The sequence below is a fragment of the Cyprinodon tularosa genome, unplaced genomic scaffold (genome assembly GCF_016077235.1).
Source record: "Cyprinodon tularosa strain WSP-4 unplaced genomic scaffold, ASM1607723v1 ctg953, whole genome shotgun sequence".
In the NCBI taxonomy this organism is placed as follows: Eukaryota; Metazoa; Chordata; class Actinopteri; order Cyprinodontiformes; family Cyprinodontidae; genus Cyprinodon; species Cyprinodon tularosa.
Window position 1 is genome coordinate 17,179 of NW_024039733.1, and position 69,476 is coordinate 86,654.

The window sequence follows — 69,476 nt, forward strand, 5'->3', positions numbered from 1 at the left end:
GGAACCATGGCCTATTCCTGCTGGTGAAAAGGAATGCACCAAGGAGGTCCTGGTGACCAAAGGAGGACTGAACAGGCTGCACACAGGGGGAGGGGGAGGAGCTTAAAACTCATCCAACCTTCTACTATTCTATTAATACGAGGGTTAGGGTTAACCCTAACCCAGTTTGTTTCCTTTTGGGATTAATAATGTTTTTTTTTTAAATCAAATTACACTCCTGATCAAAATCTTAAGACCAGTCAAAAAATTGCAAGAATTTGCATTTTGCACTATTGGATCTAAAGAAGGTTCTAAGTAGAGCTTCACAATGTTAAAAGAAAAAATCAGCGTAACAGACAAAACTTTTGAGCGGGGAATTAATTAAAAACTACATTTACACTCAAACATGATTTTTTTCAGCTGATCAAAAGCTTAAGACCATAGCTAAAAAAAAAAACCCAAAACAGAAATCAAAGTGTGAAAAAAAGGACTCAGTAATGAGCAGCTCCACCGTTCCTGTTGATGACTTCAAACAATCGTTTAGGCATGCTTGATGCCAGTGTTTCCAGGAGGCTGGTGGGAACGTTGCTCCAAGTGTTGAAGATGGCTTCATGAAGGGCAGCCACTGTCTGGAACTGATGTCCATTTCTGTAACCCTCCCTCGCCATCCATCCCCAAATGTTCTCATTGGGTTTAGATCGAAGGAACATGCAGGATGGTCCTTAAGAGTGATGTTATTCTCTTGGAAGAACTCCTTTGTCAGGCGGGCATTGTGAACTGCAGCATTGTCCTGTTGAAAAACCCAATCATTCCCACACAGACGAGACCCTCAGTCATGAGGGATCCCGCTGCAACATCTCCACATAGCCAGCTGCTGTTTGATGCCCCTGCACCACCTGAAGCTCCATTGTTCCACCACTGTGCCGTGTAGAAAACATCTCAGGTGGGATCTCCTTGTCATGCCAGGAACGTTGGAAGCCATCAGGATCATCAAGGTTACATGTTTTCTCATCAGTGAAGACAACTGTCTTCCACCTTTCAATGTCCCATGTTTGGTGCACCCTGGCACAGTCCAGACGGGCAATTTTGTGGCGTTGAAGAAGACGTGGCCTTTGAAGACAGTTTTTTGTTTCTGAAGCCCTTCTCTGGCAGATGCCGTCTGATAGTTACTGGGCTGCAGTCAGCACCACTAATGGCCTTAATTTGGGTGGAGGATCGTCCTGTGTCTTAACGGACAGCCAATCGGATCCTGTGGCTCAGAGCTGGTGAAATATTTTTGGGTCTACCACTTGACTCTTTAGTTCCATAACCCTTAGGATCATTTAAAAAATGCAAAATGACTGTCTGACTGCGTCCAGCAGCGACCGCGCGTTGTGAGAGGTCTTGCTTCTGCAGCTCAACAATCCTGCCACGTTCAAAGTCAGTCAGCTTTTTGGCTTTTGCCATTAGGAGGTCATCACAGTGTAAAGAAAATGGCATGGAATCCAGATTGTTGCACAGCTTTTGGCTTTTAAAGACTATGGTCTTAAACTTTTGATCAACTGAAAAAATAATGTTTGAGTGTAAATGCAGTTTACCGCTCAAAAGCTCTTGTCTCTTGCACTGATTTTTTCTTTTAACATTGTGAAGCTCTACTTTGAACATTCTTAAGATCCAATAGTGCAAAATGCAAATTCTTGCAATTTTCTGACTGGTCTTAAGATTTTGATCAAGAGTGTATCTCAACACTCTACAGTGTTAGACCCCCAAAATGAGACCTGAATATAAAGCAGTAAATATGAGCAGAAAGGTGCTTAAGTAATCAGTCTGTGCAGATGTTGGTTTGACTTTAACCCTTTCAGCCCTGAGGATCTTAGCAGCAAATTGCGCCTCAAATTACATATATGAATTAAGCAAAGTACAAACTATAAATTTGAATTGTTTGTATTTATATGACATAAATGCATTAAGGAATATTTTTCAGGTGGAAACACTATTTTAAATGTCACCATGTCTGATTTAAAGGTGATTAAATCAGCTTTGAGTCTTTGTGGTTTTCTGTGTTCTATCACACACCAGCCCCTCCCATTTCATCGCACCTGATAAAAAAAAAGATCTACCTATATTTCTGGAAGCAAATAAACAAGCATGCTATTAGCAAAATATTTCTGCTTTAGTTTCCTGCCATCTGCTGCCGTCCTTCTGTTAAAGCGACGTCTGACCAAACCTTTCGCTGAACGCAACCAACAGCAGCAGCATTTCCACAATGAAGCAGACTTCTACTGATTTAGCAGTGTTGGGCAAGTTACTTTGAAAAAGTAATTAGTTATAGTTACTAGTTACTTCTCCCAAAAAGTAACTGAGTTAGTACCTGACAGTGTTGGGGAGTAACAGATTACATGTAACGATGTTACGTAAATTTAATTACAAAAAAAGAGTAACTGTAATGCGTTACATTGAGAAAATATGTAATTCAGTTACAGTTACTTCCGAAAATATTAAGAATTACAAATCTAGTTACATTTTTTAAAAAATATAAAGAAAAACCTTTGCGAAATATGTAAAGATATTTTATTGCTTAGTGCCCTGTATCGCCGTTTCCCGCTACGGGTCCTTGTGTCAGAATCTCTTTATACATCAGCCAATCCCATCCTCCCCTCTCTCATGACAAGGCGTACGAGTCCTAGCATGAAAAAAGGTTCATTGTGCGACCTGAGTAACGCGCAGTAACGGGGTGTCTGCAATGGTAACTGCGTTATAGTTACAGTCAAAGTAATTAGTTAGATTACTAGTTACTATAAAAAGGTAACGGCGTTAGTAACGGTGTTACCTTGAATGCTACCGTTACTTCCATCCCTGTTTAGTAGCTCATTCACCCACTGAGCCTGATAGCAGTGACCTGAAACCACAGAGGTCCTCAGAAAACCCTGGATTCTGCAACAGCAACTGGAAACCATGTAGAGAAACAAGGTAAAACTTCCTGGATGATGGACTGTTGGTCAAACAGCACAGTGAAGCTGAAGCAGTTCAGACATAATGAATGATTCTCGGTCCAAAGAGCGAGAAGAGCAGTCCGCCCCCTGCTGTTCAACGTGTGGAACTGGAGCCCCTTAGACCAAAGTCTCAGTGTCCTCTCTAAGGGAGGATGAAGGTATGAGAGGAGCAAAGAGATGAGAATAGAAGACCATGGAGAAGAAGGGAGGAGTAACTGCATGCCTTCAGGATTATTTAGGAGCTGTTTGTCTGCGAGGAACAGCTGCTCATTCAGGGAATGTCCAGGAATAGGAGGAGGAAGAGGAGGTGAAGGAGAGGAAGATGGAAGGAGGAAGACAAAAGGAGAGCAGAAAATACACCAAGAAGAAAAACTGTTGACTCTCAGTGTTTATTTAACAGAACCTAGTCCTCACCCCTGTCTGTCCCCTCTGCTACAGGCGAGGAGAACTGGTCATGGCCGGCCGCAGTCTCAGCTGGCGCTGTCCGTCAGGAGCCACAGGACTCTGAATGCAGGGACATGAGCTGAGCTGTATGGAAGCTGGAGTCCTCTGGGGTTAGACTGAGAAAGGGGAGAATGGACAGGGATGTGAGAACCAACATGTCCAAAGCTGGACATGGTTGCTATAAAACAGGAGTTGGACAAAGGTTTACAAAAGGATAAATAAAAAGACATCATAAACAAGGAAACAAACATCAGCTGGATTCAAACTAGCAGGACGCCTCATTTGGGCTGAGTTCTGAGCAGGATTCAGGATTCAGAGCCGTTAGCAAGCATGGCTCTATTTCTGGGATGATTAGAGCGCTGATCTTAGAGCACGCATGATAAAGGAGAAGCTCGGTCAGCAACGATTCATCAATGGATCAATATTTATACCTAAAACTGATACGTTTGCTGTGATTTAATGAATAATCAGTAAAAAAAAATAAAAACCCGAGTCTCAATCACTGAGTCTGGGAGCGGCCATTTTTGCCCAGATATAGTAGCCCCTCCCTCCTGCCATCTTCCAGCAGTGACGTCACGGTGCGGTAAGCCTAGCGCCATTCTCCCCGCTTTCCAAGCTAAATCAATGGGAACTACTAGACACATCTGCAATCAACAACAATTATTGAAGATTTCCAGAGGACTTCACCATTGAAATTCACCAGAGCTATAGTGAAACTGACAATGCCCACGTGCATGGCAGCTGGATGCTGGAATACATCGGGTAAAAGTGAAACAAAGAGTTATTCCACCTTTCTGATTCCTGATCCTCCACGGACGGGTTGGTCGTTGGATCGCCAACTTGAAGAGGGAGGATTTGCCATCGAACTTCTGGCCAGAGAAAAAACCCGTAATATGTAGCCGACATTTGGAAGAAGAATGTTTTCAAGATGACTTGGATAATAGCGCGTTGGGACAAACACCAGATACAGCACTGGGACTTGATCAACAGCCGATACCGCACCGTGACAATGTCACTAACCAGTAGGTGGCAGTAGTGTTCTTTGACAAACATGGATGCCTCCAGTAAAGCACATTCACATGAAAATTACTCTGAATTAAAAACACTGATCATTTATTGAACAGGATGGAATCATTTCAGATTTAAAGAACTTTCAGAAGTTTGGATTCTGAATATGAGCGACTTTTCCTTTTATACCAGGTCAGTTCTTCAAACACAGCAGTGAGGTCAGACCAGTGGAACGAGCCCTGAAAGCCTCCATAGTCCTCCATCCCAATCACAGGCTTCTGCTTTCAGCTCAGAGATCCTCTCAGGTGATACAGCTCCTCACATGCTCTCATTCCAGATGTTCATATCCACCATCTCCTCCTGCTGGTTATGATCTATGCCTCACAACCATCTGACTGCAGCAGGGCCCACATTCATCCACGTGAAACTGTCAGTGCATCAGCTGCTCCATCCTACAAACACCCTGAAGAAGACACCGTAGATAAGATGGCAAGTCATCCACCTTAACATCAAGTCTGACCAACCTTCAGCTATTTTACCAAGAGAGGGTCAAAACGTCCGTCTCTGGAAGGTCAAAGCTGCTCAGACTGCAGCAGAGTTCTACTGAGGGTTGACTCCAAACACAGCTCTTTGTAGACAGCACATGAGAAAGTGTCCAATGTTGGTTCCTTTAGTCTCACCCCCTTCCTCTATCAAGGCAGGGCCCTGATAGAGGAAGAATCAAAATCCTGCTGAATCATTCCTTCACACTAGGGGTGCACTGATTTATCAGGGAAGATCGGTGATCAGCCGATACTTAGATGTGAAATTGATCTTTGCAGAATGATGAAAAAGGGGTCCCTATGTCCTCCAGCAGTCTAAGCCTATAGCAGCAGAACTATAGAGATAGAATGAAGCAGAATGATGAAAAAGGGGACCCCTTTTTCATCATTCTGCTTCATTCTATCTCTATTCTCCCACTCTGCAGAGTCTGTTAGTTCAATCTCTAACGTTCTGCTCTCTCTGCTTTTTCTCATAGTAGCTTCATCTGGTCTGTTCCTGTTTGGCTGTGACTCCATCCTGGAGAGAAATATCAGCTGTGCTGCTGCCATCAACACCTTTGTTTCTAGATGTTGGAGCTTGGCCTGTTTTCCAGTGTAGTCCTGTTTCTCTGACTGTGACTAACTGGATGTGCTCTCTTCATCCTCTGACATGGGAGCTGGCTCGGAGCTCGTCTGCCTGGCTGTGTGTTTCCTGGACGGGGCCGCCTGTGGAGCTGGTTGACAGTTGCCTTTTGTATCTATGCTTCTTTTTCTATGTCTGCTTCTGTCTCCTTGAACCCCAGTGGGCCTCAGCAGATGGCCGCTCACACTGAGCCTGGTTCTGCTGGAGGTTTCTTCCTGTTCAAAGGGAGTTTTTCCTCTCCACTGTCGCTACAAGCATGCTTAGTGTGAGGGATTGCTGAAGAGTCAATGAGTCGATGCAATCAGCTGGTTTTCCTTAGATAGAAAACTTTGAATCAATCTGACTGGATGATCTGGTGAACTGGAAAGTGACCTGAGATGACATGTGTTGAGAGGAGGGGTCCACCCTGGACAGAGGGGGGGGTCCACCCTGGACAGAGAGGGGGGGTCCACCCTGGACAGAGGGGGGGGTCCACCCTGGACAGAGGGGGGGGTCCATCCTGGACAGAGGAGGGGGGGTCCACCCTGGACAGAGAGGGGGGGTCCATCCTGGACAGAGAGGGGGGGTCCACCCTGGACAGAGAGGGGGGGGTCCATCCTGGACAGAGGGGGGGTCCACCCTGGACAGAGAGGGGGGGTCCATCCTGGACAGAGAGGGGGGGTCCACCCTGGACAGAGCAGAGAGGGGGGGGTCCATCCTGGACAGAGGGGGGGTCCATCCTGGACAGAGAGGGGGGGTCCATCCTGGACAGAGGGGGGGTCCATCCTGGACAGAGGGGGGGTCCACCCTGGACAGAGAGGCGGGGTCCATCCTGGACAGGTCTCCAGTCCATCCAGGGCAACACAGAGACAAACAACCATTCACACCTAAGGAGAATTTAGAGAAGCCAATTAACCTAACAGTCATGTTTTTGGACTGTGGGAGGAAGCTGGAGTACCTGGAGAGAACCCACGCATGCTCAGGGAACCCAAGCAAACTCCATGCAGAAAGACCCTGGGCCGGGAATCAAACCTGGAACCTTCTTGCTGCAAGGCAGCAGTGCTACCCACTGCACCACTGGGCTGAAACTTTTTAGCTATAAAACATATTAGTTATCTGGTTTGTAACATGGAAAAAAGAATGACAGGATTGGTCAGCTTGGACTTTAGAGCCAATTCTTAATCTCACTTCATCGCATCATTGACTAAATGTTCTTATTAGGTGTTTGGAGATGAACTAGATCTATTTTTTTCTGAGTTTTCCTCCTTGATGTCATAAAATGGCCGGACTCAGTGAGAAGTTGTGGAGAAGCTGCATTAGAGCAGAGCGTCCTCAGGTTACGGCGCGGACGATGGAGCAGGAGGAGGATGTATGAACGGAGCTGGAATGATGCAGTCCGTTAGGAATCTGCCCTAATCCCTGCATGTTTCAATGCATCTATGTGAGCGGGAAAGTTCTGTCCTTCCTGCATGGCTCACCGAGTCAGGACTCCATCTCTAAGGAGAGAAGCTCCAGCTTCCTGAAGCCTCGCCTGGGTTTTCCTTTTCTGACTGAATGTCAGTGAGCTTATCTGTAATCTAAGTATGGGGCAGTGGGGGGCACAGAAGGGGGATGTCCATCAGGAGATTGTAAGGAGGCACAATGCAAAGTGGGCTTTGATTGGTCAGCTCTGATGAGGGGGCCCAATGGCGATCATTTGGAGTGAGATGAGTGATGGAGCAGAGGGTACTTATGGAGAAGAAGAACGCCACGGTGACGCCGACCCGTGTGGAGGAAGACTTTCCGTTCCAGTGTGTGACCTGCAGAACCCAGCGCCATGGTAAGACAGAGAGGAAGATGAGCGAACATGAGAACGTTTTGATCTTTTCCGGATTTCTACAGATGGTTATGGAAAAAGAGGCAATTACCTCAAAGGAAGATGTTTTAGCCCCATTCAGATGACTGTCCTTCTCTGGAAAACCAATGGACCGCCTATCGACTCGGATTTTTCAGCTACTGGCATGTTTTTAGTTAATTTGGGTCTCCTGGTAACATTTCTCTGTTTCTGAAACCTTTTCTTATTACGCAGAGAGCGTTTCTCTGAAGCAGATCTATAAAGGAAGGAGTGATGCAGAAGATAAAGGCGCTCAGCTGTGTGGAGAGCAGGCGTGCCGTCTGTCCTGCCAGCTCTAAAATAGGACGGTCACCTTCAGGAAATCCCTTTCAAATCCTCTACCAGTCTCACCTTAAAAATAGCTCCAAGATGGCAGGACTGGTAGTGTTTTAAAATGCTGTTAGGAAAAAGGTCCAAATAACTGCAGAAGATGGGAGTGTTTAGACTATAGATAATATGGGAAAGTAGTTTTATATTATCTCTATAGTTTAAGGTTTAACTGAAGCACAGAAGCTACCAGGCAGAGTTAACTGGACCAGCAGACTCACATGACCCAGTGGAGTAGAAGAACAGCGTGTCTGAAGTTGCTCAACTTCCACTTTAAGAAGCGTCCTGAACGCGTTGGGCCAACTGCTGCTGGATTAAACCTCACGTCATGCTGATAGGAAGCTATTTCCACCTCCTGGCTAACAGTTGCAGACATGCATCTTCAGATCTTAGCTCCCTGAGGAATCCAGCACCTCCCGACTCTAAGCTCCGCATGGGGAGGACATCAGGAGGTTTGGGGCTCTAAAGGGTTTCTTTGAACCATATTTTATGGGGGTAGAATGATTATGTGCAACATTAATTCATTTATTTATGATATATATGTTTTCTTGGTGATCTGTGAAGAAGCCGCGACCCTTTAGTGGCCAGAAATAATCCTCTAGAAGATTCTTCAGGTCTGAAGCTCTTCGTTTCAGCTTAGCTTAGCATTGGACATTAGCCTGTGTGTGTTTCTAGTTCTTTGGTCTACGATGGACCAGTCCCATAGGCCCTCAGCATCATACTACCTCCCCCTGCTGGACAGTTGGTTTTGGTCTGAAAGCATCACTATGACTCCTCCAAACATTCTCGTTATTATTATTGTGACCAATTAGCCACAACTTCTGTCATGTCTGAGTGACCATTAAGTTTCTCGCCACGATGCATTGGCTTTGTCCATTTAGCTGGAGTTAGATCTGTAAGTCTGAAGGAGTTGCTTTGGTCGGCACCAGTGCATGAGGACATAGACACTGGTTTCCAGTATCTTCTAGTCTGAGATTTGATTGAGCTTTCAGGGCTTTGGTTGTTAATAAACATCTGGACAGAAATGTCATAATGGGCTTTAAAGATCTGACCCCCATGCAGAGAACCAATCAGAGACCAAGGGTAAAAGTTAACTGGTTTATTGAGAGTTAGCAAAAACATAGATGGAGTCCAGGCTTATCCAGTGATACAGGAAGGCTTCCTGCCGAAGAACAAAGACAAAGCAAGTTTAGACTCAGAGAGACATGCTAAGGTTAGACTCTGCTAATCTCAGTTTGGCTAGAGTACCAAATACTGGCAAACACTCTGGTGTCCATGTTGTGACAGCCTGCTGCTCAAATACTCCTCTGGAAAAGACCCAACGAGCCGCAGGTGTGCAAGTAGGCTCAACGAGAACAGGCCCCATCTGGTGGTGGAGAGAAGAAAAACATTTAAAAAAAAAACCCGGAATCCTAACAAGAAATCCATTCAACTGAGGGACAAAATTTGTGTCGGATGGGATTCAATTGGAAAACGATCCCAAAAACTAGTTTTAAAATAGTTGAAGCAAGTCCACAAAAAATCTTAAATTTTAACCCAATTGAAAATGTATGAACAGTTGATTCTTGTATGTAGAACCTCTGCAATCAGTTCTGGGTTTAAATCTGCAGACAGTAAAAAAGCAAAAGCCATTTAGTCCTAATTAAATCCCTCCAGCAATATTAGATTTAGACTCAACGTTATTTATCTTTAAAAAAGAGCAAATAAAGAGTAGAAACTAGAGAACATTACAAACTAACTTCAGTAAAAACGTTCATGCAGAGATGGATGCATGTAAACCTCAGTCAGTATACTCTCTGCAGATTTCCCAAGAAGAAATCATCTATTGTTTAACTCTTTATAGATAAAACAGATAAAATAGGTATAAACATGTGATGCAGAACAGACTATAGGCTGACTGTGACCACAGAGACCCATTTAAAGGAGATCAGAGAACAACAGGAAGTCTCCCCAAATCTGCTTCTGTCAGACACAAGATGTCAAAACAAAGAAAAACTTTCTGTACTAAAACTAGCACTCTCTAGAGAGAGCCAATCAGTGACACCGAGGAGGGGTGTGAATCTATTTAAGAAGAAGAGAGATGTTTCAAGAAGTTTTAGAAATGTAATTATTTAAAAGATAAATAGGTGCAATAAACTTATATCTTTCTTGGGTTTCTGTTTTTTAAAGTATTTATAAATCCGTACACTGACTGAGGAACATAAAATAATTAGCAGCTGACAGCAGATGAACCTGCAGAGGCTCCTTTAGAAAAACCCACTTTGATTGAACATCTGTTTTGTTCTTATATGTTTTAGAGCCGCAAACGTCCAGATTTTGCACGTTTTCTACATTAGCTGTAGTTATATAGTCTGTTCTCTGGTGCTGGATGTAAATGCTTCCCTAGATGCTTTCTTGATCGCCTTCAAGATCATCTGCAAAGATCTTAGGTGTTTCTCTCTCCCTGCAACAAGCCAACATCTCAGGAATGATCTTTTCTGATATCACTCAGCAGACATGATGACCTCTTTTACCATCTTCCATCTTCTTTTCTCCCTTTTTCTTCCACCCTCTAAGCCCACCGACGCCCAAACCGATGCCCGCTCCTTCCTGACTGAGGAAATGATAACAGGTAGTTTACCCTTCACATTTCCTTTAAATGACCTTTGATTCCTTCAGATTTCCTGGACAATCTGCTGGTTTGTGCAAACTGAGGTGAAATGCCAGGAGGAGAAAACATCAAGATCTCATGTGAATTTGACCTGCCTCTTCTCTTGGGACAGAGTTCAAAGCTGCCTTCGACATGTTCGACACAGACGGAGGCGGTGACATCAGCACCAAGGAGCTGGGCACCGTGATGCGGATGCTGGGCCAGAACCCGTCTAGAGAGGAACTGGATGCCATCATTGAGGAGGTTGATGAGGATGGTGAGGATGCAGTGAAACATGAAGGTTGACCTTTTTTGTGCTCTGGTTTCATGTCTGTCGTACCAAAGCACTGGTCCTGAAATGCTTAGGCGGGTCCCTGCATGGTTTAGATGCTTCCCTGCTGCTACTCAGCACATTAGAGAAGCTGAATGAGTTCCTTCATGCATCATCTTCAGGTTAAAGAAGAGATGATCAGGACAAACATCTCTGGACTCGTTTGACCGGAACCCCGGTCCAGTCTCTGTCAGAACCGCTGTTCACGGCTCAAGTCCGAACAGGGTGTTGATGTGAGTCTAAATAAGGAGATACCCAGGGCGGTATTTGATTGCTGTGGGGGGTGTTATTCATCAGCAAGCAATATGTTAGACTTCAGACTAGCTTTCTGAACAACTCAGGCCTGCAGGTTCAACCAGCATCTAAAGGCTGCTGTAGCATAAAAGGAAGAACCTGCAGGAACCCTGTTCCCTGTTCCACACAGAAAGAAACTCCATGTTTTATGGATCCTCCATAACACTGGGCTTACATGGTGCAGTCGCCGCACAGCTGTAGCGTGGATGTGTTCATCACACTGAACGCTGCAACTAGGCTGTACCAGCTACAGGCCCAGTTGTAGAAACAGTGCTGGAGAGAATAAAAAGTTCACGTTCCGCGGTATTATAGTGGAGATTATCCCCGCCTGTCACCTAGGAGACCAGGGTTCCATTCTCTGACGAGGAGCCAACTGGAGTGGCGGCCTAGTGTTTAGGTCTATGGCGCCCGAGGCAGAAAGGTCCATAAAAGTCCACAAAAACGTGTCAATATTCCTCCATACTGCTCGTCCAATGTATTCCACGTGTCCTGAGTGGGTAGCATCCAGAATTTACTCGAAACGAAGTCATTTAGAATGTTTTTAGAGCATAAACAGTAGTGTATAGGATTTCCTGAAAGCGCGCGCCGGCGCGTTCATGATGCTACGGAAGCCGGCAGACCAAACCAGATGAAAGTGCGCATTCAGCGTCTGCTCTGCCGATAATGCAAGCGTAGAAGAAGAAATGTGCTGTTTACCTGTGCAAAGAAAGAAACAACGAAAGAAAAATGTCTGAGGACTTCAGTGTTGAGGAAGAGCATGAGTTCTTTGCCGAGCTGAATGCGCTGGTTTGGTCTGCCGGCTTCTGTAGCATCGGGAGCGCGCATGTGCGCGCTTTCAGGAAATCCTATACACTAATGTTTATGCTCTAAAAACATTCTAAATGACTTCGTTTCGAGTAAATTCTGGATGCTACCCACTCAGGACACTTGGAATACATTGGACGAGCAGTATGGAGGAATATTGACACATTTTTTGTGGACTTTTATGGACCTTTCTGCCTCGGGCGCCATAGACCTCCATTATTTGAATGTCAGCAGACAGCAAGAAGCCTCCCAGATCTCCAGATGCATTTGAGATATCAAAAAAGTACTCCAGAGTGTTGTTCAGCATGGGGGTGAGTAGAAAATGAAGGCTAATCATGTTTTGGGTGTACTATTCCTTTAACCTTCACTGCTCCCTGGGTGCCCCACGATGGCAGACCCCTGCTCCCCAAGGGGACGGGTAAAATGCAGAGGTACATTTTTCCAATGTGAGATCAATAAAGCTCAATTATTATTCTTAGGATGTGTGAACATGTTTTTTCCAGTGGTGATTCTGCTCAGCAGTGTGATGAACCTCAACGTTGGTCGTTGTTTCCTGCGTCTGGAAGCCCTGATTAGACGATCGTTTGTCGTATCCACTTCCCAAAGCCGACTGTCAAGGAAATTCACCAAAGGCTGCCTTCTTCTCCTGACTCTCTGCAAACTTCCTCAATGTTACGGACGCCACCATGTTGGTCTACTTGTTTACCTCTAGAGAGCAGTAGTAGCGTAGATCGCCGCAAGGCGCTGAGGAACCGTGCTAGCGTGGCGTGTAAACGGCCTGAAGGAACAGAGCTTGGCACAGTGAACTGATCCAAGCTCGCTGGGATCGGTTTTCAGAGGGTAGTGGAGATGGGGCTTATGTCTCTGTGTTGGCCTGGAAGCACCTTGCAACCCCCCCCCCCCCCCCCCCCCCCCCCCCAACAGAGCTGGAGGAGGAGTCTGGAGAGAGGGAAGACTGGGAGCCTCTGCTGAGACCCCCTAACTTACCTCTTCTCCCTGGTCGTTCTGCCGATTGTTTTCATTCACCTGATGGACCGAGGCCTTTATCTCAGAGAAACACCCTGCAGTGACAGCAGTTTAAAGCCCAATTTCACATATTTCACAAATCTAACTTGAGAAAACCAAGAAGTTACTGAATGACAGTAAAATGTGTTTGACCCGAATCCATGTGTCCTCAGGCAGCGGTACTATCGACTTTGAAGAGTTCCTGGTCATGATGGTGCAGCAGCTGAAGGAGGACCAGGCCGGCAAGAGCGAAGAGGAACTTTCAGAGTGTTTCCGCATCTTTGACAAGTAGGACCCTCTGTAATAGAATCTCATTAGTTTCACTTAAGAAGCACCAAACTCTGAAAAATCTAATCTGTTAATGAAAACATTTTAGACAGAAGAAACATAAAGCAAAAACTTTTTGGGCAGAAGAAGTAAGAAAACACATAATTTGACCAGAGTGGATCCAAAATGTCATGGTGAGTCTGGAGCAGGATCAAAAAAATCCAGACAAGAACATGATGAGCAGGGGGACAGAAAACTTAACGATGCAATCTCACTGTGAGGAGTATGTTTGGGAGTTGCTGCTGGTCCTGCTGGTCCTGCTGGTCCTGCAACCCGGTCCCCAATGAAGAAAAAGACAAAAAGCTCATTATTTCAGTTATCCTGTCATGATTTGTCTCAGAGCTTAGGCATCTATCCTGCTCATTGGAGGATATTTTCTGTATCCAGGATCACATTCTTTCAGTCATGATTTCTCGACCATAGGTGAGGGTAGGAACGTAGACCAACTGGTCAATCCCGGGCTTTGCCCTTTCGCTCAGCTCACTCTTCACCTCAACAGACAGGTGCATTATCTGCATTACAGCAGCAGCCCAACAAATCATTCTTTGGTTTGGCTGATCCATTCTCCCCTCGTGAACAAGACCACAAGACACTTGAGATCTTCCATTTAAGACATGAACTCTCCTCAAAGCTGAACAGGACAAGTCACCTTTTTTCAAATGAGAACCATGGTGCCAGACTCTCATCCCAGCCGCTTCAAACTCGACTGCGAACTGTCCAAGTGCTTGCTTGATGTTGGCTGGAGGGAGCCAGCAGAACGAGATCTGCTGGGCCCCAGACCAGACGCCCTCTGGCCGTCGGCTGCACCTTGAAATCTTGTCCATAAAGGTGCTGAACAGGACTGGGGACAGAGGTCATCCGTGTCGGAGTCCCACATAGACCCGGAACAGCTGTACCTTAATGCTGCTAATTCAGCACAATCTCCTGATCTGCTTGTACAGAGACCAAATGGCCCCTAGCAAAGGGCCCCTGACTCCGTACTCCTGAAGTGTACCCCCTACAGTGCCCCTGCTTTTCATTCCAGATGTTTGCCAGAGGTGCTTTGAGGCTGGCTTTTCCCAGGGCCTCTCCAAAAACTCAGCCTCTGTGACCACTGGGGCAGTGAGACTGTGTGGGGGGGGGGGGGGGGGGGGGGGCCTCACGATGGTCGATAACGGCGACAATGGATGGTGGAGTTTTCCCTGCAGCTTTAGGGAAGTCAGTTCAAACTCAATGCTCAGGCTAATGATGGTGGTCCAAGGTCCCGGTGCCGCCTGTGTACGGCAGCCTGGGTTCTGTCAGAGGAATGGGGGCCATTTGGTTTCTTTTGTTAGCCTCCAATGCCCCATACCCATGTGAGTGTGTGAAGGGAGGATCGTTAAAGGGAAATGTTGGCCTGGCTGAATAGGCGGATGGCCTCGCCTGTTCAGCCAGTCCAACAATTCCCTGAGACTCTTCACCAGCATTCTTGTGAACTGGATCAGCGCTGGGGCTGAGGCCCCGTCCACACGAAGTCAAAACGAACACGAAACGCTAATATTTTCCAGAACGCTTGTCTTAAAGACGGAGACGTAAAATAAATGTGAGCGTCCACATGAATGCATGAAAACGCTGCAAAATGTATGCCAGGCCTGTAAGTGGCGCTGTGGTGCCAAAGCAATAGTAGGCGACGAAATGTTGGGCATGCGCAGTAATATTTATACATGGTTGCCCTGCGGGTCCATTTTGGTGGTTCAGTCAAATTCAGGTGCTGAACTATGTGGTCGATATTGCTCTGTTCTTCCTGGAGATATTCCAGAAGAAGAAGATTCTGTTGTAAGCCCGACAGCAGGGTGAGTAGCATTAGCAGCAACCATTCAACACAGTACGGCGCCATTGTTGTTGTGATACTGTGTCGTGCATGCGTGTTTAGAGGCGACGCTATGACGCATGCGTGTAAAAAAAAAATGCGGTTAGAGCTTAAAGATGGAAACGCGAAAACGGCGTTTCAAAATCTTCCCACTCTGAAGGCTGAATAAAAAAAAGATCGTTTACAGACCCCCGAAACGCCGGCTTCGTATGGATGAGAGGCTGGTTTGGTGAAAAATTAGTGCGTTTAGGCCAGGGTTTGACTTCGTGTGGACGGGACCTGAGGCTGATGACGTTTCATGATTTCACCACCACATGAGAACGGACAAGTACGCGTATTGAAAAAAGGCCATGAACTCCTGTAAGCCCCTTATGATCTGCTTTCTGGATGAAATAATGAGCTGATGTTTAATAGCTTTGTTGCACAGACCAGCTGTCACTGGGCATACTGGCTGTGGAAAACACTGCAGCAACATGTGCTTCAGCTAAACAAACAAATACACTGAGAATAATGCAATGAATCACTGGGACGCCATTTATGCAGGACACATTTATAAGCTGCACATGCCAGGATTTCTAGAAACACCTGCAGCCATTTGCTGGTCTTTGAGCACCTCTCATTTTCAGCTGTGAGATCTTTAAGAGCAGCATCCCAGAGAGATCAGGGTGTGAGGTTTGGCAACGCCCCGGAAATTCCACTTCCTCTTGAATTCCTGTAAGCTTCTTACCGCCTGATTTCTGCCAACATGACACTGATTGAGCAACCTTGGACGCAGATCTGGACGTGCTGCAGCTTCTCTGAATATCCTCCTGCTGTGGGCCACTGAATGGAAAGACCTGATGTTTTGTTTCTGAAAGCCTCGGGCTGTTTGATCCTGTCACGGTCTTCAATCAGAGGCGCATCTTAGATCCCTAAACCTACATAGATCTGACCAAAACCAAACCTGAGGGTATCTGTTAAACATCACTATAATTCAGAAAGGTTATATTTGCAAGCTGCTTATAATGAGATCAGAGAAATCAAACATCCATGGCTCCTTTAGATGAAAACCAGCTTTAAAGACGAAGCTGATCTTTTCATCATAAACTCTGTTTGTTGGTGTGAAGACGTTAAAGAGAAATGAGATGGGAAGCAGCCGCTCTAAGAGTTTCTCTCTCCCTGCAGGAACGGAGACGGTTTTGTTGACCGGGAAGAATTTGGAGACATCCTTCATATGACTGGAGAACAAGTCACAGAAGAAGATATTGATGAAATGTTTGGTGAATCAGACACAAACAAAGATGGAAAAATAGATTTTGATGGTAAGACTGAGCTTTTTAGCAGCATTTTACAGAAACCACCTTATAATCAAACCCACTACCAAGGAACAGAGTTTTTATTTTCAGTTATACATTTATTATAATTATCAACACACTGATCAGAGTGAAAACAGTCAGTCCACCTGATTCACTGGGAGCACTGGGAACACACCAGAGAGGTTGAAGTGGCGACATCTAGTGACCGCATACGGTACTGCAAGAAGGACACTTTCATTGGCCCTTATTTAGGAAGACAGTTTTATAGCTAATAAACAAACATTCATAACTACTTATGAACACTGACTTTAGGCTATAACAGTAGAAATATGTAGGATAGATGATGGATAAATACTTTAAATGACTGCATCTCCTGAGGGAAGCGAAAGCAGCCATACCTGTTAGTCAGCCTTCCGTAGTTCCCACAAATGTATTTATAGTCATGAAACTTTTCTATTTTAAGTGTCCTCTCAGCAAAGTAGCTCTCTGAATAGCTGCCTGAGCACCAAGAGAGGAAGAACAGAAGACCAGGAGATTTCCTTTCAAAGTGGAGCCGTATGGATAAAAACTGTGGTAGATTCAGGGTGACATCGAATGGCAGGGCTGGAGAGACGGAAAATAAAGGGAAAAGGAAGGGAAGGAATGGAGAGAGGAGGGCTAAAAGGTTAAAAGAGAGGAAAGAACAGAGAAGAAAAAAGATTAAAAACAGAAGTCTGGCTCTACACCTGCAGAAAGAGAAATATTTCATTACAAACACAAACCTCACAGCGTTGATCTGCTTCTCTATCTGAAGGCCAAATTAGTCAAACTAGCAGGAAACAGTTTTCAGAAATTTGCTCAGATCAGAATATTCAAAGCTTGGTCTGCATTGGTTTAAACCCTCTCTACAGATAAACCCCTAAATAAAACCCAGTGCAGCCAATTAAAATTAAAAATTAAAACCCTTTTATACGTTGAGCTGCTCTGTGGAGGCCTCAGCTGTTCTGTTTGAGAACATGAAGACCAAAGAACCCAGCTGGCAGCTCAGAGGTCAACTAATAGGGATGTTTAAAGTTGGGTCGGGTCAAGATACGACATCCCATCTCCTCTCATCTCGTCATTTGAAAATCAAAAGAGAGTAATAGACCTATAAAGCCAAGCCAATATAATGTGGATCACTCCCTTTTAACTTCCTGTTCAAAGGGAGTTTTTCCTCTCCACTGTCGCTACAAGCATGCTTAGTGTGAGGGATTGCTGAAGAGTCAATGAGTCGATGCAATCAGCTGGTTTTCCTTAGATAGAAAACTTTGAATCAATCTGACTGGATGATCTGGTGAACTGGAAAGTGACCTGAGATGACATGATGTGAATTGGAGCTATAGAAATAAACTGAATAGAATTAATCTGGTTGGAAAATCTGTCAGTCTGGTAATTCTGAGCTGATCACCCAGAAAACTGCCTAAACAGACGAGTGGAGCGTAGAAACCACAAGACATGGACAACATGTGGAAAAAGCTCCTCTGCTTGAATAAAACCGACGGACCAACATGCAGAATGTGGCACAGAATGAGGAGACAGACCCAGCAGATGGTGGCGGTGTGATGCTGTGGGGAAGCTTTCCTTCAACACTGAAGCCTGTCAGAGGGGGTGGGAGATTGACAGAACTAGAAAAGGATGGCTGGGATAAATAAAGTGGCCTAGTCAAAGCCTGAAATGTGGTCCGCCTGAAACCTGCAGCTTTTCTGCTCTGCAGCTGGAGGTCAAAGGGGGTTGAATCAGATCCAGACTGTGGATCATTTCTATCTTTATTAGGGGGGGTTATTCAAGGGGGCGTGATTACTTTGCACCACAAGCACTGAAGGTACAGTCAGACCTTTGTGTTGAGAAAGTGAGTGAATCTGTAAAAATAAAAATAAATAAACTGTTCAGGAAGTAAAATGTAAAAAGTATCTTAATGAGGTTCCTAATGAATGATTATTGAGCTGCTCTGGGTTTATTATTCCATCAGTTTGCTTGGTAGCTCCTCACATCATGGGTTATGTCTCTGTGGGGACGGCTGATGGACATTTGCTCCTCAGACCGTTGGATTGTCTCTGTGGGGACGGCTGATGGACATTTGCTCCTCAGACCATTGGATTATGTCTGTGGGGACGGCTGATGGACATTTGCTCCTCAGATCGTTGGGTTGTCTCTGTGTGGACGGCTGATGGACATTTGCTCCTCAGACCATTGGATTGTCTCTGTGGGGACGGCTGATGGACATTTGCTCCTCAGACCATTGGATTATGTCTGTGGGGACGGCTGATGGACATTTGCTCCTCAGATCGTTGGGTTGTCTCTGTGTGGACGGCTGATGGACATTTGCTCCTCAGACCATTGGATTATGTCTGTGGGGACGGCTGATGGACATTTGCTCCTCAGATCGTTGGGTTGTCTCTGTGTGGACGGCTGATGGACATTTGATCTGTGTTTTCTCCTCCAGAGTTTCTGAAGATGATGGAAAATGTCCAGTAACCGGTCCAGTCCTACATTCCTTCACGGCGCCTCCTCCAGAACAAACTGAATCTCCTCAGCAAAGAAACTCCAACTGTATAAAAAGTGTAAAGATAATAAAGGAGTTACCCCCCCAGCGTCTCCTTGTCCTCCTTCTCATGTCAAACCCACATCTCTATAAATATACATTCAGACCATTTAAGACCAAGACGCCTCCTTGTTCCGTCCTCTCAGCTGTCCTGCTGGCAGCTGCCGTGTCACCAGAAATGCAACCCCCCCCACCCCACCCCCCCACCCCCGGTTACCTAGGGCTGAGCTCCATCTGAACCGAACCCCCCCCCACCCCCAGCAGCAAGCCTCTACGGCCTGCTGCCTGTTTTTCTCATTTTCTATAAACATACAGACCTGTTGGTGGCTGTTAGCTTCTCCAGTCAGTTAGTTTCAATCAGACCTGTCTCTCTCCCTGTCTGTCTCTTTGTCTGTCTCTCTGTCTCCCTGCCTGTCTCTCTGTCTCCCTGTCTCTCTGCCTGTCTGTCTCTTTCGCTGTCTGTCTGCCTGTCTCTCTGTCTCCCTGTCTGTCTCCCAGTGTAAAGCAGAGCTGTTCTCCAAAGTTTTTCCTCCTGATTTTCATCATTTAGATCTGAGTAATAAACTCTGATCTAGGCCTAAAGTCTGTGTTTCTCCCAGAGCATCAAGCAGACCGCCTCGCCACCAGAGGCCTGAAGCAGGCGGTCAGGGAGCCTTTTATCGCCCTGCTGCAGCCTGCAGGTTTATAGCCTGCAAGCCCCCCCCATCACCAATGAACACCCCCCCACTGGAAGCATCAGGTTGGGTGTCTCAGCGCCCGGATGTAGGAGGGGCTTGATCTTCTCCCCTGTTCAGCCGGACATGGATCAGCTATTCAGGGCACAGTGAGGGCGGGGTCACAGTGAGGGCGGGGTCACAGTGAGGGCGGGGTCACAGTGAGGGCGGGGTCACAGTGAGGGCGGGGTCAGCCTCAGGGAGGAACAGACGGCCCCCCCACCCCACCTCTCTGACCAGAGGATCTGTATTTTAGTTGTTTTTTGGTCATAGTAACATCCCTTTATGCTGATTTTATAGCAGCAGAACTTCCTGCTTCCTTTGGCTGGAAGTTGATCCAGTTTCTTCATCCTTCCTCTTCTGGATTCTTCCCTCAGTTTTCCTCCATTTAGAAATAAAATCTAAACTAACTAATAAAATAAAATCGAAACTATAATCACCTCCTTTGCTCAGGCTGCTTGGCTTCATGCACTGCAAAAACAATCCAGAAATAAGGAAACATTTCTTAAATCAAGTGTATTAACCTTTAATTTGAGCAGATAAATAATAGAATGACATTTTACTCTTAGAATAAGATAATTAGATAATATTAAGACAAAAACAAATAAGACAATGCAATAGTTTTTTCTTATTTAAAATGTAAGTTGTTTTGTTCTATTGGCAAAGTGTCTCACTTTCCTCCTCAATTCTAGAAAACAATGATTAGATTTTAGATTTCTTTCTCTTTTTTTTTGCAGCGTGCCAGGAGCCTGGGAGCCCTAGGTGTGATTGGCCTGCCCTGGCCCCAGAACCCTAAAAGTTCAGGATACTAAATCTGGAATCCTGTGAGCCGCAGTGGGAGGGGCCTGGATGCCCCGTTTAAAGTGTGTCTGAACCTTGTCTTGATGTCTAGTCTCTCTGTTGGGGTGCACACGGATTGACCACTCCTTTGGGCTTTTCTTTCTGCAGCGGATAATTGGAGGGAAAGCTAATCAAACATGGTAAGATGAATTAACTTTAGCTGATCTGAGGAGTTCATCTGTAATCCAGGCTGTTTGAAACGCAAAGCGAAATGATGAAGAAATGCGAATATGATGGACTAATAATCCTGTGGCTTTTCTTCTGCTGGAGGCAGAAGGATGTTTATCTTTGTATTTAATACACTTTGCTTTCATGATCAAACTGAACCTAAAGCTTCTATTTCTCTGATTTCTGTTCTTTAAACAGAGAAAGTTTCAGTCCGTTATCCTTTATGTCTTAATGCTGAACGCTGATGAGCAGCAGGATGGAGGGTCAGCTGGGAAAGTGCAGATTCTGCTTAGGAATCAGATTCCAGGGGATTGGATGTCTCCAGGCCATATACAGGAGGGGGGGGGGGAGGCCTGAAATAGCTGGACTCATTTTCAACCATAAGTCCTTTTGAGAAGCAACATGTGACCCGCAGCAACATTTCTTTGGGAAATCATTGGGAATGTTGTCGAACAAAACCTGGAAACAATTTCAGTTTATAACCCAAAGGATTCTGATGTTATTTCAATTAAAACACACTTTCAAGTTTCTAGGATTTAGAATTCACTTTGCATTCTAAATCTAAATAGGATTTAGAATGATTTTCTTTATCTGCAGAGATATAATCTGCTGTCCAGTAGTTTGTGATAAAGGAGACGCAGAAAATAAAAGCTGGATGATCTCCACTGCTGTGGGTTAGAGCGATAATGAGGCCTGGAGGGAAATAATGTCTGTTCTTTTACAGACTGACGCTCAACAAGAGGCCCGCTCCTACCTGAGCGAGGAAATGCTGTCTGGTGAGTACTGACAAAAAAACAACGTGCTAGAATTTAGAGCATAAACCTGCTGCAAGAAGAGGACTGATTCTTAAATTAGGACCATAAAGATCAGCTGCTCATCTCGTTTGCTTCTCCACCACAAGCTGTCAGCGTTTCCTGCATGTTCATCAAGATGTCTACAGAAAAACTGAATAATAATAAAATGATCATAAACATTCAGCTGAACTGAAGGAATATTGCCTGATGTTTCAAAGACCATCAAATCCAGGGCACACATAGAACTACACATTATAGATTTACTGGCATTTCAACGCACCTAAATTATCAATGTTACCATAGCAACAAGCTGGGCGCCTTTACTCTTCATCACCATCTTCATAATGATGAAGTGTTTAGTGTTTCTCGGATTAAAGCGGCTCATCTCCACCTTTCCCTCAGAGTTCAAAGCTGCCTTTGATCTGTTCGACACCGATGGCGGCGGTGACATCAGCACCAAGGAGTTGGGTACCGTGATGAGGATGCTGGGCCAGAACCCCACAAGAGAGGAGCTGGATGAAATCATCGAGGAGGTTGATGAGGATGGTGAGATGGACTTCATAAAAAAACTCTCCTCCATAATCAGCAGCGGAGTCAAAAGTATTTGTTAGTTCAGTAGAAGTTTAGATCCTGCAGTTTAAAAACACTCTGGTAAAAGTTAAAGTATCAACCTGACCTCTTTACTCAAGTAAAAGTGAAAAAGTATGTGCTCCAAAAATACTGAAAGTATAAAACTATAAAGTAACCTTTAATAAAAACAGATAGATGCCGCTATATGAACTGAAAGCTCTATTTCTATAATCCTCTGAGATAGGGCCGAGGATGAGGGAGGTCTGGTTGGTCTCCGTCTCCCGATACGCTCTCGCCTGTGTCCGACCTTTCAGACATTTCAGCATCTTTTTCTGAATCCCACATTGTAGCATGGCATAGACAATTCACGTTAGCAGTTTGAAGAACACCTGCTGGCTTCTGATGATTTCCTTTAGCTAACCAATGAGTGTTTGCCTTCTATGACTCATCCAATCACACTAGTTTTCACTAGATGTGGGCGGAGCCAATGATCTGCATTGGATGGAGCACATGACGGGAAATAAAGATTTAGAAACATTAAACCGAAGCCAAGAGTAACGAGTAACGATTGATTTAAAAATGTAACGAATAGAAAGAACAGATACTGGTGTGAAAATGGAATGAGTAGAAGAAGAAGGAGGAAGAAATGAAGTAATGAAGTAAAGTATAGATAAGTACAGTAATGAAGTATTTGTACTTTGTTACTTGACACCTCTGGTAATCAGCTGGCAGACAGAAAGAGGACAGAAGTTGATCTGATTCAGATCTATTTGGTTTGAAATAATCTCCCATTGATAATAGAATATATAATGATCACTAATTAATAACCAATAATCGGCCATCCTGGTTCTCTGCTCACCATCAGGCAGCGGAACCATCGACTTCGAGGAGTTCTTGGTCATGATGGTGAGGCTGCTCAAGGAGGACCAGGCCGGCAAGAGCGAGGAGGAGTTGGCGGAGTGCTTCCGTGTCTTCGACAAGTGCGTTTGGATCAGAGAGCAGAATCTGTGGCTTCACAGCCCGTCTGCTAAAACCTCCACCTGTGTTTCCCACAGGAACGGGGACGGCTACGTGGACAGGGAGGAGTTCGCTCAGATCATCCGCAGCAGCGGCGAGAGCATCACAGAGGAGGAGATCGATGAGCTTCTGAAGGACGGAGACAAGAACGCAGACGGCATGCTGGACTTTGACGGTCAGATGGAGGAAGGATTTAATCTGCAAACACCACCTCCACCAGGGTGGAGGCAAACATTAAACATCTCCTGTAGGGCGGAGGCAAACATTAAACACCTCCTGTAGGGTGGAGGCAAACATTAAACACCTCCTGTAGGGTGGAGGCAAACATTAAACACCTCCTGTAGGGTGGAGGCAAATATTAAACACCTCCTGTAGGGTGGAGGCAAACATTAAACACCTCCTGTAGGGCGGAGGCAAACATTAAACATCTCCTGTAGGGTGGAGGCAAACATTAAACACCTCCTGTAGGGTGGAGGCAAACATTAAACACCTCCTGTAGGGTGGAGGCAAACATTAAACACCTCCTGTAGGGTGGAGGCAAACATTAAAAACCTCCTGTAGGGTGGAGGCAAACATTAAACACCTCCTGTAGGGTGGAGGCAAACATTAAAAACCTCCTGTAGGGTGGAGGCAAACATTAAACACCTCCTGTAGGGTGGAGGCAAACATTAAACACCTCCTGTAGGGTGGAGGCAAACATTAAACATCTCCTGTAGGGTGGAGGCAAACATTAAACACCTCCTGTAGGGTGGAGGCAAACATTAAACACCTCCTGTAGGGCGGAGGCAAACATTAAACATCTCCTGTAGGGTGGAGGCAAACATTAAACACCTCCTGTAGGGTGGAGGCAAACATTAAACACCTCCTGTAGGGTGGAGGCAAACATTAAACACCTCCTGTAGGGTGGAGGCAAACATTAAAAACCTCCTGTAGGGTGGAGGCAAACATTAAACACCTCCTGTAGGGTGGAGGCAAACATTAAACACCTCCTGTAGGGTGGAGGCAAACATTAAACACCTCCTGTAGGGTGGAGGCAAACATTAAAAACCTCCTGTAGGGTGGAGGCAAACATTAAACACCTCCTGTAGGGCGGAGGCAAACATTAAACACCTCCTGTAGGGTGGAGGCAAACATTAAACACCTCCTGTAGGGTGGAGGCAAACATTAAACACCTCCTGTAGGGTGGAGGCAAACATTAAAAACCTCCTGTAGGGCGGAGGCAAACATTAAACACCTCCTGTAGGGCGGAGGCAAACATTAAACATCTCCTGTAGGGTGGAGGCAAACATTAAACACCTCCTGTAGGGCGGAGGCAAACATTAAACATCTACTGTAGGGTGGAGGCAAACATTAAACATCTACTGTAGGGTGGAGGCAAACATTAAACACCTCCTGTACGATTATCTGTTAATTATATATAATATTTTATTGAGTTGTTTTATTTCAGTAGTTTAAACACATTAAGGTTGGTTATTAATCACACTGACTGATGCTTTTCTGTTCAGTAGAGTAAAACATTTACATATAGAATTTATAATTTCTATTCAAAATATGGACTTTTTTTAATGTTTTATCTTTAAAATGTGTTTAGTCTGAAAATAAGCTTCATCTCAGAAATTAACCAAATGTCTTAAACGTGTCTGTAATATCGGATGAAATGAATCGATCATTTTAATCAATCAGCTAATTGCAGCTGAAACAAGAATGTTTTAGTAAAATTCAAAATGGCGGCCGGTGAAGGAGAACGATGAGGCTCTGGATGAAGGTATCGGATCGGTATCGGATCGGTATCGGATCGGTATCGGATCGGTATCGGATCGGTACCATCCAGGGTCGGATGAACAGCCGCTCGTTCTGGACGTCTAACCGCTGATGTTCTTCTGTTTCCTCCAGAATTCCTCAAGATGATGGAGAATGTGCAGTAAGGACTGACGGACTCATGGACATTCCTCCACCTCCCTCTGGTTCCCTAAAGAAGCACCCACCCACACACCGTCCCGCCCCCCCTCCACCCTGGCGGGGGGGTAGCTGGGCTTTATTAGTCCCTGACTTGTGATAAATGCAGACAGTTTGTCATTTTTACTGTGCTGATGCCACCCTGTGAGTGGGGAGCAAGCACCCCCCCCTCGCCCACTGGTAAAGCTGTGATCTAGATCTAGTCTAGACAGATTGGCAGCCTGTTACCTGCTGCATAGACCAATAAATCCAAAGACTTTACTGTACAAAGAAGTAAGTTGCTTGAACAGAATAAATGAACTAACACCGCCTCCTGTCCAGTTGGTCTGTCATGTTTATGGTCTGTGTAAAAAAATACTTTTGTTCTGAGGAATTGCAATAAAATCTTTTTGTTTCTTTATTTTTTTGTCAAACTCAGAATTTGTTTCCGTCCCGTTTTCCACCAAGAAGCCGACAGAGTTTAATTCCTCACCTTCAACGTTCTGCCTGAACCTTTGCAGGAATTTAGCTGATCAAAGGACTCAGCAGAATATTCTGCTTTAAGATTCACTGAAAGCTGCTTTCCAGTAGAAAAGTGTGAAAACCAGCAGGTAGAAACGTTAACGATGATCTAAACCATCGCCTGAAACCCTGATCTGATTTCTGATGATACCAGCAGGACTCTTCCGGACTCGGACCTGGAGCAGAAAAACATCCAAACCCAGTTAGGCCTCAATCAGGACCGACTGCAGGCGGGTCTCACCTGCAGCTTGTTTATGCCGCATCCACTCAGACTCTGCTCTGTTATCCTGGTTGTTTGTTTCTTTGTCTTTGTTGCTGTATCGCTGGCAGAGTGCAACGTTGAATAAACACCTGGGAGCCAGAGAAGCTCCCTGAGGTAGAGCAGGATGGACGCTCTCATCAGTTTAACCAGAACATGGAGCAGAGAAGCCATTAAACTTCTACCACGGTGTTTGACCTGCAGTGGGAAACGTTTCCCTCAAACATAGCAGCTTGTTTACCTTCCATGACTTTGGCCGACAGAAAAGGTTTGAACTTCAGACCCTCAGCGGTTCCAGCTGCTGCTTTTAGCTGAGTCTGGTGGGGTTCATACGTCCCACGTCTGTCAAGTAACTAAGAACAAATGCTTTGGTACTTTACTGATGTAATCATTTCCTTTAAAATCTCACTTTCTACTCCTTATATTTTAAAAACATACTCATTGGTTTTGTTTCATTTAAGCTAAATTTTGTTAAGGTTTGTTGGTATTTAAAAAAAAAAACACACATAAAAATAATTTGTTCCATCCAGACAATTCCAAAAAGATAAAATCAATCCTCTAGACGTTGTTTCCAAGTCTGAAGACGTTTCTCTTCCATCCAGGAAGATTTTTCATTTCAAAATGTCAGAAATAGCGTTTAGTTCCAGGTTTTATCCAGCAGCCCAACAAAGCCTGGTTTTAGTTTAGAAAACATGCAAATAGAAACTGATGAACGGGTCCAGCTGTTGGTAATGGGGAGCCGATCACCAACAATGACCCTGATGACTCCCCATTACAGAGGGGTGGAGCTGTTTCTTCAGTTCTTAAGCTGTAACGAGGCTTTGCTGGTCCGCTCTATAAAGCCTGGAACCTGGAACGCTAATCCAGACATTTTGGATTGAAAAATCTTCCTGAATGGAAGAGAAACGTCTTTAAACTTGGAAACAAAGTCCAGTGGATTGATTTTAACATTTTGGGAATGACTCTGATGACTGAGAATCCTCACCAGCACATCCAATTAATTTCTTTGGTTGGACTCGGTGCTGCCCCAACGTGTTGCTCACTACAAACCAAAATAAATAGCTTTCCAAGATGATGCAAAGGTAAATTTGACGCTGTTACCATTAGTTCTAAAACTAATGAAATAAAGTCTAAGGAAGTTATCATCCAGACTGGTAGGAAAATGTTCCTTTAATAGAGCAGAGCAGGAAAGATTCTGGTCTTAACAGTTTGTCCTGCTTTACTTTGACTTTTTATACTTTAAGCAGTTTAAAATCGGTAGTGATGGGTCCATCAACCCTGATGCGTGGCTTCATGGCGTCTGGTTTCCAGTCAGTCATGTGACCGATCCAGGAGCTGTTTCTAACTGATTCACTGAACTGGGTTTAAAAACGTTTCTGTCAACATGATGCATCTGCTGAGAAAAAAAGTCTCATCTTTTATCGTTAAAATGATCCAGGAGGAAAAAGGAATAGGAACCTTTCAGCTGTGGTTTTTATTTTCTCTTTGTTTTATCCTTTTCCTCTCAGTTATCACTCAGCTGATCTGAATTAAAGTTCATTTCAAATGGACTCTTAGTTTATTTGCTGTTTTTACTGAACTTATTGTTTTAGAAATATGATTTAAAATCCTAGTCCTCAAGCATCCTCATTCACATTTTACCCTAAATTATCACTGTATGATAGAAGTTTACATTATTTATCTGATACATCTAAAAATATCAAAGATGTTTTCAATTTAGACTAGGATCTGAAATAATAATATGTAACCTACAGTATCTTTAATGATATCATTGTAATAGATCAGTTTATTCTGTGCAATCAGCTGCCTGTAGTGTCTGTAAATGTCCAGCAGGTGTCAGTATTCAGTCAGACAGAATCAGTAGTTTGGCTTCCTGATGCCTCATTAAGCATCACTATTATCTATTATTTACTGGAGTCATTATTTTTTAAAATAACTTGTATCTTTGTATTCCTTAAATTTTAAAAAAATAGACTCTATTTTCATTCGTTTTTATTACGGCCTGTCGGTATTAAAAAAACAAACAAAAAAACATAAAAATCTATAGTTTTATCCAGAACATTTGTCTTTTAGACTAAGATTACCAGTAATATCGTTTTATAGAGTTTATACAAAACTAACTTTCATGGAGTATATCTTTCAGACAGTGATTGATCAGCAGCTCAGCAGTGAAATAAAGTGAAGCTGTGATTAAATGTTAACAGTTTGGGAGAAAAAACCAAGTTCAAAATGCATCGATGTGAAAGTTTAGAGCAGCGCAAAACATTTTCATCTCTTTGGTTTGATGTTTTCCATGTGGTGCAGAGTTTCCTTCCTTCAGTAGAAATGTTGGCTATTTATGCTTTAATGGAGGAATTATTATTTAGACAACTTTTCTACGCTTACATTTAAAAATAAACTGGTTAGTTTTCTTTCATTTAAGCTCATTTTCATTCTGGAATGTTGGTATTTAAAAAACATAAAAACCATCAAAATAATTAGTTTCATCCATTTAATTTCTTTGTGGTTGGAGTCGATGCTGCCCCAACCTGTTGCTCACAGACCAAAATAAACAGTTTTTCAAGATCTGACTCTGTTACCGTTGATTATAAAGCTAAAAAAATGAAGTCTAAGGAAGTTATCATCCACAATAGTAGAAAAATGTTCCTTTAATATTTTTATTTTATTATTTTGTAGTTTTAAAAAAGCTCCTTTTACTACATCAATAGAGGCGGTTGATGAACTATTAGCTGGAGACTAATAATCAGTCAGACTTTATTCAGCAATTACAGGAAATGATTAATATGGATCAATGACGTCATCCAGGTGCGCTTTAACAGAAGGTGTGCGTCCATCAGGAGCCATAATTGGCCTCATCGAAAGCTTTCCTGGCCCTCTTCAGCTCCTCGTTCATGGTGAGCAGGTCTTTGACGCGGGCGAACTTCCGGGGATCTTTGCGGATCAGAAAAACGATGTCCTCCACCTGCACGCGCCCCTGCCGCCCGATGGACATGGCTTTATGCGTCATTTCCGTGATGAACTCGATCACCAGGTCCTCCAGGATGTCCACGGACTCCGTGTAAGGGTTCTGGTCGTCCCCGAAGCCGTACATCATGCAGCGGAGCTCCTTGGAGAACAGCCTCTTCCTGCGGCCGTGGCCGGAGGAGTCCATCCCGCCGGAGCCATCATCCAGCTCCTCCTCGAAGCCCGCCTCCTCTTCCTCATCCGCCATTATTCTGGAAGAAACACGTAGAATAAAAAAGTTTCTACCTGTTTTATCTGCATAGAAACACCAAACATTCAGTCTGCAGCATCTTTACCTCCTGCGGCTGAACAACAGCCTGCAGCTTTTCCGCTTCCTGTTTGCTTTATTAGCGGCTCACTGGTGCAACACCGCCACCTGCTGGACAGGAGGACTGCAGCATTATTCTTTTTGTTTAATGGCAGATTTCAACCTTAACTTTCAGGTGCATACCGCCATCTACTGTACTTACCACTTACTTGTTCCCTGCCTTTACGATGACAGCGCCAGCCATATGTATATATATCTATATCCATATATCTATCTATATATCTATCTATCCATATGTACATACACACATATATATCTAAATACATACACAAATACATATACATCCATATAGAAATATATATATATATACCTTTAAATGGTATAATATAATCCTGTATCCTTAAGATATTAATTCTTTCTGTGTTTCCTTTATCTCCTGTTATTCCTATTAATCCTTTTAAATTTATTTGTCTTGTTTTTTGTTTTAATCTTATCCTTTCTTCATCTTATTTCCTACAATATAATAAAATATGTTTTACATTTTCTATTACTTTACATTTAACTGTTTCACTTTTCTTTAATAAAAATAATGTTTTATTTAACCCAGTCTGATTAAATCTTAACCTTGTTAAAATATTCTCTTCTATTCTTTCTAACCAAACCTTTGGCATTAATAGATTTCTGACAGAAATCTATTATTATTATAATAATTTCTTCCACTTTTATCCATCTTCCATCTATTCTGCCATTTTTCCTTCATTTGTTTTTTAATTATTATCTTAGCTTCTCCTTTCCCGTACGGTATGTTTATAATATTATTTGTTCTGACTGATTGTTTAGCTATTTGTTCTGCTCTTTCATTCCCATTTATTCTACATGGGCCGGAACCCAATAAAACTTTACATTTATATAAAGTTTTCATGTTCAGAACAAACTTTGATGTATTTCTAATAATAAATCTTCTCTTTCTGATTTCATATGTTGGATGCTGTAAAGGGCTGCCAAAGAATCAACACAACAAACCGCTCTATCCGGTTATATAATTATTGCCATCATATACAAACATATATTTTCATTTTCCACCTCCATGTAAACGATGTAACCATCGGTTGATCTTTTCTTGAACCTAAAGGCACTTCTCCTACAGTAACTCTCCCTGCATTGCTTTAGTTGTTCTCTTTGCACCAGTGCAAATTCTCATAGCTTTATTAATTAATTTTAATGCTGCTCCATATATAATCTATCATATATAATCACCCATAATCTATCATTGATCTCATTAACTCCTTATAAATATCCACCAATGATTGTTTACTTGCTCTCCATCTTTTCCTGCTTTTGCTCTCATTTAGGATTTTCTTACATTTCGTCTCTATTTTTTCTATATATGTTCTCCATCTTCCTTTTTCATCCAACCATTTTACCCAAATATTTAAAGTGACTTCCTGTCTCCATTTTGTGACCATATAATTCCTAATTCTATTAATTTATCTTTCCTTTTTGTACATATTATAAGATTTACTTGTCGAGAGCTTAAAGCCCCATTTATATCACCATTTTTCAATTTCTCTAATTTCCTCCTTGATTCTATTTCTTATTTTTTTGGATTCTCGTCCTCTTGTCCAAATGGTCCCATCATCAGCATATAAATCAGATCCAACTCTTTTATCTACTTTCATAAAAATATTATTAATCATTATATTAAATAAAACTGGGCTAATAACACTTCCTTGTGGAATTCCATTATTTATTCCAAATTGTTCTGAGACGTCAGATCTTACTTTAACTCTAATTCTTCTGTTAGAAAATCTAGAACCCGGTTATAAAATCTATCTCTAATTCCCGTCATATTTCATTTAATTAATAATCTTTCCCGCCACATTAAATCATGAGCGTTTTCTATATCTAAGAAAACAATGTTCATTATTTCTTTCACTTTAAAAGCTTTTTCCATCTATCACTTACTTTCAGCGCAGCATCTATGGTAGAACGTCCTTTTCTAAACCCACTTTGATTTGCTGCAGATATTCCTTGTTTCTTTTAGTCTTCTTACCAGTATTGTTTCCATCCATTTACAGAAATGCGATGTTAGGGCAATAGGTCTTTAATTTCCAACTTTTTTAGGATTTTTTCCCAGGCTTATTAAATGGCAATATTAATGCACTTTTCCATCTTTTTGGCATTTTACCTTCTTTCCAAATGTTATTAAATAAATGTAACATCATCTTAAATACTTTCTCATGTAATTTCTGAAACATCACATAATTTATCTTCTCCTGTTGCGCTGTTGCTAATACCCTTTAACACCATTTTTAATTCATTCATATTGATTTATGCATCTAAATCAATCAAATCAATCTAATTTATTTGCATAGCCCTTTATAATAGCCAAATGGAACCCAAAGTGCTTTATAACAAAGCCATAAAACAATATATAACACATATAAAACATACAGATACAGCTAAAAGTGCTGTAGTGCTGCAGGACTTTAAAAGCCTTCCAGAGGTGCATAGAAAGGAGCAGACAGGAGGAGGACATCTAAGAGACAGTATTATAGTCAGAATTAAAAGCTAAATTAAAAAAGTGTCTTTTAAGCTTTTTTTTTTAAAGGCTGAGGTCAGTAGTGGTGCGGATTTCAGTTTGTTCCACAGTCTGGGAGCAGCGACGGCAAAAGAACCATCGCCCCACTGTTAAGTCTTGACCTATTGACCTCTAACAGAAGCTAACCCGAGGAGTGTTAAATTCTCAGACCAGTAAGAGGGGGCCACGCCATGGATGGCGTTAAAAATCGTTTCTAAAACGGACTGGAAGCCAGTTGAGTGACGACAGCACAGGAGTAATGTGTTCACGTCTGGAAGTGTTTGTTAATAATCGGGAGGCTGCGTTCTGCACGAGACGAGAAATTGCTGACTGACTGAGGCCAATGTAAAGGGCATTGCTGTAGTCCAGCGTTGTACTAATGAAAGCTTGGATTGCCTTCTGAAGATCCTGCCGACTGAGAAAGGACGCGACTTTGGCCAAAAGACGGATCTAATGCATTTTCCTCTTCTTCTATTCTTTGTGAATAAATATTTCTCTATTTTCAACTATTATCTTCTCCATATTCTGTCTGTGATTATCATCTAAATGGTCCCATTATGCAGACTGGCAAACTTCTGTCCCAAACCATTGGCTTTTTCCATATCTGTTATTGCAATTATTCCATCATCCTCTAATATATTATTATTTTAACAAATACTTTAGTCCCACCCATTTTCTTTAATATTGTCCAAACCTCTGCTATTTTAACTTCACCTCCTATTGTAGATCAATAACTTCTCCATGTATTTCTCTTACTGTTCTTTATAATGCTATGAAAATATAATTAATATAACTCTGCAAATTCATTAAAGCTTTAGGCGAATAAATATAGTCCATTTATTGGATATATCTTAACGATGTGTAGTATTTAATATTAATCCGCCGCTTGCGATAGGGAAACGGTTGTGATGGGTTAATTCCCTGGATTGCTGATTGCACGTTGGTAGTACCGGGTTTGAAGTGAAGCCATCAGCCGCCATATTGGTACTCCCTTGTTAGAGCGGTTGTTGGGTTCAGAACACTTTAGAACAAAGTGGAGACACGATAAGGCTCCAAACACGACTTATCGGTTTCACTCTGCAGAGGGAGAGAGCAAGCCAGGATCTCATTCAGAAACTCTCCGCTCAGATGCTCTCTGCTGCTCTCCCTCTGCATCCGCTTTTTATTAGAATGAAAACAAGAAGTGGTTCCAAGGTCAGCCGATAGCAAGAGAGGAAACATCTTAAACTATGATTAGCAGAAGTTATACACAGTAAAGAGAACTAGGGGGTTATTTTGGGTGTTACTTATTGCATCATCACACAAAAAAGGTTTCTAAAAGCAAAGATCACACTTTTGTTATCAGGTCATTCAAGCATGTCACGTCTGCAGCTTTCATGTGCACATTATGTTCCCTTTGACCTGTTAGTGACCTCCTAATGCTGTATAGAGACGAACAAACCTTACACCGCTCTCAATGTAAACAATCTGTGCGCTACAGCATCGAACAACAATGATGGTCTCAGTTTCAGGGACTTAAGTCTTTTAATATAAAGATAAATTCATCACTTTGACACAGACTGGCTGTTTCAGAGCATCATTAGATTAACTTTAACTTAGAATAAATAAATAGGCCAATCACATTGCAGTCATTATGAAGTCTATAAATCAGGTAATATAACATATTATACAATCCATCACAATAACATTAATGTGGAGCAGAATAATACAGATGAGCCAGAAGTGATAAACTGATGATGTTCATGTAATAAACATGGATTGATTACATTGTTAAGGTAATTATATTTTACAATTATCTTGCAAATGTCTGGTTTTTGGTGCAATATCTCCATAGGTGTATAGAGGCCCATTTCCAGCAACTATCCCTCCAGTGTTCTAATGGTACAATGTGTTTGCTCATTGGCTCAGAGGCTAATTGATGATTAGAAAACCCTTGTGCAATCATGTTCACACATCTGAAAACAGTTTAGCTCGTTAGAGAAGCTACAAAACTGACCTTCCTTTGAGCAGATTGAGTTTCTGGAGCATCACATTTGTGGGGTCAATTAAACGCTCAAAATGGCCAGAAAAAGAAAACTTTCATCTGAAACTCCACAGTCTATTCTTGTTCTTAGAAATGAAGGCTATTCCATGCCAGAAATTGCTAAGAAATTGAAGATTTCTTACAACGGTGTGTACTGCTCCCTTCAGAGGACAGCACAAAAAGGCTCTAACCAGAGTAGAAAAAGAAGTGGGAGGCTGCGTTGCACAACTGAGCAAGAAGATAAGTACATTAGAGCCTCTAGTTTGAGAAACAGACGCCTCACAGGTCCCCAACTGGCTAATTTATTTTCAGTAGCAAACGACTTTGTTTCAATAAAAATATTTATTTTTTTCCCACTATCTAATAAAGATGCATTTGTTGCAACGTAGAACTGGTAGAATATAAAGTTAGAATCGTGAGGCATGAGAGAATAATATTATGGTCCAGGGGGTGGCGGTAGTGAGCTCACCGCCCAGAAGCCAAACCAAGAAAAAGAAGAAGAAGAAGAAGCGCGCGGACGCGTCTGTTCTGCCAGAGAAAAGAAGCAGAACAAAGTCCGTCATGTAGTCACTAACAGACGGTGAGTGTTCGCAGTAGTTTGCATTTTCAAATACTTTAATCTTCAGTCGGAGACATTTTGTTTAAACAGATAAATCTGTCTCAGTCTAAAACCGCCGCTGTCCAGCTGGTTATAACTCGGGCAGGAGGCTCCGCATCATTTTCACGCCGGCGCACCGCCCGGATAAGCCGATTAGTTCCAGGGCGGAGGAGACATTTTCAGCGGATGTTAACAGAACATAATATTCCCCAAACCAGAGTAATCCGGTTTAGTGTAGCTGATCGGTCATCAGGGTGGAGCCTCAGCGAACAAATGATTAGATTATTTATCAGCATGTTTGGTGCCGCCATGAAGCCAGAGGCTGATGTTACTCTGGCTGTGGTGATGGGGCCGTCAGGCTGGGCGGAACTTCTTCTGTTTATAGTTGTTTAATGGGTTTTTATTTCCCAATGCAATTTTATTTGTTTCTGCAAAGAACATCACAGAGCAACCTTACTGCACTAAAGGTAATCTTAGCAAGCATTTTACAGACATTTTCAACAGGTGTATATCAGATGATTAACAGTCCAGTAAATGTTGGACAGTAAGGAGGAAAGACAAGAAAAAAATAAATAAAATAGTACATCTATTAAATAAAAGTAAACGCTAGGGGGAAACAGCTGTCTAAATAAGAAGATTAAAAAGGACAAAAGCTTCTCTAGTTTTGATTACTTTCTTATTTTCTGATAATTGTTTGCTGTCAATATATTGTTTAAGTTGCTGCTTATAAGCAGTGATGCCGGTTTGGAGCCTCTATATTTACATTTATGTATAAAAACTTGGCCATAATAATAATCAGGTCAATTAAATATACCTTATCTGATCTCTTTGGTTGAGACTTGCAATTTCCCTTAATGCCGAATAGTAGAGTCTTCCAAAATAAAATAAAATCTTTGTCTATTTTCTCTCAATTAAATAATAAATGTGGTTCCAGAAGGACTGGATTAGTGGGCAGTTCCAGAACAGATCAACAAGTGTTCCAGGATTATTACAGCAGAAGCTGCAGGAGACATCAATGGTTTTAAAGTGTTTCTGGATAAAGACTTTGGTACGATAAATGTTCTGGATTATCTTTATGAGATTTCTTTAGTTTTGTTATTTATCAAGTATTGATTTGGAAGCAGGCAGACGTCTTTCCAGTTGATGGAATCCAGTAACGTCCCCACTGTGAGATGGAATAAGGTACCACTTTAACGTTAATTTGAAATAAGGCTCTGATTTATTTATTTTTGAAACAACAAAACATATTTTACCAACAGAAGAATCCGCTGGTGATAAAAAGGATAAGTGAGAAATGTTTAATTTAGGACGTGACCAGAAAAGCAAACCAGTAGCAGAAGAGATGGATCAAAGACTTTCTATAATCTATCCAGTTCTGTTTAATAATTAGACTGAGGTTTTCTTTTCATTTGTTAGAACTGAGAATGGATGCTGTCTGTCTGCCTGTCTGCCTGCCTGCCTGTCTGTCTGCCTGTCTGTCTGTCTGTCTCCCTGTCTGCCTGTCTGTCTGTCTGTCTGCCTGTCTGTCTATCTGCCTGTCTGTCAGTGATGCTCTGCTGTAAACTGCGCAGCTGTTTTAGCAACTGAAGCCTAAAACTAAAGACTAGTTAATCCCAGCGTCTAACCTCCTCAGTGTCTGAGCAGCTCCGATAAATGACCATGTAACGCAAATGTGGGGCACTAGGACCCTGTTCGCACTGCAGCATTGGTGCCACTTGTTGAATTTTCAGACCTCAATTTTTTATTCTTTTTATATGTTGGGCGACAGATGTAGGAGTTTGCCCTGAAATCGAAGGGTTGACGGTTCAAGCCCCGACTCCAACTTTCAGTGTCGTTGTGTCCTTGGGAAAGACCCTTCACCTGCATCGTCTACTGATGGTGGTCAGAGGGTGGCGCCATACGGCAGCCCCGCTTCTGTCAGTGAGCCCCAGGGCAGCTGTGGCTACAATGTAGCTCACCACCATCAGTGTGCGTGAATGGGTGAATGAATGTAGTGTAAAGCACTTTGGTCAAGTCTCCTGACTTGAATAAAGGCGCTATATAAGTACATGCCAATTACCATTTATAAACTTTTTAGCGACACATCCATGTTTCTTCTTTTGTTGTAGACTTCAGTCACATGACCTACGCCAGCGTCACGTGACCGAGCCCCTCCCTCCTCCAGCAGCTCCTGCTGGCAGCCACTCATGCAAAGCTTCTACTAATCCCTCTGAATTAAAAAGCAGGAATTCAATATCATGTTTAATTTATTTCTCTTTGAGCTTGTTGCTCAGAAATAGATGCTTTGATTCATAAACAGCCTCATGTTAAATGTTTACGTAAGGCCGTCCTACGCGCTCGTCAATCGTTCTGACGATGCGTTTACGTAAGGCCGTCCTACGCGCTCGTCAATCGTTCTGACGATGCGTTTACGTAAGGCCGTCCTGCGCGCTCGTCAATCGTTCCGACGATGCGTTTACGTAAGGCCGTCCTACGCGCTCATCGATCGTTCCGACGGCGCGTTTACGTAAGGCCGTCCTACGCGCTCGTCAATCGTTCCGACGATGCGTTTACGTAAGGCCGTCCTATGCGCTCGTCGATCGTTCCGACGACGCGTTTACGTAAGGCCGTCCTGCGCGCTCGTCGATCGTTCCGACGACACGTTTACGTAAGGCCGTCCTACGCGCTCGTCGATCGTTCCGACGACGCGTTTACGTAAGGCCGTCCTACGCGCTCGTCAATCGTTCCGACGATGCGTTTACGTAAGGCCGTCCTACGCGCTCGTCAATCGTTCCGACGGCGCGTTTACGTAAGGCCGTCCTACGCGCTCGTCAATCGTTCCGACGATGCGTTTACGTAAGGCCGTCCTACGCGCTCGTGGATCGTTCCGACGACGCGTTTACGTAAGGCCGTCCTACGCGCTCGTCGATCGTTCCGACGACGCGTTTACGTAAGGCCGTCCTACGCGCTCGTCAATCGTTCCGACGATGCGTTTACGTAAGCGTCCACGACGGGTCCTACGCGCTCGTCAATCGTTCCGACGGCTGCGTTTACGTAAGGCCGTCCTACGCGCTCGTCTATCGTTCTGACGATGCGTTTACGTAAGGCCGTCCTGCGCGCTCGTCGATCGTTCCGATGACGCGTTTACGTAAGGCCGTCCTACGCGCTCGTCGATCGTTCCGACGGCGCGTTTACGTAAGGCCGTCCTACGCGCTCGTCAATCGTTCCGACGATGCGTTTACGTAAGGCCGTCCTACGCGCTCGTCGATCGTTCCGACGACGCGTTTACGTAAGGCCGTCCCGCGCGCTCGTCGATCGTTCCGACGACGCGTTTACGTAAGGCCGTCCTACGCGCTCGTCGATCGTTCCGACGACGCGTTTACGTAAGGCCGTCCTACGCGCTCGTCAATCGTTCCGACGATGCGTTTACGTAAGGCCGTCCTACGCGCTCGTCGATCGTTCCGACGGCGCGTTTACGTAAGGCCGTCCTACGCGCTCGTCAATCGTTCCGACGACGCGTTTACGTAAGGCCGTCATACGCGCTCGTCAATCGTTCCGACGATGCGTTTACGTAAGGCCGTCCTACGCGCTCGTCAATCATTCTGACGATGCCACACCACAGCTGGTGTAGATGTCGGTTTTTTCTTAGCAGACTCCTTTGCTGCTCAGCCTTCTGTGCGGTTCTTGCGGGTCTGACCGGGTCAGAACCCAAACAGCTGAGCTTCCAGCGCTCCTCCTCTCTACCTCCCTAATGTTCTACCTTTATTTCTCCAGTTGTTTCCGTGGCGGTCTGAACACATCTCTGGTTCTGTATGGCGTTTCCAGTCCAGTTCCTCCTCCGGGGTCTTCGTACCGTCGGACTGGTTCTCCTCTACTACGTCTTCTCCATAGGAATCACCTTCTACAACAAATGGCTGATGAAGGTAAGAGCTGAGCTCTGGTAGGTCCCGTCTAGAGGTAAACCAACACAGCTGTTCCTCCATACCTAAAACATCTTATCTGTGCAAATAAGCCTTAAAACAGATTTATGTAAACATCCTGTCTGGTAAATTAGGCCATGAAAATACAATATCAACTAGGGCTGCAACTAACGATTATTTTAAAAATCGATTAATCGGACGATTATTTTTTTCTAATAATCAATGAATCGGACAAAAAATATTTTTTATATTAACCTCTTTATTCCAAAATAAACATTTTAGACAGAACAAACAAGCACACAAGTACAGGTTGCTCATTAAGTGTACTGGTGCAATATGAAAAATAAATGTTTGCGTTAAAACTACGCAAACTTACATGAGAAATGTAGCTGTACATCCACAAAATATAGGCTACTTTGGTTCATAAAGCGCAAAAAAAGACATAAAAAAAAAAAAAAAGGGGGGGTTCAAACAATAGGCCCCCCCATTTCAACAAATGAGTTTTTTTTAGACTAGAAGAGTTCTGCATTTTAAGACAGGAAAGTATAGCAGTTAAAGTTGCTACTTGAGAAAATACTGAACCATAGAGATAAAAATAGCCCTGTGATTCAAATTATAAATTGTATTTGGAATAAAAATGAGAGAACTAGGGGTGGTAAAAAACACATCCTCCAAAGACAGATATTTACATGGGAATGTGGCAGATAATTAATTGACATATTACTGATCTTGCTGGATTTTATTCTGCTTTACTTCCATAAATTGCAGGATCTTCTTTATTTTATCTTTGCCAGAAGATTTAAACTTTAAAAGCCTTGCCCTCATAATTTGCAAGTTAATTTATTTATAAAGTAAATGTAAACGCTGCTTAAGCTAATTCAAATGAAATTAAAAGTAAAATAAGTAGCCAACCTTATCACTGTCTGTAACCTACTAACACGGTAAGGAAAGCATCAGATGAGCTACCTGAGAAACTAACGTTACGTTTCCCCACTTTAAAACCAAACAAACATGGCCGCTCACCCTGCTGATCAGCTCTCTTCGCTGCCATCGAAGGCTCCAACGTGTTTTCTTTTCAGGTGCTGCATCATAACAGTGGTGCTTCCGTGCCATATTCATTTGTTTTTACAAAAGTTGCATGTTACGACTTTTTTCACTTTACAAAGCGCAGGCTATTTCAATTATTGTGATCAATTTGCGCCGTCAATCCCGGCGCATGCGCGCTTCATTTGCAGTCTGGACGCTGAGGGTAAACATCTTGCGGCTCTGACTGCAGCGCTGAGAGGGACTCCTGCGGGAGAGGGAGAAAGGGGTTGGGGTGGGGGAGGCGCCCCACAGCAGAGTAGGAACGATACATGCTTTCACCTAAGAGTCTCCAAAAGCCGCCAGTGAAACCGTAAAAAGTCGCCAGATTTGTCGCTTTTTTGAAAAATAGTTGCTGGAGGGGTCTGAAAAGTTGCTGAGTTGGCAACACTGCACCTGCGGCGCTGACTCGCTCTGCCGTATTTTTTCTTCTTCCCCCGTTTCAGTCAAGAGGCAGTGGCGGCGGCGGCGGATGACGACGCGTTAATCGCGCGACACAACTAATCGATGATGAAATTCGTTGCCAACGCTTTTAAAAGTCGATTTTTATCGATTCGTTGTTTCAGCCCTAATATCAACGTTTCACTACTGCTCTCTAATGAGGATATCTTAGTGGCACTCATCAGATTGAACTATCTGGAAATTAAAGGCGCCAATAAAGTTAAAGCTGATATATTTTTCTCATTTTTTTTCAAAAAATATGCTGTAGTTGACTGTTTTAATGAGTGTTTGGCTACGTTAAACAAATGGCTAATCTTGGCCACATGAGCTCTCTATGGCCAAGAACCTGGAAAATCACTCATGTTACAATGATAAAAATTGCATAAGTTTTTTTTTTTTTTTTAACACTTCTGCTTAGCCACTTGGCTAGTCCCTTTCCATCACACACTGCTAGGTGGGTAGTTTTAGTTTTACTAATCTACATACAGCATCTGGTTAAAGTGAGTTGGGATTTACACGACGTTAGATATTTTTACTTGCACACTGCAGGAGGGAAATGAGTGATTCACCTGAATGTGAGTCCTCTGGTTGGTGTTGGATGTCCTGGACACTACAACAGTTTTTTTTTTTTTTTTTGTGCAAAGCAGACATCCATACACTTATTTTTTATCTGAGGATTCAACAAGTTTCATAATCTCTGAAGATAAGGCCACAGTGTGATAGCGACAGTTGGCTGCTCCTCTCGCTCTGCTCCTGTCTCCTCCTCCATCCTGTGTGCGTGGCTCTGTGTCGTTCATTGAGTTCCACTACAGTGCTAATGCGCATGTTTCGTAGATACAGACAGGAAAGGCAGAATAGAGGCTCATGCATGAATGTCCAGCAAATAATTCTGATCGTTGTTTCAAAAATAGAAAGCCTGGTTTCATTTCTTAGTTATGCCCTGGATTTTGTAGCATCTCTGGACGCTACGTCGCTACTTGATCAAAGCAATAACGTCACTACAGGAAAGTTACTTGATAAATAAAGCAGCGACGCTACGGTCAAGCTACTGGAAGCTAGTTAAACTAATAGCTTCGCTACATGTAGCGGGGCTACTGCCCATCACTGATGATGACCCACACTGTGTATGGTAGTCAGTCTGTGGGAAATAGCTCAAAGTTTGCTGAATCTGGAGCTGGAAGTGTAGAAAAGTCTGGAAGTGGGATATATTGTAGGTCGGTCTGTAGTTGGTCTGTAGACCAGAGCCGTTCTGCTCCATCCAATGTGCTTCTTTCTCTCAGGGCTTCCACTACCCCCTGTTCATGACGCTGGTTCACCTGGCCGTCATCTTCTGTGCGGCGGCGCTGACGCGGCGGGCCATGCATCGCTGGACGGGGAAACCCCGCGTGACTCTGGCCTGGAAAGACTACCTCCGTAAGGTGGCTCCTACAGGTGGGTTCCTGGTTCCTCTGAGCTGAAATGTTTAGACTGATCTGCTGGAGGTGACGGTCTGCCTTTATCGCGTCCACTCATAGATCGTCTGTGAACTTTGACTAAAATCCATGTTGCTAAGTTTTGCCACACGTCATTCTCAGAGAGCAAAGAGATAAAGCAGGAAATGGTCCTAGAGTCGCACATCTGCCGCCTTCAGCTGGATTTTATCTGGAGGCGTCCGAGTGAAGGGGGCAGATTTCATTTCACATCTCTTCTCCTGGTTCTTCTACTGTTCTGATGTGGATGACTTTGTGCAGCTTAAATGTCCTGAACTCTTTGCACAGCCTTAGCTACAGCGCTGGACATCGGCCTCTCCAACTGGAGCTTCCTCTTCATCACCATCAGTCTGTAAGTGGAAAGAGAAGAGCGTCGCAGCTGCTGTAACGTCCCTCCTGATGTTTGCTTCTGCTTGAAGGTACACCATGACCAAGTCCTCAGCCGTGCTCTTCATCCTCTTCTTCTCCCTGGTCTTCAAACTGGAGGAACCGGTGAGCTCCCAGGATTTAGGCCACATTAATGGCGTCAGCAGCTTCCATCATGAAGCTCTAGAGTCCGGTTGGTTCTAATGGTTCTACCCAGGACGGCCCGGTCAGTGTGATACCAACCTGTGCTGAGTAACTGAGGCCTGGTTCTGCTGGAACGGATGCAGAGGTTCTCCTGCATCCATCATGAACTAAGCCGCAGTACGGCGTCCGGCTCGCTCTGCAGCGGTTGGTAACGGAGAACCGGGCGTCCAAACCGTTAAAACCAGCAATGGTTGAGCGTTTACCGTCTGCAGAGAGTCTGTCTGTCTGTCTCTGTCTGTCTCTCTGTCTGTCTCTCTGTCTGTCTCTCTGTCTGTCTGTCTGTCTGTCTTGTTGTTTCAGTTAAAATCTAAATATCTCATAGTTCATATTTTTTAGTTTTATGCATATTTATTGTTTTTAATCATTTAGTTTTGTTCATTTTTATTGAATTTTTCTTCAGTTCTTTGTCTTTATTCCAACATTCAGTGTTTCAGCCTGTTTCCTGTCATCAATGTGGATCTTTAGTGTTTATATCTAGAAATGTTTCTGTCTTCAGACCTCAGAAGGTTTTAGAACCAGTTTGATCTTAACCGGATCTCCAGATGCCACCAGGCTCTGGGTTCTGTTGGGTTGTTTTGGGTTCTGTTGGGTTCTGTTGGGTTGTTTTGGGTTCTGTTGGGTTCTGTTGGGTTCTGTTGGGTTGTGTTGGGTTCTGTTGGGTTGTTTTGGGTTCTGTTGGGTTCTGTTGGGTTCTGTTGGGTTCTGTTGGGTTCCGTTGGGTTGTGTTGGGTTCTGTTGGGTTGTTTTGGGTTCTGTTGGGTTCTGTTGGGTTCCGTTGGGTTGTGTTGGGTTCCGTTGGGTTCTGTTGGGTTCTGTTGGGTTCCGTTGTGTTGGGTTGTGTTGGGTTGTGTTGGGTTCTGTTGGGTTCTGTTGGGTTGTTTTGGGTTCCGTTGGGTTTTGTTGGGTTGTGTTGGGCCGTAGTTGAACTAAACTCTTTGTTCCCCGTCTGAACCAGAACCCCTTCCTGATCCTGGTGGTTCTGCTCATCGCTTGCGGCCTCTTCATGTTTACCTACGAATCGACCCAGTTCAACATGGAGGGCTTCATCTTGGTGCTGATGGCCTCCTTCATCGGGGGGATCCGCTGGACCCTCACCCAGGTCCTCATGCAGAAAGCAGAACTGGGTCGGTCCCGAGTCATTTTCAGTGGAGGTGGACCGGGTCACTGCTGCGTTTTAACGACTAACCTCAGTAGAACCAGAACAGGTTCTGGTTCTGCTGATGTTTTGGACCTGCTTTCCTTCAGAGATAAGCCTAACCCTTTGCTGTGACCTAAACTGATGATTGATTAACTGAAAACTGTGCAGACGATGATGGCTGACTTTTCTGTTTCCTTCCAGGCCTTCAGAATCCCATCGATGCCATGTACCACCTCCAGCCGCTCATGTTCCTCTGCCTCTTCCCCCTTTTCCTGTTTAATGAAGGTGAGCAGACGAATAGACGATCTGTGGAAAGGAGCCGCTGGTTCTGCTGAGTCCACTGCCTCTCAGAGGATCTCAGATTTTAGTTCAGCTTATTATTCAGGCTCAGTTCACACAGCAGCCTGCAGTCCCCCAAATCCCTTCTTTCTTTCCTAAATGCAACCTTTATCTGAGCTTTTCATGGCAGTCTGTGCGCTGGTGGAGATTCTCAGTCATCCAGGTCAGAGTCAGTCCAAAAAAGTTCAAATCAATCCTCTGGACTTTGTCTCCAAGTTTGAAGACGTTTCTCTTCCATCCAGGAAGATTTTTCAATCAAAATGTCAGAAATAGCGTTTAGTTCCAGGTTTTATCCAGCAGCCCAACAAAGCCTGGTTTTAGTTTAGAAAACATGCACATAGAAACGGATGAACGGGTCCCCCCCTTTGGAATGGGGGTCGTTTGGCTTCTTTGTTAGCCTGCAATGCCCCATACCTGTCTATGTCTCTGAAAGGGGGGTCGTTAGAGGGAATTGTTGGCCTGGGTGAACAGGCGAGGTCCTCCGCGTGATGATAGCAGGGAGGAATCAAATCAATTGCTGAATTGCAGGATTTTGAAAGCTGAAACCTGACACCCCCCACCCCCCCGGGCCTTTTTGGAAACACAGGAAGGAGCAATCAGCTAAGTGAGCTTAGTGCTTGGAAAAAATCTTTCATTCCTTTAGAGACAGCATGAAAAGTCAGCTGAGTACAAAACATAGAGAGGAAAACAAGAAGAAAAGGGACAAGAAGAGAGGGACACAACCTAGAACAGATAATGGATGTCTATTCTATTAACATTTCTCTATCTGGACAATGGGTCTGGGCCCCCTGCCTGTCTTTGCCTAGGGCCCCACATTTCCTCAATCCACCCTTGGATCCATGTTTATTTCTGTTATTTCTCACCTGTGACATCATCGCGTCCTCTGCTGCGCATGCGGGACGTTAAGTTGTGTGAATGCAGTTCACACAGGAGATCACATACAGGCCGCATTTATTTGTAAATGTGAAGAAGCACACAGAAGAGTGAAGCATTAAGGCCTGCGGTGTGAACGAAGCCTCAGAGCCTCAGAGGAAAATTGTGTGAAAGGAGGAACTTTGTCTGCACAGTTCTTTAGAAAGTGTTTCTGGATCCTGCAGAACGTCTGTGTCCTGATTCTATCCCCTGTCTGCAGCGCTGAGTCTGAGTTCTTCAGAGAAGCTGTTCCGGGTGACGGAGCTCTCCCCTCTGCTCTATTCCCTCCTGACGCTGAGTGTCGGCGGCACCCTGGCCTTCGGGTTGGGTTTCTCTGAGTTTCTGCTGGTCTCCAGAACCTCCAGCCTCACGTTGTCCATATCGGGCATCTTTAAGGTAGTTTCTAGCTCAGCGTCGGCTGCTGTGAGTTCTGTTGGTCTGCCGTTCTGTCAGACCAGCATACACGTAGTCCAAACCTAAGAAAAACACTTTAAACTACCTCAGCGGGGTGTATCCCTTTAGTTATGTACAAAAAACAATTTCATTACTTTTGATGTTTGTTGAAGCATATGTGGGATTGGAAATTGATCAGATTTTCTCGATTCCGATTCCCTTATCGATGCTGTGAAACGATTCGGTTCCTTATCGATTCTCTTATCGATTCGGTGAAACGATTCGATTCCCTTATGGATTCTCTTATCGATTCTGCTAAACGATTCGATTCCTTAGCGATTCCCTTATCGATTCTGTGAAACGATTCGATTCCCTTATCGATTCTGTGAAACGATTCGATTCCCTTATCGATTCTGTGAAACGATTCGGTTCCTTAGCGATTCCCTTATCGATTCTGTGAAACGTTTCAATTCCTTAGCGATTCCCTTATCGATTCTGTGAATCAATTCGATTCCTTATCGATTCCCTTATCGATTCTGTGAAACGATTCGATTCCTTATCGATTCCCTATCGATTCTGTGAAACGAATCAATTCCTTATTGATTCTCTTATTGATTCTGTGAAACGATTCGATTCCTTATCGATTCCCTATCGATTCTGTGAAACGAATCAATTCCTTATTGATTCCCTTATCGATTCTGTGAAACAATTCGATTCCTTATCGATTCTCTTATCGATTCTGCTAAACGTTTCAATTCCTTAGCGATTCCCTTATTGATTCTGTGAAACAATTCGATTACTTATCGATTCCCTTATCGATTCTGTGAAACGATTCGGTTCCTTATCGATTCTCTTATCGGTTCTGTGAAACGATTCGATTCCTTATCGATTCCCTTATCGATGCTGTGAAACGATTCGGTTCCTTATCGATTCTCTTATCGATTCGGTGAAACGATTCGATTCCTTAGCGATTCCCTTATCGATTCTGTGAAACGATTCGATTCCCTTATGGATTCTCTTATCGATTCTGCTAAACGATTCGATTCCTTAGCGATTCCCTTATCGATTCTGTGAAACGATTCGATTCCTTATCGATTCCCTTATCGATTCTGTGAAACGATTCGATTCCCTTATCGATTCTGTGAAACGTTTCGGTTCCTTATCGATTCTCTTATCGATTCTGCTAAACGTTTCAATTCCTTAGCGATTCCCTTATCGATTCTGTGAAACAATTCGATTCCTTATCGATTCCCTTATCGATTCTGTGAAACGATTCGATTCCTTATCGATTCCCTATCGATTCTGTGAAACGAATCAATTCCTTATTGATTCTCTTATTGATTCTGTGAAACGATTCGATTCCTTATCGATTCCCTATCGATTCTGTGAAACGAATCAATTCCTTATTGATTCCCTTATTGATTCTGTGAAACAATTCGATTCCTTATCGATTCTCTTATCGATTCTGCTAAACGTTTCAATTCCTTTGCGATTCCCTTATCGATTCTGTGAAACAATTCGATTCCTTATCGATTCCCTTATCGATTCTGTGAAACGATTCGGTTCCTTATCGATTCTCTTATCGGTTCTGTGAAACGATTCGATTCCTTATCGATTCCCTTATCGATGCTGTGAAACAATTCGGTTCCTTATCGATTCTCTTATTGATTCGGTGAAACGATTCGATTCCTTAGCGATTCCCTTATCGATTCTGTGAAACGATTCGATTCCCTTATGGATTCTCTTATCGATTCTGCTAAACGATTCGATTCCTTAGCGATTCCCTTATCGATTCTGTGAAACGATTCGATTCCTTATCGATTCCCTTATCGATTCTGTGAAACGATTCGATTTCTTATCGATTCCCTTATCGATTCTGTGAAATGATTCGATTCCCTTATCGATTCTGTGAAACGATTCGATTCCCTTATCGATTCTGTGAAACAATTCGATTCCTTATCGATTCCCTTATCGATTCTGTGAAACGATTCGGTTCCTTATCGATTCCCTTATCGGTTCTGCTAAACGATTCGATTCCTTAGCGATTCCCTTATCGATTCTGTGAAACAATTCGATTCCTTATCGATTCCCTTATCGATTCTGTGAAACGATTCGGTTCCTTATCGATTCCCTTATCGGTTCTGTGAAACGATTCGATTCCTTATCGATTCCCTATCGATTCTGTGAAACGATCAATTCCTTATTGATTCTCTTATCGATTCTGTGAAACGATTCGATTCCTTATCGATTCTCTTATCGATTCTGTGAAACGATTCGATTCCTTATCGATTCTCTTATCGATTCTGTGAAAAGTGCTCGGTGACATTCATCTACCTTCGCCTGGGACGTTCTATCTCTGCCTGCCTCAGTGAAACCAGAAGGCAGTGAACGGGAGCTGAAGCCTCTGATCCAGCCAGGCTGCCCGTCTCCTCACAGTCATCGAAATCTAGAAGGCATCCGTTTAATGAAAAGCATTACTGTACAATTTCTGGAAATAAACTCATTAAACTCATTAAACGAGCGTCACCTTTCTCTCGCTCCCTGAACTACGGAGCAACTTGGTAGCGTGTTTAATGACCCCAAAGAGAGGTAGGGAACTGGTTTATTTCCAGGAATCTGATTTACTAGGTAAATTTACTAGTGATAGAAAACTAGCTTCTAACCACCAGAGTTTCCTTCCATGCTGGTCGTGACTTTAGCTTCTGTCTGGAAGCATCAAAAACACGGCATTGGTTAAAATCTATGCCATGTTGTGTTCGCAGGTGTTTCTGCATGTTGGATGTTTTTACCACTTTACATCCAAAGTTTTGATCGCTTCGCCCAATGGAGCGCCATTTTCTTTGTTTTGCTTTTCTAGACTTACGCCTGGTCACGTCGTACTTGCTTACTGAATGCCGTGTGTGTAACTTGAATAAAAAATGTGACATAACTTACGTGGAAAAGTTGTGCCCAGCGCTAGGCTCTGGCGCTACCTTGAACCGTTCGCTAGGCGAGCTAACAAACTCCCATTCCCGTACCAGCGTATGGCGATCTGACCTTAAATAGTTTTTTATACATGACTAAAGGGAAACACGCCCATTGAGGTAGTTAAAGTTGATTTTTCATACAGAACTAAAGGGATAAAAGCAAATCTGACGCTGATCTGACAGAACAGTGACTAACATGGTTTCTCCAGACTTGAGGAACCTAAATGTTGAAGCTCTTTCTGACCCGTCTCTCTTGCCGTAGGAGGTGTGTACGCTGTTGTTGGCCGCGGCTGTGATGGGAGACAGGATGAGCGTGCTGAACTGGCTGGGATTCGTCGTGTGTCTCTGTGGGATTTCTCTACACGTGGGACTCAAAACCTACTATTCCAGAAGTAAGTAAACCCTCCATGCCTCTGGGGAGGGGGCGGGGCTTCCAATGCCTGTGACAGTGGAGCTGAAGCTAAAGCTAGCAGCCCTCGCTGCCCCACAGACTCCTGGTTCCTGCTGCTGATTGGGTAAAAAACAGAAATATTCTTCCCTGCTTGAACCGTTTAATGAGTCGACGGGAGCTAACGGCTAGCTCTGTTAGCTGACAGTCACATCCTGAAGCGTTCAAACATCCGGCAGCTTTTAGTTTTACGTCCCGACGTGGAGCCGGGTTAGGTCACGTCCCGACGTGGAGCCGGGTTAGGTCACGTCCCGACGTGGAGCCGGGTTAGGTCACGTCCCGACGTGGAGCCGGGTTAGGTTACGTAGGTTACGTCCCGACGTGGAGCCGGGTTAGGTTACGTCCCGACGTGGAGCCGGGTTAGGTTACGTAGGTTACGTCCCGACGTGGAGCCGGGTTAGGTCACGTCCCGACGTGGAGCCGGGTTAGGTCACGTCCCGACGTGGAGCCGGGTTAGGTCACGTCCCGACCCGGAGCCGGGTTAGCTTACGTCCCGACGTGGAGCCGGGTTAGGTCACGTCCCGACACGGAGCCGGGTTAGCTTACGTCCCGACGTGGAGCCGGGTTAGGTTACGTAGGTTACGTCCCGACGTGGAGCCGGGTTAGGTTACGTAGGTCACGTCCCGACGTGGAGCCGGGTTAGGTCACGTCCCGACGTGGAGCCGGGTTAGGTCACGTCCCGACATGGAGCCGGGTTAGGTCACGTCCCGAGATGGAGCCGGGTTAGGTTACGTCCCGACATGGAGCCGGGTTAGGTTACGTCCCGACATGGAGCCGGGTTAGGTTACGTCCCGACATGGAGCCGGGTTAGGTCACGTCCCGACATGGAGCCGGGTTAGGTCACGTCCCGACATGGAGCCGGGTTATGGTCACGTCCCGACATGGAGCCGGGTTAGGTTACGTCCCGACATGGAGCCGGGTTAGGTTACGTCCCGACATGGAGCCGGGTTAGGTTACGTCCCGACGTGGAGCCGGGTTAGGTCACGTCCCGACGTGGAGCCGGGTTAGGTTACGTCCCGACGTGGAGCCGGGTTAGGTCACGTCCCGACACGGAGCCGGGTTAGCTTACGTCCCGACGTGGAGCCGGGTTAGGTTACGTAGGTTACGTCCCGACGTGGAGCCGGGTTAGGTCACGTCCCGACGTGGAGCCGGGTTAGGTCACGTCCCGACGTGGAGCCGGGTTAGGTCACGTCCCGACGTGGAGCCGGGTTAGGTTACGTAGGTTACGTCCCGACGTGGAGCCGGGTTAGGTTACGTCCCGACGTGGAGCCGGGTTAGGTTACGTCCCGACGTGGAGCCGGGTTAGGTCACGTCCCGACATGGAGCCGGGTTAGGTCACGTCCCGACATGGAGCCGGGTTATGGTCACGTCCCGACATGGAGCCGGGTTAGGTTACGTAGGTTACGTCCCGACATGGAGCCGGGTTAGGTTACGTCCCGACATGGAGCCGGGTTAGGTCACGTCCCGACATGGAGCCGGGTTAGGTCACGTCCCGACATGGAGCCGGGTTAGGTCACGTCCCGACATGGAGCCGGGTTAGGTTACGTCCCGACGTGGAGCCGGGTTAGGTCACGTCCCGACATGGAGCCGGGTTAGGTTACGTCCCGACGTGGAGCCGGGTTAGGTTACGTCCCGACATGGAGCCGGGTTAGGTCACGTCCCGACGTGGAGCCGGGTTAGGTCACGTCCCGACATGGAGCCGGGTTAGGTCACGTCCCGACGTGGAGCCGGGTTAGGTTACGTAGGTTACGTCCCGACGTGGAGCCGGGTTAGGTTACGTAGGTTACGTCCCGACGTGGAGCCGGGTTAGGTCACGTCCCGACGTGGAGCCGGGTTAGGTCACGTCCCGACGTGGAGCCGGGTTAGGTTACGTAGGTTACGTCCCGACGTGGAGCCGGGTTAGGTTACGTAGGTTACGTCCCGACGTGGAGCCGGGTTAGGTTATGTAGGTTACGTCCCGACGTGGAGCCGGGTTAGGTCACGTCCCGACGTGGAGCCGGGTTAGGTCACGTCCCGACGTGGAGCCGGGTTAGGTCACGTCCCGACGTGGAGCCGGGTTAGGTTACGTAGGTTACGTCCCGACGTGGAGCCGGGTTAGGTTACGTAGGTTACGTCCCGACGTGGAGCCGGGTTAGGTTATGTAGGTTACGTCCCGACGTGGAGCCGGGTTAGGTCACGTCCCGACGTGGAGCCGGGTTAGGTCACGTCCCGACGTGGAGCCGGGTTAGGTCACGTCCCGACACGGAGCCGGGTTAGCTTACGTCCCGACGTGGAGCCGGGTTAGGTCACGTCCCGACGTGGAGCCGGGTTAGCTTACGTCCCGACGTGGAGCCGGGTTAGGTTACGTAGGTTACGTCCCGACGTGGAGCCGGGTTAGGTTACGTAGGTTACGTCCCGACGTGGAGCCGGGTTAGGTCACGTCCCGACATGGAGCCGGGTTAGGTCACGTCCCGACATGGAGCCGGGTTAGGTCACGTCCCGACATGGAGCCGGGTTAGGTCACGTCCCGACATGGAGCCGGGTTAGGTTACGTCCCGACATGGAGCCGGGTTAGGTTACGTAGGTTACGTCCCGACGTGGAGCCGGGTTAGGTTACATAGGTTACGTCCCGACGTGGAGCCGGGTTAGGTCACGTCCCGACGTGGAGCCGGGTTAGGTTACGTAGGTTACGTCCCGACGTGGAGCCGGGTTAGGTTACGTAGGTTACGTCCCGACGTGGAGCCGGGTTAGGTTACGTAGGTTACGTCCCGACGTGGAGCCGGGTTAGGTCACGTCCCGACGTGGAGCCGGGTTAGGTCACGTCCCGACGTGGAGCCGGGTTAGGTCACGTCCCGACCCGGAGCCGGGTTAGCTTACGTCCCGACGTGGAGCCGGGTTAGGTCACGTCCCGACACGGAGCCGGGTTAGCTTTTGTCCCGACGTGGAGCCGGGTTAGGTTACGTAGGTTACGTCCCGACGTGGAGCCGGGTTAGGTTACGTAGGTCACGTCCCGACGTGGAGCCGGGTTAGGTCACGTCCCGACGTGGAGCCGGGTTAGGTCACGTCCCGACATGGAGCCGGGTTAGGTCACGTCCCGAGATGGAGCCGGGTTAGGTTACGTCCCGACATGGAGCCGGGTTAGGTTACGTCCCGACATGGAGCCGGGTTAGGTTACGTCCCGACATGGAGCCGGGTTAGGTCACGTCCGGTCATGTCCCGACATGGAGCCGGGTTAGGTCACGTCCCGACATGGAGCCGGGTTATGGTCACGTCCCGACATGGAGCCGGGTTATGGTCACGTCCCGACATGGAGCCGGGTTAGGTTACGTCCCGACATGGAGCCGGGTTATGGGTTTGGAGCATCAGAATCGCCTGAACTGTATCTCAGGTGTGTGAATACTTCTGGACTCTGAGTCTCCTTCCTGTTTCCTCTCCTTCCTGTTTCCTCTCCTTCCTGTTTCCTCTCCTCCAGATAAGCCTCCCGCCATTCGACATCTCGGCAGTAAAAGCTCCGAGCTGCAGCTGCCTTTGCTTCACAGCGGGGAGGCGTGTGAGGATTCTGCTGAGGATGAAGAGGAGGAGCAGGAGATCTCCCTCCATTGACAGGAAGCTCCTGCAGCTTCATCAGAGGAGCTGCGTTCGACAAACCTCCGAGTTTTTAGATGGGTGTCACTAAACATTTTGGAGTCAAACTGATAATTATTAAACTAGAGGATCAAGAACTTTTATGATAGAAACAGAAGCAGAGCTTCTTCTCCAAAGCAACACTGAGCCAACATGGCGGAGGATCGTCTCCGCTATTCAGCCGCCATGTTGGAAATCCTTCATATTAGTAGGAAGGATGCTGCTGCTGCTGGACAAAGTGGACATTTTAACATCTAATTATTTATTTTACCAAAGCAATGTTATTTTTCCCCAAGGGAAAGAGGCCAATTATGTGTAAAATAAACCACAGATCTCATAATTCTCCATTAAATTATGGAAAACATTCAATCTTTTTATTAATTAGCCGTTTAGTTTGTTCTATCTGACGGTGAGCTGAGACCATGAGGTGGGATGGATGCGGTCGCTCTCATCCCAGCAGGAAAGGAAGGAGGAGATCCCTGAATGTTAGCAGGCTGGAAGCAGACGCTCTGCGCTTTCTTACCAGCAGGTGTCTCACTTTCTCCTAGATCTGCTCATTTATTGGTGGTTTTAATGTTTACCTGAACCATGTGCCTTAATAAAGAGCTGTCATGATGGGATGTGATTGTGTCTCTTAGCGCTTTGAGAAGCCTGAAGAAGAAAGGGAAACATCTTTTTTTATTCAGTTTTTAACATTTTACTTCCATCCATGTTAAACTGATGATGTGTGAAATCTTCCATTTAGATTAATTTATTTGACAGGGACGGCCAACATTAATAAGCAATCCTGCAAATGCACCAGAATGAACCAAAAGGCTATTTTTCATCCATTGTCCCTGATCTTAAAAACTGTCTAAACCTAAAAACACAACAGTAAGAATTTTACTGTGAAAAATGAATAAAAACAGCCATAATCCTTCAAAATTTGTTTTAAAAATACAGAATTAATGTTCGCTGCACTACCAATTTTAGGTTAATAAAATAGAATAAAACATAAAAAATAATTACACTATATATATATATAAATATATATAGTGTAATTATTTTTGCTTTATATACAGCAGAGATGCAAGTAGCAGCACGGTTAATGGAAAATATTCAACTAATGCTGATAAGACTTTTTGAAAATAGTGTCTGTTGTAAGTTCTCTGATGTTCTGAGGTCACCTCCCTCAATGATTAGCGGCCCGTCGCTCTGACTCCCATCATGATGAAGTGCCCCCCCATCCTCCCCACCTTCTCCAGAAGCACCATAGAGAGCGTTCTGCCCCCCCATCCTCCCCACCTTCTCCAGAAGCTCCATAGAGAGCGTTCTGAGCAGCTGTCTCACTGTGTGGTGTGGAGGCTGCAGCGCCTCAGACTGGAAGAAGGTGAGAACAGCAGAGAGGATCATGGGGGCTCCTCTTCCCTCCATTAAAGACATTTCATCCCAGCGCTGCGTGTCCCGTGACATCATCAATGACCCCTCACCCCCCACCATGGACTGTTCTCCCTGCTGCCCTCTGGGAAGAGGCTTCCCAGCATTCAATGCAGGACCAGCAGGTTGTTTTAGTAAAATGGCTCCATGGTGATAGTTTGATGGGTTTTTATCTAAAATGTTGATTTTAAAGAGATTCTAAAGGTTTTAGTTTAGTTTTATTTGACTGACCAGGTTGTAAGACAGTAGGTGATGCGGGACGGAACCAAGCTGTACATGAAGCTGCCTGCAGTGACCAGTTTGATCTTATGAAACAGAGATTTATAATATAGAATTTGATTCTATTGGATAACTTTCTTTTTTAATCTGGGATTTAAAAGTTAGTTTAGAGTCTATTATGATTCTGATATTTCAATTCTGACTCAACTTTTCTTTTTTCCTGTCACGTAAATATCTTCCAGATGATTTCCACTCTTGGATTCAGAAAAGTAGATTAAAACTGTTTTATTGTCCTGAAGTTTTCAGCAGGATTGATTCAGTCATTCAGAGACAGGAACCATGTGACTGTTAGTTTTTCAGAAACTTGTTTTGTGTTTTTTACCATGTGTATAAATTATTAGTTTCTATGAACTGACCTCAGACCCTTAGCAACACATCCCCAACCAGTCGCTCCCCACCAGTATCTACAGCTCCCTCTCTAAATATTAGCATATTGTCATAAAGTTCATTATTTTCCATAATTCAATGATAAAACTTGAACATTCATAGATTTTAGATTCATTGCACACTAACTGAAATATTTCAGGTCTTTTATTGTCTTCATACGGATGATTTTAGCATCCAGCTCATGAAAACCCAACATTCCTATCTCACCAAGTTAGCATATTTCATCCGACCAATAAAAGAAAAGTTTTCCTAATAAAAAAAGTCAACCTCCAAATAATTCTGTACAGTTATTCACTCAGTACTTGGTGGGGAACCCTTTAGCAGGAATGACTGCAGAAGCAACCATTGCCCTGCCTCAGGAGACGGTTCTGGTTGTTTGAAGGAATCCTGCCTTCTGATTCCAGATGTGGAAAAAACAATGCAGCTGCTGACGTGTGGCTTGGATGGAGACCATGGAGATCTGCATCTCTTTCTAGAGCTCCTCTGAAGGCCACATGGAGTTTGGATTTATCTGTGCCAGCAGCTGCTGTCCTGATGAGATGCAACTATAAGACAGGATTCCTGTTATTCCCAAACACGTTTAACAAGACTAATAGGTAATAATATTCTATTCAGTGTATTTCTATAGCACCAGCTCACATCATGTCATCTCAGGTCCATGCACATCCAGTTAGTCACAGTCAGAGAAACAGGACTACACTTGAAAACAGGCCAAGCTCCAACATCTAGAAACAAAGGTGTTGATGGCAGCAGCACCAATAATAATGAATTGTTGGTGATAATCGCATCACGGTACTCCTTCCATTTCTTTTTACGATGTAAACGTCTGACTTCCAGGACCAGAAGGAGTCCTGCCATCTGCAGAAATACTCTGCAGTCATTGGGAGCATCAAAGATGGAGCAGAAGCTGAGGACAGAGAGCTGGTGAAGCGCTTTGTGGCATGGTGTGGAAACGATCATCTGATCCTGAAGGTCAACAAAACGAGATGATTGGAGATTTCAGAAGAAACAGGAACAAGTTGAATCACTTTAACATCCTGAGAGAAGAAGTGGAGGATTATAAATCCCTTGGTGTTCACCTGGACAACAACCTGGACTGGAGACACACCTGAAGCCGTCTGCATGAAGGGACAGATCAGACTGGACTTCTAGAGGAAGCTGAGGTCCTTCAGAGGCGGAAGATCTTCTAGCAGTCTGCTGTGGATAGTCTGATCTGTTCCTCCATGATCTGCTGGGGTGACAGCATCTGAGCTAATGACTGGAAGAAGCTCAACCAGCTGATAAAGAAGGTCGGCAAACTCCTACAGAACCTCTGGAGATGATTTCACAGAGACGGGTTCTGCATAAAGTGAAGAAGATGATGGACTTCAGTGAGCCTCCTCTTCATCAGAGAGTCTTCAATCAAAGACAGGCTGCTACTGACGTCCTTTCTGCCTACAGCATCAACACCGACAATAACTGGACAAGGAAAAAAACTAAAACATTTTCCCCCTTTGGATCAATTAAGTATTTTAAAACTGAAATATTAATGTAATAATTTAGAGATGGACTTAAATGGATGGATGATTTCCACAGGTGGCCATGCTGTCCCACCATCCGTCATTAATCAGGTAGAGACCACCTGCAAACCAGCTGTTTGGTTTATAAACCTGTAATTATCCGTGAGAGGGACCAGAACTCCTCTGGTTTAAGTACAGCTGAGCTGCATGCTGTTTATAGAGCAAACGTTCAGATATTCTTTAGTTTCCTGCTGTAGGCTTTACATAAGGCATCTGCATAGACGTCTGTAAGCTTTAACCAGAACTGTCTGGTTTTAAAGCAGGTCCCACTGAAATCCTTCGTTTTCTGACATCATTTTTATTTATTTTTTTATAGCTACTACATCTATTGCACTGCTTTCTGCTTGGGGGCTTCTATAGTGTAAAGTCTGCAGTGCTGTAGCCATGGGGGGGGCATCCGTCCCAGCAGCAGGGAGCAGCTGGAAGTCCTGTAGCATTTAACCTTCTCTCCTCATGATCACACACTGAAAATATTAATACTGAAAGCTGCTGAGGTCCTACTTAACATCAGCTCATATTTCAGGATAAAATTTATTTCTTCTCAAGCAAACACAAAATGTGAAATTTTAGTTAATAGAGTTAATAAAGGTGAGTGAAGGACAGCTGACAGTTAGGGTCATAAAAAACATCTATGTTATTTATTAGAAAATGAAAACAAGGACTTAATATACATCTAAATTGAAATATATGCATCAAATCTTAAATCTAAATACATATCTTAAATTTATATTCCAAGCTTTTAATATTTTTATCTATCTTAACTCTAAACTCATATCTTCAAAATCTAAACAGGAAAAACTAAATTTAAATTTAGTCCGTGAGGCAGACACCCTGTCTACTTTTAAGGCTAGGCTTAAAACTTTCCTTTTTGATAAAGCTTCTAGTTAGAGTGGCTCAGGTTATCCTGAGCTATCTCTATAGCTATGCTGCTATAGGCTAAGACTGCTGGAGGACATAGGGTTCCCTTTTCATCATTCTGCTTCATTCTATCTCTATAGTTCTGCTGCTATAGGCTTAGACTGCTGGAGGACATAGGGACCCCTTTTTCATCATTCTGCTTCATTCTATCTCTATTCTCCCACTCTGCAGAATCTGTTAGTTCAATCTCTAACGTTCTGCTCTCTCTGCTTTTTCTCATAGTAGCTTCATCTGGTCTGTTCCTGTTTGGCTGTGACTCCATCCTGGAGAGAAATATCAGCTGTGCTGCTGCCATCAACACCTTTGTTTCTAGATGTTGGAGCTTGGCCTTGTCATGATGGGTTTACTGAGATGCCCAAGATGCAGAACACAACGGACTCAGGGGAAAGGTTAACAAGTTTATTGTAACACAAGCACGTAGTAAATGTACAGTTTGCTGGTTCAGGCCTGGGGACTGGTTCACTGGAGTCTGTGAGGGAGACAGTTCAGTTAGCGTTGGCTTGGTAGGAATTGATCTTGAGAGTTTCTGGTTTGTACCTTGAGATGCATAGAAGAGACTTTGGGAGAGGAACTGTTGGGTCCGGAGATGGTTTGGTTCAGCAGAGTCCGATAACCGTTTCAGCGTCTTACTTCTAGTGAGGGTGTTGACCTTGGTTTGAGTTTCCAGCTCTAAATCCAGAGCTGCTTGGAAATCCAGAGGAGAGTCTTCAGGTTTGGCTCAGAGGGCAGGCTCGGCAGGTTAAGCTCTTCCAGAGCTTCACAGGTGAAAAACAGGTAACCTGGAAGCAGAGACAAAAGGTTAGAATCCAAACTGGACTCAGAGATAGCAAAGTTCTCAGGAGGTTCTAGGCTTAGGTGCTAACCAAACTGATTAAACACTGCGGCGTCGAGGCAAGGTCTGAAGACAGCTTAAATACTGTGGTCCTCCTGATGAGATGATCAGTCACAGGTGTGAAGGCAGCTCAGCTCAGGAGGATCCACGGCGGACTCTGCTGGAGGAAGGTGGAACTTCTCCAGCTCCCAACAGGCCTGTTTTCCAGTGTAGTCCTGTTTCTCTGACTGTGACTAACTGGATGTGCTCTCTTCATCCTCTGACATGGGAGCTGGCTCGGAGCTCGTCTGCCTGGCTGTGTGTTTCCTGGACGGGGCCGCCTGTGGAGCTGGTTGACAGTTGCCTTTTGTATCTATGCTTCTTTTTCTATGTCTGCTTCTGTCTCCTTGAACCCCAGTGGGCCTCAGCAGATGGCCGCTCACACTGAGCCTGGTTCTGCTGGAGGTTTCTTCCTGTTCAAAGGGAGTTTTTCCTCTCCACTGTCGCTGCAAGCATGCTTAGTGTGAGGGATTGCTGAAGAGTCAATGCTGAAGAGTCAATGAGTCGATGCAATCAGCTGGTTTTCCTTAGATAGAAAACTTTGAATCAATCTGACTGGATGATCTGGTGAACTGGAAAGTGACCTGAGATGACATGATGTGAATTGGAGCTATAGAAATAAACTGAATAGATTGCTAGATACATATTTAGACTTAGACACAATATATGGATTCATATATAGATTAACAATTTACATATAAACACAACATTTATATAGATGTAGAATATAGATGTAGATTTTTATTTATATTCAGACAGAAATGCATTTTTTTTATTATTATTATAATTCTAATGTTCTGCCCGTGTTTATAGATTTTTCTGAGCCTAACCTGTCAGCTGTGGTTCATCACCTGTATGAACTCTGCTGATCTGAAGTCAGTGGAGGAATAATCGCACATTTTATTTTTGCTTGAGAGGAGATAAATTTTACCCTTAAATTTTATAAGTAGGAATTTGATTTTTTCACCTTTGATCAAAAATGATTTTCATCACTTCTAATCAGTTTTTGCCAATAAAACTGGAGCTCAGCAGCTTTTAGTGTTAATATGTTTAGTTTTGTGATTGTTTTTGTTATTAATGTTTAATAAATTATTATAATTCTACGGTTTTTATTTTCCAGCCTGTGTTCCTCCTGTTTCTGGGTTTTTCCTTTCAGGCGGATTTAGCAGTTTTCTGCAGCATGTGGGTCTAAATGCTGCAGACTCTCCTCCTCTTCATGAAGGTGGAACCTAAAGCAGGAAGCAGACTGAGAGCAGGCAGCATTCCTCTCAGAGCCCCTCCCATGGAGCAGCGCAGCCCTCAGCTCCTCCACCGTCCCACACAAAGAGAGCTGCTTCCCGCTGCCATCTGAGCGGATCACCTGGAAGGTAAGACACACCTGGCTGCTGCTCGAACCCACAGCTCCTGAGATGGTGGAACACCTCTATGTTTTTCCAGCTTCAACCTCCTCCTGTTGAAGAGCAGGAAACATCTGGACGGACCCCGGAGAGACCTGCCTTAGCTTCAGGTCAGTTCAACTCATCTCATTTTAATCCCATTTAATCCAGGCTGAAGCTGAAGCCTCCCGTTAGGCCTGCTTATCTGATATAAACTTTAAAGAAAAGTTATTAAAAAACCTATTTGTTAAAAACATTGAGCTGATCTTTAGCTAAGGACACGTTTGTCTTTTGCTCTTTTAAAACTAAGATTAAATAAATATATTTAGCCTATAAGGAAAACGGTTTCTTTGAGATTTTAAACATTTATTCTTTGATTTTTTTGTTATATTTTTAAATCTAACCAGGATGTTTCTTTAGCATTAAAGGTTTAAAAAGCCACATTTACCCAGAAAGTACACTTAAAAGTAAAGTTTATCTTTGAGTGTTTTATTCAGTCCTCCATATTAATATGACATTAAATAAAAGCCCATCCTATCAACCCCTAATGAATATAGAGGCGGTTCCTGGGTTTTATTCCATCGAGGTTTTTATTGCATCACAAACACCGTCTGACATCTGACATTAACCATGGAGAGAGGTCACCTGCAGCACTATAAGAACTACAGCACTTTCATTAGAGAAAGCCTTTGGTGACCAGGGGCGGAGCTAAGGGGGGGCATGGTGACAAAAAAAATTATGTTGTAATTTAGGACAAAAATGATTTTTTTTTATGTTTGACTTTCAGGTTTGCTTAAAGATTTCTGTTCCTCAGAACTTCTATTGAAAATAATGAGTATTTCATTGATGAATGAAGCCATCGGTTTAATACTAGAAGCACCAACCAAACTTCCTGGACTGATTTTACTCTTCAGTTCATAGAGATTCCAATTAGTCTTGACTTAGTCTTGTTCTGATCATGGATAATATCAGTCGAACTTTGGTTGCTAGCAGGGGGGGGGGGGGTTACCATTAGGCAATACTAGGCAATCGCCTAGGGCCCAAAGTTCCTGGGGGCCCATAACACTCTGTTTCCATGTATGGTTAATACAACTATTCCTTATTTCTGCACATTAATTATGTTTTTGATAAAAATCCTTTTGCTAAAATGCCATCAGAACGCTGATAAAATTAAGTGTGTCTCAGCCCCCCCCTTCAGTGTCCACCATATTGGATCAGTCCATTTGCTGCACATGTTCAGAAAGGTCCAAACAGACAGCAGCAAACCATTTGAAAACAAACCATGCAAAGAGCAGTGTTGCCAACTTAGCGCTTTAGTCGCTATATTTAGCCACTTTTCAGACCCCTCTAGCACTTTGATTTCTAAAAAGCTCCTAGCGCCAAATCTAGAGACTTTTTTCTGCTACTGGAGACTTTGGAGACAACATCTAAAAGCAGCGAACTCTGCTCTCCAGAGCGAGTAGATTGGTAACCCCGCCTCCTGCTCTCCTCTATCTTGTCTGCTGTCATGATTCATGCAGCTATTATTTCATCCAAATGAAAAATGGAGAACAGATAAGCAGATCATGGCTTGTCTACAGTGAAAAGAAGGACTGGGTTATTTACTTTGGCCTTTTTGGAAACACAGGAAGGAGCAATCAGCTAAGTGAGCTTAGTGCTTGGAAAAAATCTTTCATTCCTTTAGAGACAGCATGAAAAGTCAGCTGAGTACAAAACATAGAGAGGAAAACAAGAAGAAAAGGGACAAGAAGAGAGGGACACAACCTAGAACAGAGAATGGATGTCTATTCTATTAACATTTCTCTATCTGGAGAATGGGGCTGGGCCCCCTGCCTGTCTTTGCCTAGGGCCCCAGATTTCCTACATCCACCCCTGGTGGCCCTAGAGGAGTCTGATTGGTTCCTCCAGGTTGACCTAAAGCTTAGATGATTGACTTGTTCCAGCAGCAGATCAGTGATTTCCAACCTTTGTTGACTTTTGAACCTCTTTGGTCACAAATCTGAGAAAATGCAGATTAACTTGGCATCATTGTTCTGACTGATTTTAATGACAAGACGCCATAAGACACCAGTTAAGGTAAAACCTGCATAGATTATTATTTGGATGAAGATAAGGGATCTTATTTTCATGGTCAGAAAACATGACAGGCTTTCTGCATTTAATGCTTTAATGTTTAATGAGGACTGGAGGCTTCTTGGCCTCTTATCATCCAGCGTGTCATTATTCGTTTGAAGTGTCAGGGTCTAATCTGTAGTCTGGGTCCTTTCAAGTAAAGTTCTCATGGGAAAAGTTAAGCAGACGGCTTTTCCTCACTTAGGAGGTAATCAGGCAAAAAAATTGGCTCCCAAAAAGTCTAGACTTATTTTTTTCCTTTTCATGTTTTGCTTCCAGGAAGTTTGTCTGCAGAATATTTCAAACAATCCAGATCAGTTCTTCATCAGGATTTCAAAAGCATTGGTGATTAATTTTCTAATTTCTTAACCACATTGGAGGATTATGTCGTCTTTACCTTCAGGTCAGACCTGGGAGTCATTCAGAACAAAAATGTCATGTATAATCCTAACCGTTGTTCTGTCAGACCAGCATACCCCGTCAGACCAGCATACCCCATCAGACTAGCATACCTCATCAGACCAGCATACCCCGTCAGACCAGCATACCCCATCAGACCAGCATACTCCATCAGACCAGCATACTCCATCAGACCAGCATACCCCATCAGACTAGCATACCTCATCAGACCAGCATACCCCATCAGACCAGCATACCCCATCAGACCAGCATACTCCATCAGACCAGCATACTCCATCAGACCAGCATACCCCATCAGACCAGCATACTCCATCAGACCAGCATACCCCATCAGACTAGCATACCTCATCAGACCAGCATACTCCATCAGACCAGCATACCCCTTCAGACTAGCATACCTCATCAGACCAGCATACCCCATCAGACTAGCATACCTCATCAGACCAGCATGCCCCATCAGACCAGCATACCCCATCAGACTAGCATACCTCATCAGACCAGCATACCCCATCAGACTAGCATACCTCATCAGACCAGCATACCCCGTCAGACCAGCATACCCCATCAGACCAGCATACTCCATCAGACCAGCATACTCCATCAGACCAGCATACCCCATCAGACTAGCATACCTCATCAGACCAGCATACCCCGTCAGACCAGCATACCCCATCAGACCAGCATACTCCATCAGACCAGCATACTCCATCAGACCAGCATACCCCATCAGACCAGCATACCTCATCAGACCAGCATACCCCATCAGACTAGCATACCTCATCAGACTAGCATACCTCATCAGACCAGTATACCCCATCAGACCAGCATACCCCATCAGACCAGCATACCCCATCAGACCAGCATACCCCATCAGACCAGTATACCCATAGTTAATACGCATGCGCAGAACATCAGATTACCATACGCAGAAGCTGATCTAGTTTATCCCTTTAGTTTAGCAGGAAAAACACCCTTTAATCTATTTCGACGGGTGTGTTTCCCTTTATTCATGTACAAAAAACTATTTAAGGTCAGATCGCCATACGCTTCAAAAAACACCAATAACTAAGTTATTAAAAAGTTTTTTTTGTTCATGACTAAAGCGATGCACGCCCTTTAGTTTTGGAGTTTTCTGTAGCATTTAGATTAAATTTGAGCTCAGGACTGAACTTAAGACCGAGCTGAAGGCTAAAAGCTGCCAGGAAGGACCAACAGCTTATAAGATAGTATCATCAGCGTATTGGTGGACTCTAGAGCTACCAGTTTATTCGGTAAATAAAAAATAAGAAAAACGGTGAGCACTAGGATGGAGACCTGTGGCCCCCCCATCATAGAGACATATAGTAGCTTTGATGTGACATTTTAACCTTCACCTTCTGGACTTTGTTGGAAAGCTAGAAGGCAAACTAGTGACAACAGCTTTCGCACAGATTGATACCAAAAAGCCTTTTAAGATGGATCTATTGATGGACACAAGAAAAGGCCTTTGCAAGGTCAGCAAAGGTGGCAGTAAAGACCTGCCTGCTGTCCTACCATGACACCGTCCAGAACCTTTACCATAGCTGCAATGCACCTGTGTCCTGCCTGCAGTCCAGAGCCACAGAGGACTTTATGAGTCAAAGAAAGTGCTAATCTGTTTGAGTTGTGCTGTGTTGCATCAAGAACCAGACCATGAAGGAAATGAGGGGTCTGCTCTTAAAAGAATAAAAGAAAAGAAAAATGAGGACGAAATAAATAATAAACAAACGTAGATGGGACCAGAGACCTCTATCTGGGACAGGAATTCCTTTAGCTAAGCACTGAAGCTGTGTTGCTTTACTGTTTCAGGCTCCACTCATGTCTTCTGACCTGCAAGCATCCAGAGCGTCGTCCCTCTGGCTGAAGCTGAGTCTGCTGCTCAGTGTCCTCCTGCTGCTGTCCTCTGGAGTCCATGGCCAGGGTAATTCCTAAACACTTTTTTGGAAATGTACCCATTTACCTTCCGATATATTTTTGTTTTTAAAGGCTTTTGGTTGTAATTTGTCAAAGAAACTCTTATTGACACGCGTGTTTTACAAAGTATGCTGCTTTCACAGATCTTTATTAGAGCATAGATCAGGCTTTCTTTAGCATTTCCGTCCGTCTAGAAACGCTGCTCTTGTTGAAGGTTCTCTTTGAAACTTTAACCCTTTCACTACAAAGTTCAGTCTGAACACACACACCAACCTTTACCCTCCAAGTTAGAAAGGATCTGTTGAATGCTGGAGGTCCAAAGATCTGCTTGTGGGATTCTCCATGTTCATGTTTGCTCTCCGTCTTCCTCATTTCCGTTTTGTCCTCTTCCTCTGCCGGCATTAAGCTGCTGTATTTAATATGCATCTTTGTTGCACTGTACGTGAGGGATGTCTCTCTGACATGCTCTTTGACCCTGCTGGAGTCATGTTCGTGTTTCTGCTTCAGTCCAGAGGACAAGACTGGCTTTGATGGATGGGGGAGGGGGGGCAGCTGGACAGAGGCCGGGATGATGGCAACATGAAAGACATGGCCTGTTTGAAAACCCCTTCTGGAAATTATGCAGATGATTTGAGAGGCTTGAGTAGTTCAGGAGGCAATCAAGATGGCTTCCTGGTCTTTGATCTTAGAGTCTCTTTGTGTCCACTAAGGTCGCCTGAAGCTGACGGTTCTGTCTGAAGATCGGCTGCAGATGAAGTGGAAGGAGGCCGATGGACCCGTTCAAGGCTACAAAGTTCGGGTCAGAACCTTGTCAGGTATGAACATCTTCTTTAGCTGTGTCGGACTGGAGAAGGAAACCTCTGATACTAACGGTGGATGTGGAATAACTCTGTTCTTCTTGTTGGAAAATCATTGAAGCTCGTCACATTTTTGAGGTTTCTGGCACAAAGCAGGGGTTCTGATTTATGCTGGGGGGATCAAGCTGTAGGTCTAACCGGCACATGGGAGAAGACAGTAAATTGCAGCCCAAGGCTGCCAACCCAGAATGCTCTGCCTGCTGGGTTATGGCTTTATGATCAGGTCCAGTTGGGTCATGGCTTTATGATCAGGTCCAGTTGGGTTATGGCTTTATGATCAGGTCCAGTTGGGTCATGGCTTTATGATCAGGTCCAGTTGGGTCATGGCTTTATGACCAGGTCCAGTTGGGTCATGGCTTTATGACCAGGTCCAGTTGGGTCATGGCTTTATGATCAGGTCCAGCTGGGTCATGGCTTTATGACCAGGTCCAGTTGGGTCATGGCTTTATGACCAGGTCCAGTTGGGTCATGGCTTTATGACCAGGTCCAGTTGGGTCATGGCTTTATGATCAGGTCCAGCTGGGTCATGGCTTTATGACCAGGTCCAGTTGGGTCATGGCTTTATGACCAGGTCCAGCTGGGTCATGGCTTTATGACCAGGTCCAGTTGGGTCATGGCTTTATGACCAGGTCTAGTTGGGTTATGGCTTTATGACCAGGTCCAGCTGGGTCATGGCTTTATGACCAGGTCCAATTGGGTTATGGCTTTATGACCAGTTCCAGTTGGGTCATGGCTTTATGACCAGGTCCAGTTGGGTCATGGCTTTATGATCAGGTCCAGTTGGGTCATGGGTTTACGACCAGGTCCAGCTGGGTCATGGCTTTATGACCAGGTCCAGTTGGGTCATGGCTTTATGACCAGGTCCAGCTGGGTCATGGCTTTATGACCAGGTCCAGTTGGGTCATGGCTTTATGACCAGGTCCAGCTGGGTCATGGCTTTATGACCAGGTCCAGTTGGGTCATGGCTTTATGACCAGGTCCAGTTGGGTCATGGCTTTATGATCAGGTCCAGTTGGGTTATAGCTTTATGACCAGGTCCAAGTGGGTTATGGCTTTATGACCAGGTCCAGTTGGGTCATGGCTTTATGATCAGGTCCAGTTGGGTTATGGCTTTATGACCAGGTCCAGTTGGGTCATGGCTTTATGACCAGGTCCAGTTGGGTTATGGCTTTATGACCAGGTCCAGCTGGGTCATGGCTTTATGACCAGTTCCAGTTGGGTCATGGCTTTATGATCAGGTCCAGTTGGGTTATGGCTTTATGACCAGGTCCAAGTGGGTTATGGCTTTATGACCAGGTCCAGTTGGGTCATGGCTTTATGATCAGGTCCAGTTGGGTTATGGCTTTATGACCAGGTCCAGTTGGGTCATGGCTTTATGACCAGGTCCAGTTGGGTTATGGCTTTATGACCAGGTCCAGCTGGGTCATGGCTTTATGACCAGTTCCAGTTGGGTCATGGCTTTATGATCAGGTCCAGTTGGGTTATGGCTTTATGATCAGGTCCAGTTGGGTCATGGCTTTATGATCAGGTCCAGTTGGGTCATGGCTTTATGACCAGGTCCAGTTGGGTCATGGCTTTATGACCAGGTCCAGTTGGGTCATGGCTTTATGATCAGGTCCAGCTGGGTCATGGCTTTATGACCAGGTCCAGTTGGGTCATGGCTTTATGACCAGGTCCAGTTGGGTCATGGCTTTATGACCAGGTCCAGTTGGGTCATGGCTTTATGATCAGGTCCAGCTGGGTCATGGCTTTATGACCAGGTCCAGTTGGGTCATGGCTTTATGACCAGGTCCAGCTGGGTCATGGCTTTATGACCAGGTCCAGTTGGGTCATGGCTTTATGACCAGGTCTAGTTGGGTTATGGCTTTATGACCAGGTCCAGCTGGGTCATGGCTTTATGACCAGGTCCAATTGGGTTATGGCTTTATGACCAGTTCCAGTTGGGTCATGGCTTTATGACCAGGTCCAGTTGGGTCATGGCTTTATGATCAGGTCCAGTTGGGTCATGGGTTTACGACCAGGTCCAGCTGGGTCATGGCTTTATGACCAGGTCCAGTTGGGTCATGGCTTTATGACCAGGTCCAGTTGGGTCATGGCTTTATGATCAGGTCCAGCTGGGTCATGGCTTTATGACCAGGTCCAGTTGGGTCATGGCTTTATGACCAGGTCCAGCTGGGTCATGGCTTTATGATCAGGTCCAGTTGGGTCATGGCTTTATGATCAGGTCCAGTTGGGTCATGGCTTTATGACCAGGTCCAGTTGGGTCATGGCTTTATGACCAGGTCCAGCTGGGTCATGGCTTTATGATCAGGTCCAGTTGGGTCATGGCTTTATGATCAGGTCCAGTTGGGTCATGGCTTTATGACCAGGTCCAGTTGGGTCATGGCTTTATGATCAGGTCCAGCTGGGTCATGGCTTTATGACCAGGTCCAGTTGGGTCATGGCTTTATGACCAGGTCCAGTTGGGTCATGGCTTTATGACCAGGTCTAGTTGGGTTATGGCTTTATGACCAGGTCCAGCTGGGTCATGGCTTTATGACCAGGTCCAATTGGGTTATGGCTTTATGACCAGTTCCAGTTGGGTCATGGCTTTATGACCAGGTCCAGTTGGGTCATGGCTTTATGACCAGGTCTAGTTGGGTTATGGCTTTATGACCAGGTCCAGTTGGGTCATGGCTTTATGACCAGGTCCAGTTGGGTCATGGCTTTATGACCAGGTCCAGCTGGGTCATGGCTTTATGACCAGGTCCAGTTGGGTCATGGCTTTATGACCAGGTCCAGCTGGGTCATGGCTTTATGACCAGGTCCAGTTGGGTCATGGCTTTATGACCAGGTCCAGTTGGGTCATGGCTTTATGATCAGGTCCAGTTGGGTTATAGCTTTATGACCAGGTCCAAGTGGGTTATGGCTTTATGACCAGGTCCAGTTGGGTCATGGCTTTATGATCAGGTCCAGTTGGGTTATGGCTTTATGACCAGGTCCAGTTGGGTCATGGCTTTATGACCAGGTCCAGTTGGGTTATGGCTTTATGACCAGGTCCAGCTGGGTCATGGCTTTATGACCAGTTCCAGTTGGGTCATGGCTTTATGACCAGGTCCAGTTGGGTCATGGCTTTATGACCAGTTCCAGTTGGGTCATGGCTTTATGACCAGGTCCAGTTGGGTCATGGCTTTATGACCAGGTCCAGTTGGGTCATGGCTTTATGACCAGTTCCAGTTGGGTCATGGCTTTATGACCAGGTCCAGTTGGGTCATGGCTTTATGACCAGGTCCAGTTGGGTTATGGCTTTATGACCAGGTCCAGTTGGGTCATGGCTTTATGATCAGGTCCAGTTGGGTCATGGCTTTATGATCAGGTCCAATTGGGTTATGGCTTTATGATCAGGTCCAGTTGGGTCATGGCTTTATGACCAGGTCCAAGTGGGTTATGGCTTTATGACCAGGTCCAGTTGGGTCATGGCTTTATGACCAGGTCCAGCTGGGTCATGGCTTTATGACCAGGTCCAGTTGGGTTATGGCTTTATGACCAGGTCCAGTTGGGCATGGCTTTATGACCAGGTCCAGTTGGGTCATGGCTTTATGACCAGGTCCAGCTGGGTCATGGCTTTATGACCAGGTCCAGTTGGGCATGGCTTTATGATCAGGTCCAATTGGGTTATGGCTTTATGATCAGGTCCAGTTGGGTCATGGCTTTATGACCAGGTCCAAGTGGGTTATGGCTTTATGACCAGGTCCAGTTGGGTCATGGCTTTATGACCAGGTCCAGCTGGGTCATGGCTTTATGACCAGGTCCAGTTGGGTTATGGCTTTATGACCAGGTCCAGTTGGGTCATGGCTTTAAGACCAGGTCCAGCTGGGTCATGGCTTTATGACCAGGTCCAGTTGGGTTATGGCTTTATGACCAGGTCCAGTTGGGCATGGCTTTATGACCAGGTCCAGTTGGGTTATGGCTTTATGACCAGGTCCAGTTGGGCATGGCTTTATGACCAGGTCCAGTTGGGTCATGGCTTTATGACCAGGTCCAGCTGGGTCATGGCTTTATGACCAGGTCCAGTTGGGTCATGGCTTTATGACCAGGTCCAGTTGGGTCATGGCTTTATGACCAGGTCCAGCTGGGTCATGGCTTTATGACCAGGTCCAGTTGGGTCATGGCTTTATGACCAGGTCCAGCTGGGTCATGGCTTTATGACCAGGTCCAGTTGGGTCATGGCTTTATGACCAGGTCCAGCTGGGTCATGGCTTTATGACCAGGTCCAGCTGGGTCATGGCTTTATGACCAGGTCCAGTTGGGTCATGGCTTTATGACCAGGTCCAGTTGGGTCATGGCTTTATGACCAGGTCCAGTTGGGTTATGGCTTTATGACCAGGTCCAGCAGGTCCTCCTCTTCAAAGATACATACCACTCTGTGTTAATCAAAACCAAAACTGACTCTAACGCTTTTGGTTACATTATAAAACATGTGAAAGATTCAGGATCTCTGAATACTGTTTTAGTGGTTTTAGGTGTTTGGATCTCTTTGCTTCCCTCCATAACCTCAGCTTTAAAAACCTTTACTCCAGAAATGGTCACTGACTCGTAAAGGAGAATTTAAAAGGTGTTGATGATGATAATAACACCTGGCAGGTTTGAGGTTGAGGAAACAGTGAATTCTGCATGTTGCTACAAAGATTGGTGAACTCCATGACCCCTACTCTGGCTTTCTGCAGTGCTCAATTAGAGCGTATTTAGATTTGATTTGTCAGAAAATCCTGTTTGCTGCAGCTCTGTGTGAAGAGTAAGGGGGAGGTTAGAGAAATGTTAAATGATTTTGGGTTTATTTATTTGTAATCACAGTGGAGGGAATGACAAGAAAATATGTTAATCTGAGCTGAATCTTCATGTAATCACATGAAAGCTCTGTTATCATTTTAAGTGCTGCACTATAAAAAATGTTCTGACGTAAGATTAGTGTAAAAACTGAAGTTTATACCAGTTTGGAGTCAGAAGCTTTAAAGTGTTTACTGGAGGGGATGGTCACAGATTTCAGTTGGATTATTTTTAACATCTATAAATCCTATTTACTTCCTCCTGATTATCTAGAACCACCTGATGCTGCAGTTAAAGACATGTTTCTATCAGCGGTGCAGAGTAACAGCCTCACACTGAGCTACAGACCTTAGCTTGTAGCACGAGCTGAAGGTCTGTGGTCCATTTGGTGGAGGAGGAAGCGGAGCCTTCCAGGAGCTCAGAGCCCAGTTTAAACCATTTACCGTTCGGTCTGTCACATTTAGAGCTGTTAGTTTACATGGACGTGTCTGGTTTTTAGACTGTAAAGTATCAATACTTTTGGGGTTAGATCTCCAGGTAAGATCTAGACAGCAGATCTTGCAGCATAGAGTGAAGCACATGAACAGGAAGTGAGACGTGAAGAAGCTCTGGGAGGATAATGCATCATTGTTTTCCTTCCTAGAAGAGCAGCAGCCAGAGCTAATGCTGACCACCACCAGGGGCCGGGCCACCGTGGCAGGACTGGACTCCAGCCAGGAATACTCGCTCCAAGTCTTCGTCCTGAACGGGACCACAGAGAAGCTTCTGGCAAAAAGAAGATTCACCTGTAAGAAGCTCAGCATCAACAACAGATGTGGATGCAGATTTAGGTTGGGTTCTTTATCCAGGCTCTGCAGGTCATTCCCTAAAGCTGTCAGGCAGTCTGCAGGTTAAGGCTCTGCAGGCAGGTTTGGAAGAAAGTTTGTCTTTCTGATAATCGGTGTCAGTAACCTGACTGCAGACAAACCTCTGCATTACAGACACACCATCTAACCTGGGCGTAAAGCTGCTCTTCATCCATTTAGTCTCTGTGTCCAGCCCAACCCAGGCTCAGTTCTTACGATAGTCTTTTGCCTCAACAGTTTGAGAATCAGTTTAGGATCTGGAGAACGGAGGATTATGTGTGATGGAAACGTCTGAGGTGAAGTCAGAGGAACCTGTCAGCTGGTGTC

The 69,476-nt window shown here is 44.7% G+C and overlaps 5 protein-coding genes and 2 long non-coding RNA genes across 10 annotated transcripts in view; 5 read left to right on the forward strand and 2 right to left on the reverse strand.

The window, feature by feature from the left end:
* The first annotated feature begins 7,217 nt into the window (after window positions 1-7,217).
* Window positions 7,218-18,867, forward strand: si:rp71-17i16.4 (troponin C, skeletal muscle). Its single transcript, XM_038275340.1, has 6 exons — window positions 7,218-7,365; window positions 10,303-10,357; window positions 10,509-10,652; window positions 12,983-13,097; window positions 16,129-16,265; window positions 18,721-18,867. The coding sequence occupies exons 1-6, from the start codon at window positions 7,363-7,365 to the stop codon at window positions 18,750-18,752; spliced, it is 486 nt and encodes a 161-aa protein (XP_038131268.1). The 5' UTR covers window positions 7,218-7,362; the 3' UTR covers window positions 18,753-18,867.
* LOC119776752 lies at window positions 16,337-18,714 on the reverse strand. Its single transcript, XR_005279816.1, has 2 exons — window positions 17,021-18,714; window positions 16,337-16,916 (listed from the first exon to the last, which is right to left on the reverse strand). It is a non-coding gene; the product is annotated as an uncharacterized LOC119776752 (long non-coding RNA).
* A 1,487-nt stretch (window positions 18,868-20,354) lies between the features above and the next one.
* tnnc2 (troponin C type 2 (fast)) lies at window positions 20,355-25,188 on the forward strand. Of its 3 annotated transcripts, none has more exons than XM_038275334.1 (6): window positions 20,355-20,512; window positions 21,265-21,316; window positions 21,737-21,880; window positions 22,770-22,884; window positions 22,960-23,148; window positions 23,211-23,475. In XM_038275334.1, the coding sequence occupies exons 1-6, from the start codon at window positions 20,510-20,512 to the stop codon at window positions 23,263-23,265; spliced, it is 558 nt and encodes a 185-aa protein (XP_038131262.1). In that variant the 5' UTR covers window positions 20,355-20,509; the 3' UTR covers window positions 23,266-23,475. The 3 variants fall into 3 exon arrangements, with proteins under 3 accessions (XP_038131262.1, XP_038131261.1, XP_038131263.1); XM_038275333.1 differs by having other exon boundaries at window positions 23,180-23,321; XM_038275335.1 differs by lacking the exon at window positions 23,211-23,475 and adding an exon at window positions 24,815-25,188 and having other exon boundaries at window positions 20,356-20,512; window positions 22,960-23,096.
* Window positions 25,189-28,462: 3,274 nt separating this feature from the next.
* taf13 (TATA-box binding protein associated factor 13) lies at window positions 28,463-29,042 on the reverse strand. The gene is made up of 2 exons (XM_038275336.1): window positions 28,937-29,042; window positions 28,463-28,852 (listed from the first exon to the last, which is right to left on the reverse strand). The coding sequence occupies exon 2, from the start codon at window positions 28,846-28,848 to the stop codon at window positions 28,471-28,473; it is 378 nt and encodes a 125-aa protein (XP_038131264.1). The 5' UTR covers window positions 28,849-28,852; window positions 28,937-29,042; the 3' UTR covers window positions 28,463-28,470.
* A 4,943-nt stretch (window positions 29,043-33,985) lies between these two features.
* Window positions 33,986-51,991, forward strand: slc35c2 (solute carrier family 35 member C2). The gene is made up of 10 exons (XM_038275326.1): window positions 33,986-34,092; window positions 37,864-38,012; window positions 40,814-40,964; window positions 41,291-41,354; window positions 41,422-41,494; window positions 42,528-42,696; window positions 42,912-42,995; window positions 44,182-44,357; window positions 47,583-47,712; window positions 51,220-51,991. Exons 2-10 carry the CDS (start codon window positions 37,902-37,904, stop codon window positions 51,348-51,350), a joined length of 1,089 nt encoding a protein of 362 aa, XP_038131254.1. The 5' UTR covers window positions 33,986-34,092; window positions 37,864-37,901; the 3' UTR covers window positions 51,351-51,991.
* Window positions 48,487-50,146, forward strand: LOC119776739. The gene is made up of 4 exons (XR_005279814.1): window positions 48,487-48,523; window positions 48,870-49,541; window positions 49,718-49,829; window positions 49,941-50,146. It is a non-coding gene; the product is annotated as an uncharacterized LOC119776739 (long non-coding RNA).
* Window positions 51,992-58,033: 6,042 nt separating the features above from the next.
* Window positions 58,034-69,476, forward strand: part of LOC119776737 (collagen alpha-1(XX) chain) — a 76,186-nt gene continuing 64,743 nt past the window's right edge. Inside the window, exons 1-5 of one of the 2 annotated variants that reach the window (XM_038275324.1) lie at window positions 58,034-58,168; window positions 58,239-58,308; window positions 62,537-62,648; window positions 63,352-63,456; window positions 68,948-69,091. In XM_038275324.1, the coding sequence (XP_038131252.1) occupies window positions 62,546-62,648; window positions 63,352-63,456; window positions 68,948-69,091 (352 nt within the window). In that variant the 5' untranslated portion in view covers window positions 58,034-58,168; window positions 58,239-58,308; window positions 62,537-62,545. Of the gene's footprint in view, window positions 58,309-62,536; window positions 62,649-63,351; window positions 63,457-68,947; window positions 69,092-69,476 lie in introns of both variants that reach the window. The other variant, XM_038275325.1, reaches the window with a different exon arrangement.

Excerpts from the sequence above, each read along its gene's own strand:
- si:rp71-17i16.4 (XM_038275340.1), top strand. Across the intron at positions 10,653-12,982 it reads TGAGGAGGTTGATGAGGATG|GCAGCGGTACTATCGACTTT; the intron begins GTGAGGATGCAG and ends ATGTGTCCTCAG. Across the intron at positions 13,098-16,128 it reads TGTTTCCGCATCTTTGACAA|GAACGGAGACGGTTTTGTTG; the intron begins GTAGGACCCTCT and ends CTCTCCCTGCAG.
- taf13 (XM_038275336.1), bottom strand. The coding sequence starts at position 28,848 with ATGGCGGATGAGGAAGAGGAGGCGGGCTTCGAGGAGGAGCTGGATGAT.
- slc35c2 (XM_038275326.1), top strand. The coding sequence starts at position 37,902 with ATGGCGTTTCCAGTCCAGTTCCTCCTCCGGGGTCTTCGTACCGTCGGA. Across the intron at positions 41,495-42,527 it reads TCTTCAAACTGGAGGAACCG|AACCCCTTCCTGATCCTGGT; the intron begins GTGAGCTCCCAG and ends CGTCTGAACCAG. Across the intron at positions 44,358-47,582 it reads CCATATCGGGCATCTTTAAG|GAGGTGTGTACGCTGTTGTT; the intron begins GTAGTTTCTAGC and ends CTCTTGCCGTAG.
- tnnc2 (XM_038275334.1), top strand. Across the intron at positions 21,317-21,736 it reads GAGCGAGGAAATGCTGTCTG|AGTTCAAAGCTGCCTTTGAT; the intron begins GTGAGTACTGAC and ends CCTTTCCCTCAG. Across the intron at positions 22,885-22,959 it reads TGCTTCCGTGTCTTCGACAA|GAACGGGGACGGCTACGTGG; the intron begins GTGCGTTTGGAT and ends TGTTTCCCACAG.